Below are 68,696 nucleotides of genomic sequence, written 5' to 3' on the forward strand. Positions count from 1 at the left end.
TGCCTTATATTATTTTAATTTAAAGAAATATAACTTTTTTATATAATATGTCATCATATAATCAATTTTGCAACCAGTCATGTTTGTTCTCTGTAATGTTTGTGAGAGACCTGAGGCTCCTAGATCACTTTAACTTCCCAACTATTTTAAAGACATTTTGGACACTATGCCAAGTATAGAATCCAGCCTTGCCTCACGTGCAGTTCATGTATGTAAAAACAAACTTTGATAAAAAGGCAGCGAATAAATGTGGCTAAATCCAGCTGTTGTGTAAGAGTCTTTGGTTTTAAACTGTTTTATTGTTTTTTGCTTCTGCACCTATGTTTATTTTTTTATCTTGCGGTAAATAATGTTTATACTGTTTAATTTTTTTTTACCATTAGAGGTATGTTTTTATTCCTTGGTATGCTTGAGTGACTGTACTTTGCTGCTGCAACAGTGAAATTTCCCAGCTTGGGATGAATAAAGTATTTTCTATTCTGTTCTATTCTATTCTATTCTATTCTATGTATTTGTCCTTGCTTTGTCCATAGATTTCAGATTACAATGATCGCAAAGACCCTCACATGCTTTAGTGGCTGATATAGCTTTAAGTAAACGCACTCACACAAATCTTTTTCTTTTGACGTGTGAGGAGTGATCCCTCTTCTCAATACACCATCTTTGGTGGAACGCGCAGGTGCGCATCCCTCCGCAGGTGCGCTCGTGTCGTCACTGCCTAGCTACAACAGTCAGGAAGAAGAAAAAGATTTCCTCATCTAGTTGCCATGCCCGCACGGAGCTCGTTTTACAGTTGGTTTTAACGGCAATTTGTAACGTTTTAAGCTTTATTTTAGGGTTAGTGTGTTTTTGGGAAGAACAGGTAGAACATGGGCAAAAAGAAAGAAGACGAAAATCCAAACTCCGAGTACGGTGAGTTGACTTCACCCGTTAGTTTTCTCAGAGGACCCACTTTCTGACGCTGAAATTTATACTAAACAACACTAGCTACTAAACCCACTTTCAAAGTAGCTGGTTCGAACATAAACACAGTTGCTGTAATGATTTTTACTTGTACAAATAAAAGTTGTTAGATTTTTTTTTTTTGCAAATGATTAGTGTATGTCTAAAGAAGTTAAAACATTTTTCTTAATACCTCACAATTTAGTTTGTCTGACAACATCATTAAACTTGGTTGCTTTACAAACGACCTGGATATTAAGTAAATACGGTTTTATTACAGATGCATCAAAGCAGCTCGGACATTCGGCCTAAAGCAGAAGGACATGCTTGAAATAAACACTAGCTCTTAGCTAGCTCCAAATGTACATTTAAAACAGTTTTTTTTAGTAGCCTAAGTGATTTCCACAAAGGAATCTGAACTTGTGTAGTCACCACATGACTAAAAAGAGATAAGAGATAATAAAATCAATTTATTTTCAATTTTCCAATACTTTGACCACTCTTTTAAATGAGAGAAGACTTGTGCAAGCTTTTTAGACGCCAAGCTGCAAAAGATAACAGATTTATTTGCTATTTACTTTGTTAAAATAGACAAGACAATAAGATGATGTATTAAAATTAAAATTACTGTCTTTATTGTGTGTTAAATGTAAAAAAAAAAGGTCACCAATGACCGATACAACTTTAACATACTAAAAATAATTTGTAGTTTGTTTCAGCACTTAGGGTTTCTCTGTGTGCCTGGATCAATCTGGGAACAAGTCTATTGACACTCTGGGAGGAGGATTAGCAAGGCACCAGTAAACAAACCCTCCCTGGATGTAAATATCCAATTGAATATCATATCTCCCCAAATAACTTAAACACCAACAGAGACTGTGAGTGCAACAGAGCTGACATTGGTGCTATAACTCAGCCTCTGTTCTTAGTATGGAGACGTGTGAGCATTAACATGGTTCCAGTAGCTTGAGGAAGTCTTGCACAGTGACACTGTTGCACAGTGTTTTCCTCATGTTACACATTTTTCTGTTTAGACACTCAATGTTGGGAAATAAGTGACTGCCTTGCTGCAGATCATTGACCAGCAATTGGTTAAAACTGCTTGAGACAGCAGGGAAATGATTTATTATTATAGTTAAATCTTAAATCATTTTTGAACTATAACAATAAATCATGTCTGCTGTTATCAAAGATAATAGCAGAAATGAAATTCAACTGCTCCTCCACGTCTTGTAAGTGGTCCTTCAGGTTACCAATTAACAACATTGTCATGTTGTTTTACACAGTAATGGGTGAGGTTCACTCATAAACCACACAGTATCTACAAAATACTTCATTAGTAAACATTTTCACTTGTCCTGAACATCAAGTCATTGTTTTGTACTCAACTAAAATGTAAAAATCCTAAATTAGACAAGTTTCTTCGAGTCAAGGTCAGCAGATGACCCAAACACCCTTCCTTACTTGGGATTTTGCAAATCTATGTTGTGATACAAATGGTTTCTTGGATACAAGGTTTAAAGTTTTACAGCGTTCTTTCAGCTTTTTACAAGGAAATAAAGAGTCACAGAGACATTTTCCGTGTCATTTAGTCTAAACACACAACAGTGTCTCAGTTAAGCTGAAATGTGATACTCAAACATTAAAAGAGGCCAGTGAACAGGCCTTTGTTGATAATAATGCATACTTCATGTATTCAGTGACTGAAGTTTTAGGGACTTAAACACACTGTTTACAGGACATTTAAAAGTTAGTTCCTGAAATTCTCCTGTTTTGAAAGGCCGTGCTGTATCACTAGTTTGTGTCTGTGTTTTGTTAAATAAATGGCCACATGCATCCTGTTGTTAATATTTGCATCCTTCTCAGAAAACCTGATCTGGCGGTGCCAGCAGTATTGACACAGTCTCCTTTGACCATATTCAAATTACATGCAGCAGAGATAATTTTGTTCTCTGCAAAGAGAAATGATAGCAGGCATTGAGCTGCCCTCCATTTGAACAATTAAATTAGCATCAGTGTTAGTATGTGCATATAGGATCGGGATCAAAATAGCAACAAAGGAAAAACCTGCACATTAATCCAAACAGGATTCGCTTATCTGAAAAAAATAAACAAGTGTATTTACTTTTTGTGATCAAGTATGAATCAGATGAGGTTACAAAGCAAATTGTTCGTTATTAGAAAGACCTGTCATGTCCGGTTATTCCTGCCTGACAGGATACTGAGCCTCACATGTCCGACCGGAATGTTTTGAGGTGGAATCTCTTCTGACACATTTTCAGATTGCTTTGTGCCCAAAAAGAAATGATTGAATGTTTTTAGACTTGCTCCTCTGAAAAAAAGCCATGAATTCAAATTATATTCAAACAAGCCTGAGCTTCTAATGTCAGCGCTGTGCCTTAAGATGGCCCTCATTCTATTTACTCTCTGCACCATGGTTACACATACCAAGGCTAAAATTATTTGAGATAAACAACACCCCCTGGAATCATTGTTTGTCCTAGCTGGCAGTCTTTCTGTCTGTTCCAGGAAGTAACAATGAGTCAGTTCTTCCCTGTAATACAGTCCCTATGTCGAGTGATTATATCTGTCTGTAACCGAGCCATAAAGTATTTAACAAGATTCTGTTTGAAAAATTTTCCTCATCCGTTTGTGATGCAATAGCTTAAACCTATGTAGGGAATATAATAACAACACTTTATTGCTTTGGTGCAGGAACACCCTGTTTTTATTGAGGACGAGTAAACATGTCACTTAGTTACTTAATTCATTACCGGAGGTCAAAATGTGCACCTTAACACAGTTCAGAGATTAAATCAGCCGTGTATTTCCTTATGGTGAAATGGCAGGTCACGTGTTTTTTTTTTTTTTTTTTACAAAAATGACGTCAATGATGTCACCACAAACAAGGAAACTGCTGATTAATGCTACTTTGCTGTTTTCTTTTCACAGGAGAACCGGCTCAGTTTGACCCAACCTTCAAAGGACCCATAAGGAATAGGTGAAGTCTACTTAAATCCCAGAATTCTCTGTGGAGTTTCTGATTCCCTGTGTGGCTCTTTGTGTTCACGTTTATCATCTCCGAGGCAAACTTGTTAGGCAAATCTGTGACTTTCCACTTACACCTGTTGCTGTCTCTCTCTCTCCTCACAGAGGGTGCACTGATATAATCTGCTGTGTTCTGTTTATGGTCGTCATCCTCGGCTACTTAGTGGTTGGAATTTTAGGTGAGAGAAACCTCACAACACCAATACACAGGCCCCACCATTATCAGGCATTCTGTTCCACCATTTATTGTTTCTGCCACTTCTACATACAACTCTTGCAAAAACTAGTTACAGTTCAGCATTTTGGGAAATGCATTAAGATCCCATTGTTGTAGAGGAAGTTTGAGGACAGCACCACTACCACTCTTGCTAGAAATAACTACCTTTAAAGAGAAGTCATTCAGTTCAGTTAATGTGGGACAAATCATTGACTGGACTGAATGAATGAAAGTGTCAAGCACACAGTGAGGCACCAACCTTTTTTAAATTATCTTCAAAGGAGGGACACACTCCCATTAACCGTTGTTGGATACTAGAGACTGGAGTATAGCTTCTAATCCTCCGCTTCTGTGCCGAACTGTCAACAGCTGTTTTTTGTTTAAGCATCCAGACAGAAGCAATTTATTGCCCGGTCATCAAACTCATTCCAGCACTCTCTCTTATCTAAAGTCAACAAAGCAGCATCATAGGTCACCTTATGTGTGTCATCAGCTACTATTTCGCAAATAATCAGCTACGTCCTCCATTTCAGGCGATTAACAGCTGATTGCTAATTGCAGAAGTCTGCTAATGGCCAATTGATATGATTTGAGAAGCAGTGGCCATAGTCTATGGATTGTGTTTGGTAGCTAGGACTAGTAACAAATGGTTAGTTTTTAGTTTTAGTTACATTCAGTTTCAGTCTTGCTCAGATACCCGCACCTGAAACCTAATCCCCCACACTTTTATAAAGCATGCTACACCCCTGGGACTAGTAACAAATGGTTAGTAGTGTTTTTAAATTATATTGTAAATTTCTTCATATTCATTTGTCATAGGTTTGGTTCACTGTGATTTTCAACTTGTGCATTTAAAACAGACTCCATAGAAACAAAGAGATGTCAACAAAATGTGCTCCTGTTGTGCCCTCTTGTGGCACTTGTTCTACCAGCCACATCTGATTTAAGTAACAACCTGTGTTTGCTTTTACTTATTCAGCATGGCTGTACGGAGATCCAAGACATGTTCTTTATGCAAGAAATTCAACTGGGTGGTTCTGTGGCACTGGACCGAATAAGTAACCTAGTCTCTCTTTTTATTATTTTAAATTGAAAAACTTTATTCAAAGTAAGCTTCTTACATTCTTTTCTCCCCCAGGGACAGATCCCACTTGTTGTACTTTGACATCCTCAAATGTGCTACATCTGTTAATGTGATGGCTACTGCTCTTAATGGTTTCCAGTGTCCAACCACACAGGTAGATGCTGGATTTTGTCCTAATTATATTTTTTTTGTCTGGGAGTATCCACATGAATAACTGTCCTTTTTCATATCTCACAGGTGTGTGTAGAAAAGTGTCCTTCTGAGTTTGGCGGTGTGGCAATAGGATCGTATTTACCAAATGTAAAGCCAAAGGATGTTTTTAACCAGGCATTCTGTGTGCCATCCATAGACCTGGCAACTACTACGTTGGTAAGCTTTTTTTCGTTGGATCTCCTTTAGTGAAGTAAAAAATTACGCTTTTTTATTAACTTGATGTTTGAAAACTTTTTCAGACTGTCCAACAAATTGTGGACAAGGAGCTGTGTCCTTTCTTCTACATTCCCACAGTATCTCGTAAGTGAACATATTAGTGTTGATCTGATGCTTTTTTTTTTTTTTTTTTTTTTTTTTTTTTTACAATTTAGTACAGTTTTAACCCTTGTGCAACGTTCGCAAACACTACCCTTATGTGTTGTTCGGGACAAAAACGTCCCCTAACTTTAACGGTTTTAAAAATATATCAGATAAATATTTTTTGAATTTTTTTGCATAGACCTTTTAATTAACTTCAGTTCTAATCAAAAGTAGTGAAAAAATCATTTTCCCGTAAAATTAAGCTTGTTGAGCAAAAGTTATTCAATTCGCTCACATATTGACAAAGTTATGGCCAAAATAAACAGAAAAATTACTCTCAGAGGACAAAAATGTCCCGAACAGTGCATAAGGGTTAAGCTGATTTCATGGTTTTCTCTCTGCTGCTAGTGCTGGGGAGATGCTTGCCTGATGTCTCAGCACTAGGAAACATCCCTGATTCGTTCTCCAAAATTCCTGGCTTACCCTCCTCACTCAATGACACCGCTGCTCTCATCAGGAATGGCACTGGGTAACATTCCTTTTAGAAATCACTTCACTGATTACTGTATCTATGAAATAACCCACACACTTTAATAATCCTACCTCTTCTTGTTCTCATTACCAGCACAAGGTTGGTGAATGTGTGAGTTGTTGTGTTGTAGTGTAGTGCAGCTGGTTGTAGTTGACATCACAGCAGCCAAAATGCTCTCTTGGGGTTTGCAGTGTTAAACCATTATGTATCAGCTGTGCTAATTGTCTGGGATTTTCTCAGTTTCCTTAGTATGTCTTGTTTTATTGTGTCCTATTAGAGATGTAGTGGAGAGAAAATAAACAAAAAGCATTTCCAGTATGATAATTGGACTCACATTTTCTCTACTACTACATTACATCTAGTGGCAGACTTTATAGAATACCGTAGTTGTTGTCCTTGATCATTTCACAAACATCTTTGTACGTTAAATGTTTTCATTTTCTTAATTTTTTACTGTCTTTATTTTATTGCGTTTTTAGTAGATGAAAAGAGAACTGCCGCCAACTGTGCTTTCTTTTTCTACATTAGTGATGTTGTGAATGGCTTCAATGCCAGGGAGGTTGGTGTTCGAATCTTTGAGGATTTTGCATCATCGTGGCCGTGGATCCTCCTGTAAGTGTCCAAGTTGAGTCATGTTTTACAGGTCAGCAGCACACATACACATTCTATTTGCCGTTGTGATGTTTTGCTCCACTCCTCCTGTCTCAGTGGTCTGCTAATAGCCATGGTGGTCAGTATGCTGTTCCTGCTACTACTGAGGTTCACTGCTCCAGTTGTGGTGTGGGTGCTCATCTTTGGAGTCCTGGGTGCTGGAGCATATGGTAAACACTTGTCTTAAGTTGTTTTCAAGGCCTCTGTACAGCAGTTCTCTTATTTTTATATGTGTGTATTGTCACAGGTAAAGTATACAGTCAGTTAGGGTGGGAGTGTATGTTCAATTTAGGCTCTCAGATCAGATTCAAATTGATATCTCCTTCTACTTTGTAGGAATATGGCACTGCTACTGGGAGTATGACAACTATAAACGAGCCTCTGCTACCATCACTGATGTAGGATTCACCACCAACTTCCAGACTTATCTGCATGTCCAAGAGACATGGCTGGCCTTCTGTAAGTTGTATTATTTATTTCTTAGACTGTTGGTGTATTGCCAATATTGCTGTGTGTTAGTACAGAGTAAATAAGTGACATATTGTGTGTGTTTTCTAAAAATATTTGATTGCCGTTGCTAGGCAATCAAACTATTGCTTTTCACCCTCTTTTTTCTTTTTTATTCTTCCGTAAGTTTTTTGGTGCAGCGTATCTTCAGCATACATTGACCGATTTCAGCCATTCAACTATCAAAATGTTCATCTCACAGAGGACATTCTGTGTCAACTTCAAGTTTTTTTCAAAATGTATAGTTTTTCAAATATTAAGCGATTTCTTCGTCATCTGCCAAATGTATCGCCTCCTACAAATTTCAAGCTACAGACTCCAGTTTAGTCTTAAAACGCTCATTAGATGCTGCTCTATCAAATTACATTTACATTTGTAAATTACATTTACAAAGAGGTGAAAAAACAAAATATTTATGTATCCCTGTGTGTTGTTTGTTGTGTTGGGATACTTTTGTTTACATTTTATCCTCTTCTGACCCTTTCAGTGATCATCATTTGTGTGGTGGAGGCCATCCTCCTGCTGACCCTGATCTTCCTGCGGACCAGAATCCTCATAGCTATCGCCCTCATCCAGGAGTCCAGCAAGTCAGTTATTCAGTAAAACACAGGCTTAACTTCAGTTATCACAGTGAATCTATGTCAAATTTTAGATTAAGCTTACTGGGTTCCTTAAATGATAGACATAATAAGCATGTTCGTAACTTGCTGTAAAGATGATGTGTGTGTTCACATTCTGCAGAGCAATCAGCCACATGATGTCCTCTTTGCTGTACCCTCTGGTCACCTTTGTTCTTCTGCTAATATGCGTTGCTTACTGGGGTGCCATTGCTTTGTATCCTTTTAATTTAAGTATACTTGTGTGTGTAAATGTTCATATGCTTTTACTTTGACTATTCACAATCCTCAACACGCCATAGTTCTTCTCTTAAACTAATGCATGCAGATATTTGGCGACTTCAGGAAGCCCCATTTACAAAGTGGTGGCTCTCAACTCCACTGCAAGGGGCTGTAAAAACATCATTGGCAACGTGACCTGCGATCCTCAGGTGAGTGGGCAGAATTGGGAAAATGTGTTCCATCTGGTTTTGTAGTTAAAAACAATCTTGTAGATATACTGTAGAGTATAATTTTTAGTCATTTTACAGTCACATTTAAAAAAATCTCTTTCATTTATTCATCTTCTCTCAGAACTTCACATCTTCAGATTACCCAGACTGCCCCTCTGCCAGCTGTATCTTCATCAAGTATAATGATGAGGGTCTTTTCCAGAGGAACCTCTTTAACCTGCAGATCTACAACGTGGTGGCATTTCTCTGGTGTGTCAACTTTGTCATCGCCTTGGGACAGTGTACGCTGGCAGGGGCCTTTGCATCCTACTACTGGGCCTTCTCTAAACCAGATGATATCCCATTGTTCCCTGTGTGTGGCAGCTTCATCCGCTCACTCAGGTAGGTTAATGAGCTGCAGCTGCTTGTGACAGTGAGCACGATTTATATCTTATAATGATTAAAATGTTTAAAAAAAACTAAACAAAACCTGTGGGCTGCAGTTCTCATGCTATCTCTAGGGGGCGCCTTTGATCTACAAGGAGGCAACAACAGCACCTAATCAAAGATCTGGAGCACATTGATTAAATAATTTAGTCAGCATAATCTATCACCATGGAGTCTCTATCTTGTATTTTTTTCTCATACAACCAGTGATATATGATGTTTTTAATTTCAGATACCATGTGGGCTCTTTGGCATTTGGTGCATTGCTTCTGACCCTAGTGCAGATTGTGCGGATTATTCTGGAGTATATCGACCACAAAACAAAAGGTATGTGCCAGTGCACCTACATCATGACTGAGGGACATTATAAAAACTCAGCGCGCAGCATCCAGTCTAAACTCTCAGTGCAGCATTAGACTCCAGTCCTCTGTCTCTCGGCCCGGTTTGTTTGCATGGCCCAGAAACTATTGTGTAGTTTAATGATCTTTTATAACGGAGGAGCTCTCACTCCTTGGATCATTCACGCTACTGCATACACACATAAACATGCAGTGATGCGGGCGATCAGTAGAGAGTGTATAAAAGATCTTTGGAGCACCCTCAGGATAGATGATAGAAATATTTTTCAAAGGCACACTTGCTTCTGGCTCTGATGCCGCAAAACTGAACCACTTCCAAACTGCCCTTTTCAGGGGCTTTTCTACCGGCTGCTATGTTGTTTAAGTGCATCTCTGGATACAGGTGTGGGAGGGCTGAGCCCACTTTGAACTATGAGAGCCCACGATGGAAATTCAAATCGATTTACATGGAAAACAGCCCAGCCCTAGTAAAACTTTTCATGGTAGGTCAGAAGTTGATTGATTGAAATATTCTAATATTTGTCTTCTGTCCTGAAGGGGCACAGAATCCAGTTGCTCGTTTTATATTGTGCTGCTTGAAATGCTGCTTCTGGTGTCTGGAGAAGTTTATCAAGTTCATCAACAGGAATGCCTACATCATGGTAAGTATATTAACTAAATTATATTAAATTATATTGTACAGTTTTTAATACACAATTGCAGCATTATAAGGAGTAATTGCAACAAGTCACAACAATAATCAGATATTTTGGTGGAATAAATAGAGCTTATAGCCTGGTTTAGATACAAATACTGACCTGTCCAAGAGCAGTCACATTAACGTTGCATTGAGAAAAAAGATCACTCCTATTCCCCTCAGATTACTGAATCATAACACAAACTCTGGATCTGAATTTTAGTCTCTTACTTACTCCCTTCTTTAGTAGGTAAAATATGCTTTGCTGAATCTTGTTACATTATATATAATGTTGCCGTCATTAAACACACCTGTGTTTTCTTGACAGATTGCCATTTATGGTAAAAACTTCTGCGTCTCAGCCAAAAATGCTTTCATGCTTCTCATGAGAAACATAGTAAGGTGGGTGCAGAAGTTACTCTTTCTCTGCTCCAGGGGTCTTATTCTGCCTGTTGTCTCCTTTACAGGAATACATTTGCATGTGTTTGAGATTTTCCGTGAAGTGTTGGATTTCTGTGTCTCCTCTCAGGGTTGTGGTGCTTGATAAAGTGACGGACCTACTGCTGTTCTTTGGTAAACTCCTGGTGGTCGGAGGAGTAGGTGAGGATGACTGTGCCACATTAGTCACATTTTTCAGTGTTGTTTAAGGTTTTATAGCTATTCAAGGCATTTGTATAATTATTATTAATGGGCACTAGACTCTTTTAAACCCACTCCAGTGGATAATATTCACCTGTATATTCACTAACTCAGTAACCCTGTCTGTTTGTATATATATTATTATATATGGCACCATTATATATGGTGCCAAACAGAGGTTTGACAAAAAAACAAACCTCTGCAAACATGTGACAACAGGCAGAACTAACATTACAGGATTGAAAAAAGATCCCAGCATGGGATAAATGAAGTATTTCTACTCTATTCTAATTTATTCTATATTGTACATGTTCAAATGACCTCCACTGGTAAGCTTTCATTGTAAAATCACTTAATAGCTGTCAGTTGAAACAGGAGATCAGCAGACAAAATAGATTTTTCTGTCCTTTGTGTTAAATGTTTACAGTTTAAGATAAATGTGCACCTGTAATGTCCCTGAATCCTTTGTTTTTTCCCCAGGTGTTTTGTCCTTCTTCTTCTTCTCGGGGCGAATTCTGCTTCCAGGAAACACCTTCCGCTCTGAAACCCTCAACTATTACTGGATGCCAATTATTGTAAGTGACAATTGTCGTTGTCTATTTTTAAGAGTATATTGATTTGACTGATTTTTTTTTCCTCTTCCTTTCTGCCTTGTTGTAGACGGTGGTCTTTGGTAGCTACCTCATCGCTCACGGGTTCTTTAGTGTGTACAACATGTGTGTGGACACACTCTTTCTCTGCTTCTGTAAGTAAAAAAAGACATCTGAGCATAAAATTGTCACAGATTTTAAATTAAATTAAACTAAAGTCTATAAAGGAAGGTATAAATCTGATTCTTGTTTCATCTCTTGATCTGTCTCTCACAGTGGAAGACCTGGAGCGTAATGACGGATCTGTAGAGAAGCCATACTTCATGTCCAAAAACCTCATGAAGATCCTCAACAAGTCCAACAAGGCACCAAAGAAGGGTAAAGACTGACCTCTCTGAAGACTGATCTGTTCACATCCTCACCTCTTAAAGTCTCAACAGCACACAAACACAGCGTTTTTTTATCATTTAACTACAATGTTCCATGTTCTTCCACAAGTACGTTTACCGAAACTGATTTGCTTATTTTGCACGTTTTCATGCACATGTGTATGTGAAAGGACAACTTGTGTGAAAACAGGTCATGTGAATCTTTATTTTAGGCACACAACATACCGTTTTCTTCTTATGTTAATATAGTTCCTAATTTGTCTGGTAATAATTGTTTGTGTCATTTGAAGGCTACAGTGCACAGCCTCCTTGCAGTGAGAGCATTTATAGCCTTTGGCGAAAGCTTGAACTTGACATAAGTTCAAGTGGAAAAACTAAAGCTTGAAGTTTTGTTAATGATTCTGCAGAAGGACCAACACATCCTGTTAAAGGGCTTCAAATGTAAAACTTAGCTTTACATACAACTTTTACTGTGATGTCCTAGCAAAAAGATATGCAACATATTTTTAGAAAAAAAATGTAAAGTTGTAAATATGACACAGCAATCTAAACCTATTACTATATAATAATGCTGTTGTGTCCTTATGTTTTTTTTAGCCTAAACATCATCTTTAGTTCAGGCTCTTTGATGCAACTACACAACTCAGATTAACAACATGAGCTTTCTAGTTTTTTTCCGGTGTGAATCAGAAGACAAAGAAAGGAGGCTGATTTCCACTGTCGTTCAGTATGCTGTAAAGAAGTCAGTCTATCAACACCCTGCTGCTAAGATACGTTAACAGTTGTAATCATAATTGTAGGTGTGCTCTAGCCCTCTAGAGGACTTGATGATCAACATGCAAGGATAACACAAAGTTACTGATTTAAACAAATTTTAATCTCCTAGACCATTTGGTTTTGCACAATGTCTCCATGTTTAGTCTGTTCAAAGACTTCCGTCACTTGTGTTAGTGTTACATAAGCCCCAGAATACAAAGAGTAACTTCAACAGACATGTATGCAAGAAATGACGAGCCTCACAGCAACCACCCAATCCATCCGACCTTGGTTAAGGTGCTGAAGACTAGATGTGTTAGAAAATTGCATGAAGTCAGTTAGAATTGGCTGAACAAGAAGAGCCTCAAACCTCCTTGATGATGCATTATTGATAACACAGATTGAAAGCAAGAAGAAAAAAGGAGGAATTAGTTGATTTGGTGCCGTTTTTAAACTCAAAGACAAGATTGAATCTGGATTTTAACACTTTTTACATTTCTATACAAGATAAAAGCATATTAAATTTGTACAGTTAAGAAGAGGGAACTTTAACGTGCCATCATCCTCAGTTTATATCACATTAGCAGGGAAGGACAATTTTTCTGTTGTGACAGTGGAAAAGTCATTTAAACAAAGGACTTCTGAAAGCCAGGAACTGACCAGTTCTTACTTTACAAGTGTGTCTCGAAGGTCTTATTCTCACATTACTCTCCTTGGCTGGTAGTCCAGTCAGAAACATGTCAAAACAGCATTTACAATATTCATATATACAAATATATATGTAGACACACTCACTCAGACACAAACAAAACAAAACTGACAGACGTGTTTGCTTTTTTTATAATTTATATAATGGAGAGATGCAATCCTGCAAATTGTTTTCACCTTCAAAATTCAATTTTACAGCATTGCATCCGGCTACTTTGATTAGCCAGAGCATTTCACCTTTTTGTTTTGTGCAAGTCAGACAAACTACCAAACAGACGAAACTACGAGGATGTTCAGGACAGCTCAAATTACTTCACAGTGCAATGGCAGTTTTTGTTAAGACAAATGTATATATATAAAAAAAAAAAAAAGATGCGTCCAGCTGTGCCTTTTCTGGTGAATTCTCAGGAGGAAACTGTCTATATGAATATGTCTCATAATTCCCTCCTCAAGCATCCTACATAACCCATCTGCTACTCTTTGGCCTTTTAAGAGATAGAATTGGCAGCTACTGTTCAGTAGCCACTCTGTCCTCCCTGTTTTAACCCTGCATTCTTCTTCTAAAACACAAAAATCTTTCTTGCAGCTCATACAATACTGTCTCTTAACACCAACAGTGACACCCTTAAAGTGTCCAGCATCACTTCTTCTGTGCACGTATATATACAGGTGTGTGCAGAGAGGGAGGGTGTGTTATCTTCCAGTGAGTGTTTTGCATAAACAAAATAAACAGAGCAGCACCGAGCTCCACTTTTAGTGAATGTAAAGCGAGTGTGTGTCTGTAGGCCGAATTACGGTAAGTGTGTGCGAGTTGTATTTTTTGTTTGTTGGGCTCCTCCCTCCCAGTTATTGATCCATTCATCCACACACACATCCATCCACACATCACACACTCAGCAGCCAGAAGAAGAAGAAGATGGCCACGAACAGGAAGAGGGAGTCTTGCCAGTTGTTATTGCCGTTACCCTGGTGATCAGCTGCATATTGGTCTAAAGGTGGAGGAGAAGGGTGTTAATGCCGAGTCTCAGGGGACGCTGTGTTTGGATCTAATTGTGAAGCTTGAAGCTGTGATTTCATGGAGCCCTTAATTATCCAAACAACACAAACACATTCATTTAAACATTTTACAAATATGTACACCTTTTCTGTGCATCTTCACTTTCAAGGTTTAGCAATTCCCGACTGTATCTGACTGGAAAAAAAACACAACCCTCCTTTTGATATTTATTTACCTGCTCTGTGAAAGGGGTCGTTAGTGTTGAAGACTGTGGTGAAAAAGCCGAAGGGAAATGCGCCGATGCCAAAAGACATGTGAAAGCCAGTGTCCCCGAAACCCTGGAACATCTGAGCACAGAGAGAAAGATCTGAAATATGTTATATTTTTTCCTCAATTGCCTGCAAGATGTATTTTTTTACTGAACTACACCCAGCAGTGTACATCCAGCCTGTGACAGCATGACTGGTTGTAACATAGTTGCTGGTGTAGCTCAGTAAAAAAACAGTTTCTAAAGAAAACCTCTCACAACAACATCTGGGTCATAATTTGTCGGAAGAGAAATACATGTGAATATGTGAGTATAGCCAAACTCACCCCGCCTCTACTCTCAGGCTCTGTTCTCTGTCCCTGAGGCCGTGGCGGTGTTTTCAACCTGAGCAGCAGAGATTGGTGATAAAGAAGCAACTATAAAGACACAACACACACACACACAGATGGCCTCAGCGTACCGGGGGTCCTCCTGGCTGGAGCTCCCTCTGCCATACAGTGGGATGACTTTCTCTCTGCTGATGCCTGCCTTACACACAGGACACTGCTGCCTGCTTGGCCTCGTCTCCAACCACTGAGAGAAATCACACATACAATAAATGTGTGAACACTGTCGAATTACTGGGAAAAAACAGCAAGGCGTTTTTAGTGTTAGTTTCTGGTTGACTGTAAAGCTATGGTGGACACACATTTTGGGCAATGTAAAGCTGTACGTGGTTCAGTAGTGAGTGGTGGTGGAGTATGAGAGAAAGCTGCAGTACACGGAGGTATTAAGTCCATTAGCATCTTTAAGCTGCACTAAGTCAGGTGCAGCTTCGACTCTGAGGTTACATCACCCTTACACTTAAACTAACACACACTTATTGTGTCCCCTCTGGATTGTGCAGAAATCCACAGACGCTCTCTGACTCAATATCAACCCAAATCACATTCATGTCTCTGAGACATTTTTTGTTTTATTAACTTAAAGCTTAGTTTATGTAAAACCTCTCTTTGTTGACAGTAGGGGGCTTCTTAAAGTGAAAGAGTAAACAATTAAGTAACAATTAAGTGTTAATGTGTTGAAAAAAGGAGAAAATACTCACCTGATGGAGGCAGGGCCAGCTGTAAAGAGGCAATGAGAAACAATTCATTAATTTATGTTCTATCGGTTCCTTTTTTTTTTTAAAGAAATCTTAGCTTTAATAGTTTTTTTACCCACAAATGTATCAGAGCTTCAGTTCTAAAGCAGAGGTATAATCTGGTGACACACTGTGAAAGTGGTCTGTTAGTATTAATTGGCTCCATCTGTCTGCTGAGGCTTGGCTATGCGGCTGCTGGCCGGGCAGGCCAACATGCTGCTGCATGCTGAGAGTTCAGGAAGCAGACACAGGGACAGAAAAATCCGTTGGATGTCCAGGATTATACCAGAAAAATGATCAAAATGTCAAATGTTTTACAAAACACTACTTTACATCCATTACCTCTGCGCAAACAGATGTGCTGAGAATAATATTACACTTTTTACATGAGCATGGAAGGCAATTTATTAACTAAAGAGGCCCAAAGAAGATGCAGTAACTGCTGTGAGTAAATTCTAAGCTATAAAGTTTCTCTTGTTTTCTGATTCTTTGTGAGATAAACCTACAGTAATATGCCGAAAAACAGGTAGAGCTCGTTTCTTCCACATCATAACCACAAAACATTTAAACACTCATCGACTCGTCGAGTCCAACTAAAAGCTTAAATAACCAGCTGGGATAAACTAACCATGGAACAAAGCACAGCTTCATAGCACACACATTTCAGGGTTTACAGGCCAGTGTACATACAGCATGACTTTAAGTGCCAGCTATCAGGTCACCGCTGAGAATCACATTCCTGTGGTCACAGCTGAACAAAGTGTAACATTACAATCCACTCTGATCAAACATGTAGGTGCAGGTACAGTGCAGACAATAACAGCTTTATTTTCAATGAGTGAGTGCAGAGCGCTGCTCACTGTACCACCACAGAATCCTCTATGTGACCCAAAAGCCACTAAAATAAGTCTCGTTTCATAACAACAGACTGAAATAATGCAACCCAAGACAACAGTTTTGTGTTCTTAAATTGGTTGTATAGATGCACACTGCAAGTAAACACAGAGCGTGGTGGTTGCCATAGAAATGAAGGCTCTCCCCATTTACAGATATGCAGTTTATAATGAAAAAAAATCTGATGTGCAGATGTATCCCTCTTTATTTTTTAAGTGTGTTATTTCTTCATCATTCAGTACTAGAGGAGATTCAGCTGCACAGCAGCCCGTGTGGACGACCTCTCCGGTCTACTCCACTGGGGTTTCACTCAGTCTTGCGGTAAAGATGTCACATGCTCATTAACCTCCAAGTATTACTGTGACATTAATGTCTCGCACAAATCATCCCTCTGGTCTCTGAACAGAGTCAAGGCAGTGCTGCTTACTCAGTTACTGAAACATCACATAATTCAAGTAGAATCACTTCTTGACACAATTTCACATATATTTAAAACATGTGACTAAGATGAAAGAATTTTTGGTACTTTACTGAAATTTTAACCTCAAGTTGCAGCAGGTGAACTGATGTCAACACCTCTCTTCCTTGCTGACAGTTTCATCATCATGTTACACATGACTTCAGAGAGCAGGGGGCATGCAAGTAACCTGGCAACAGCATTACATCAGCACAAAACACAGGAGCTTTAATATATGACTGTGTAGCAACTATAAACATTACTACAGAAAAGCTTCTATAGAAAAGTACAATGAAATCACAGATTGTATCTTCCCCTCATGAATCAGTGTTTAGGCCTCACACACTGCAGTCTGCTAAAAACAGGGCAGTCTCTATATACTTGTATATACTGAGCTTAAAAAGATGCCATCTGATCCAACAAACCTGCATTGTTAGGAAGCATAGGGTCATTTGAGAATATCTTGTTGTCTTCAGTAGGTTTCTGTGTTGTGTAAACATCTCAGCAGTGAAAAGGAGATCCCTTATAACCCCTATAATCACCAGCACCTCGCTATTTAAATCCACCCAAGTTTCTGCTGCCAAAACACACCAGCACAGCTTGCCATCATTTAAAATCTACCAACAACAGGCTCCCACGACTTCCTTAGAAACACTCTTCTGACTTTTACTACTGATCATAACAGTCTTAATGTTTGACCCCAATTCTACTCTCTTGGCCCTAATCTCACATTAGCCTCATCTTGCCAGGTGGCACAGCCATCATGAATGGAAAGCACACAAGTAGCATGTGTACATTTTCAACACAGTGGTTTGAAGGTTGAGCCTTGCATAAGACTTAATCAAAACAAGACAGGAGGAAAAAGGGCAAAAAAATTACACCTACAGGCCACTTTCTCTATGAAAAGCACAGTTGCCACTATCTACAAGTGCAGATATTGACAATATCTGACAGCTTAACTGTAACAGGATTTGTATGTGTATGAATAGCTGAACTGATCTGAAAGCTGCCAATGATCTCCATGCGGGTTAGAAAGCAATTAATGTGTCACAGAAAGTGTGAAAGGAGTGTGAGTCATCTGTGACCTCTGACCTCCATCTGATCATATGATATGAACAGCCTGGACCTCAGCGAAGCAGTAAAAACACGCTTAATAATGAAGGCTGAAGTTCAAACACTCCACTGTCAATCACCACAGCACTGACAGATAAAGCCAACACCCTCCACGGGAATATCAAGCGTGCCTTCTTGGCCGCTGTCATCTCCTGCATAACGCCAACTGATTAACGGGGCGTCGTGGAGCGTGATTCCGTCGTCAAATTACTCAAAAGCAGGCCGCACAAACACAAACAAAAACACACATGAACACTACCCCGCCCTCCCGTCCCAGCATCACTTCGTACCAGAACAAGTGGCCGCACAGACTGATGACAGCGTCCCTGGCAGTGTCCAAACATATGTTGCACTCGAAGGTGGCCCTGTCTCGCTCCCGTTCGCTCTCCCCGCTGCCGCTGCCGCCGCTGCTGCCTCCTAGCCCGTCGCGGTCGTTGCTACTCTCCCCGGACGGGAATCCTCCTCTGCTGGCCGGCCCGCCGTCACTCGATGACCATGGACCCGCGGCCGCCATTATGTTTACTATACGATTAAGGAAGCTTACGCACCGAGCCAACCCAACCCACACGGGCCCGACCCGAGCTAACGTTAGCTGTGAGTCAGAGATATCCGCTACTGCCACCGACAGAGCTAACGCTGCTGCTGCCTGTCTACCAGGGGACTTCCGTTTCCGGAAACGACACGGGGCGGGGCCAACGCGGAATAATAATAATAACAACAAAACAGCAAAGGAGGAATAACACATATCACTTTTCGTTCTCGATGTTTCTCTTGGTACAGGTTGCGTGTCTTAAAATTAAACCAACTTTCACATCAGTAAAACAAAACAACACAAGTTGAACGTCACAGAAAGAGAAGGCCGGAACTATTGACACAAGTTTTGTTTCTGTCCGGAGCCATTAGAAGAATGCGACTTCAGCGTGTTAGTAGTGTCCATGCTGAATTTGGCTATTTTATTTTCAATATATCCATGAGAAATAGCCACAAAACGATTACACTGAAGTGAGAGATCTTTTCTTTACATGTTTGTTTTCTGAAGAGGTTTTAGACTAGCAAGCTAATCTGTGCAACTATGAAGATCAAGCGACAGAAACAAGCCAAGAAAACGATCAGTTTCTACAAATACAACTTCAACTTCAGGGAGCCTTTTCAGATCCTCATCGATGGGACTTTTTGTCAAGCGGCATTAAAAAACAAAATCCAAATCAAAGAGCAGATGCCGAAATATCTGATGGGGGAAGTGCAGCTGTGCACCACAAAGTGAGTAGATTTACCTCAGGACATGTAATCTAAACGTCACTGTGCGTTCTCTTCTAATATTATATTATCTCATCCTATTGTGTTTATGCTCAGCTGTGCTTTGAAAGAATTGGAGACACTTGGGAAACAGCTGTATGGAGCTAAAATCATCCTGCAGAGGTTTCAGGTCAGGAAATGTCCACATTTCAAGAACCCAGTCTCTGCTTCAGAGTGCCTGCTGTCCATGCTGGAGGAGACGAACCCACACCACTACTTTGTTGCCACACAGGTAAATACTGTGTACAGGGACAGGGGTGCATATAAAGAGGTTATATTTTTAGGTGGTAAAATATGGGCTATTTGTAATTTTGCTGCAAAATAAGTGGGAGTAGCTGACACATCTTTGGTGTACATCTCTTCAGGACCATACAGTGACCACAGGCCTGAAAAAGATCCCAGGCGTCCCTCTGCTCTACATCATCCTCAACACCATTGTACTGGACAAACCCAGTCAAGCGTCCATCGACCATGTCCAGGCCGTCCAGCTGGGAGAGTTGGTTAGCCTGTCCCAGCAGCAGAGCATCCGCAGCCTGAAAGAGGAGCAGGGCATCAGCCAGAAAGACACAGAGAGGAGAGGGAAGAAGAGGAAGAGGAAGCAGAGCAATCCTAACCCGCTTAGCTGCCTCAAGAAGAAAAAGAAGAAAGGCCTGCCAACACAACTGCTGAAGAAAACTGAGGAGGGGGAGAAGAAGAAAAGGAGCAGACACAAGAAACGAAGGACTGAGGGAGGAGATAACACGGCTGCTCCTGCAAGTACAAACACATAATCTGAAGGGAAGACAGAGACTTGTTCATAAATATTATTTGAAGATGTCAAAAATGTTTATGTAAAAATAATCCCAATTTAACATTTTTTTGATGTCACCACACAAAATAAACTAACGTTTACTACACAAAAATGCATTTTTAAATATTGGACACAGGCAAACTTATTTTGCATTTATACAAAAAAGGCATGTTAACAGGCACATAGCTTATAATATATAACTTCTACGTCATATGATATACAACTTTCAAGGAAGTAGATTTAAAATCATTGCATTCAGGTGTCTTTTCAGAAGCACAAAGAAGTGGAAACACTAGCTGTCTGCTTACATTGTGCACTGATGATTATTTTTTTTAAACCAGACATAATATTTTAATGTGTTCATCTATCGTCCAAACATCCATTCAGACTTCACTTGGTCCTATTCTCAAGCTGCACTGCTCTTTGAATCAATGATCAAATCTGTGAATAAAAAAACAAGCATTCTCTTGAACGTTTGTGCAGGATATCACAACAATAAATCAACGCAGCCAGAAGTGACACATCAGAGCACAACAACTGTATGATGATTATCTGTATACAAAAAGATGTCAAGTAATTCTTCAGATAAAAGAAACACAGCATTAAAAATAGTCCTTCGGCAAGGAATTGCACTCAAGTAAAATATTTCAACATGCAAGACCACCTACAGGCTGAAGCGATGCTGTACAAGCTGTGTCCCAATGGGTGTAGTAATTACACATTACCTTGACAAAGAAAAAATACAAATAAATATGTTTAAATTCTTTTTACTGGGCCTGTTTCAGCAAGATTTTTAGTATGTATATTATTATGTGCACTGCCAATTGAAAAGACAGCAGAAGGAGTCTCATCTTCTGTCAGTCATAGAGAAAGTGCATTGTTTCTTTGTAAAAGCTGGCATCTTAGATCTCCAGTGTTAACTCAGATCCCGTTACCTTGAAGGCAATAACTTTACCAATCACACCTTTTAGTATGTGCCATCCGTGTGGGGCACAGCTGTCACTGAGTCCTGCAAGCCAAGCAAAAGCAACGATGTACTGGTTAAAGTGCTACACTACAGTTGTATACGTATTAACTGCTGGTTGAGTCTGCAAATCACTACTGTAGTCACTGTTTTTAGTGCATGCTCCCTCTAGACATGAGAATTTTCTTCCTGCAGTAGTGGGACAGAATTAAGTAATATGGTTAAGTCACCACAGTGTAAACATACAGTTGTCTTTGAGACATTCCTTCACTTTGGTGCCATGCCAGTGCAACACAACAGAGAGATGGCAGCTCTAAATTGTAAGGTGCCGATACAGTAACATATTTTTTTTAGTATTAAATAAGAGCTGTATAAAGTGAAGAAATCAATAAATAAGAAAGTTGATTGTTTCATTAAATAAATCATATCCACTGCTTCACATTAAAAAATTATGAGAACATAAAACTTAAATAAAGACTTTTTAAGGGAAACAGTGTTTCTTAGATGATGTGGAAGCGAGGGCCAGGCGTAGCTGTGATGTCACTGTAAGGCTCCTCCTGGACGAGCTCCACCGCCTGCTGTTTCTTCAGAACCAGGAAGCTGTAGAACTTGGCAGCCGCCTGCTTCCTGTTGTTGTTCCTACACAGATCCAGCAGGCTGACTGACTGGGCACCTGTTTTAGCCATCACCCTCTGTGTCAGAGTGAGGGAGAGAAATGTGGGACAGGGAAGCATACAAGGACATAAACAGCAAAAATCTCCCTGCTATCATCTTCAGTGTGTGTGTGTCCCATTCTTTTTCTTCTTCTCATAACAATTTAGAACGTGTACCTGCAGGCCATGAAGCATCTGCTGGGTTCTTTTGTTCCACCTCCTCTCCTCCTGGTCCTGGTCTCCTCCCTGTGCCTCCTCCTCCTAAAAAACAAAAAACACAAACATGGTTACAAACACTAACAAAGGCTACATGCTGAATAAATAAACACATAAAAGAATTTTTTGGGTCGCTCTTTTACTTCTTCATCAGAATCATCCTCGTTCTTCTTCTTCTCCTTGTCGGCCAGCAGATCCAGCTCTATCAGCTGACTGATGTTGGTGGTTGTTTCCTCTGGGGGCAGATCCACACTGGATGTCTCCAGCTGCTGGGACGCATTAGACGCTCTGGTCCCTTGCTGTTGCTGCTGTTGATCCAGTGTTCCCATCTGGAGTGAAGAGGACACAGTGCACAGACAGGCTGCAGGTTGGAGAGTAACACAAAGTTAAAAAAAACATTGTTGGCTCTACTAACAGGCAGCGCTGGCTCCGCGTCCTGTGCCTTCCGTTTTGGGCCTCGCTGGGAGGATGGAGGTGGCATGACAGACTCGTCTAGTGTCGTCCTGCTGCCCTCCACAGCTGATGTCTGCAGAGCACTGGCCTCCTCCACGATCGTCTGGTCTGAAAGATAAACAGAGAAAGGACTATTTTTGTAATTTAAAGCACATGTGCAGCTAATATTCCAACTGTTGCAATGTCATGCATCTAGCCATTTTACCCATGATGTCTCTCTGCTGGTGGCTTGTGGTTTCTTCTCTTGGCACCTCTGGGTTCTCCAGATCCTTGAGGAACTCATCCAGACTGTCAGCCTCTCCACCTTTCCTCCTCTTCCTCAGCTCATCTGGTACCAGCGGTGTTAGACATCTTGTAAACATCTACAGAGAGAAGAAAATAATGCAAAGGTTTTGCCCACAAGGTTCATGACTGCTAGTTTAACAATGTTGTGTGTATCTGTGGCTGCATTACTTTAAGCAGCCGAGCGTTCCACAGCGGTTGAGCTGGAAGTGAGAAAAGCTTCTCGACTCCACCGGTTTCCTTCCACATCATCAGCTTCTTGGTGGGAGGGGCCAAATCCAGGGTGGTGACGATGTCAGAGTAGTCAGAAAGCTGCGCACGGATAGTTTTACTGTCCAACTCCTTCACGCTGTCCACAATCAGCTTCCTCTTCCGCTTTGCCTTGGTCTCCTTCACTGCATGGACACACAAGAGAAGGGGACAAAAGGAGAATTTTTTAATTTAGGTTCCTCTTGAGAAATCAGTCAGAAAAAAAAACGCCAGCTGTACTACCTGTGATGTCAATGGGCTCTAGGGCAAAGGTTTCTTCCTCATTGTGCACCAGGTTTGCTTGTTCTGTCTGGTCAGCCATGGCTGGTAGAGGCTCAGTTGGGCCTGAGTCTGGACTGTCTGGGGCTCCAGCTAGCACCACACACAAACACATCAGACTAGATGCATTATCCTCGATATAGAGGAAATAAAAACTGTTTAGTGAGGAGTGTGTGGAACCAACCTGAAAGAGCATCGAAATCATCGTCATCATCTCCGTGGTCCTGAGGCATCATCACACTCTCTGTGATGGCAGGAGGGTCATCAAAGATGCCGCCTCCATCCTCGTTGCTCAGCAGCTTATCCACTAAACACAAATACAAGTTTAACAGCATTGCAGCCATCAGAAAATTTCTCATTCAAAACTGTACAATCCTTCACTAATCTGTGTCAGGTCTTACCCAGCATCCCGCCCTCACTGCTCTCCATAGGATTGTCCCCAAAGTCGTCCTTATACTGATCATCATACTGGAGATGGTTGGACTTATCCGCCATCTGGTTAGCTCCACCTTCAGCCTCCAGCAGCAGGTTGGAAGCTGATGCCCCCATGATGTCCACCTCAAAGGCGCTCTCTTCTCGCATCATCTCTCGGTCATCCATCCCAAAGTCAGCTGCGTAACAGAACAGCATGTCTTTGTGTGTGTGCAGTGAGTAAAAGTACAATCAAAAATGTGTTTAGAAAAATAAGACACTTTACCAAAATCATTGTCCTGCAGGAGGTTGAGGTTGCCCACCTCCTCCCTCATGGTGATCTCTTCCACTCTGCTTTGGTTTAAGTTGAACTGCTGAGCCACGTCAATGTCACTGTACAAAACAATTCACCTTGTATTTACACTGAACCTTTTTTTCCCCTTAAGGAGCAAAGCCTCTATAAAGACTGAAGACTAATGACCAGCCAAATGTGCTCTAACAACAGGTTGGTCGGTGTCTCTGAATATGAAAACTATCCTTTATTAAGCCTATTTTTGCCCTTTCAAGTACTTTTCAGCAGCTCTCTCAGGAGTAAAATGAAGGACTCACTCCAAGTCTGGTAGCGGCTGGTCAAAATCGTGAAACTCCTCTGGTAGAGTGATTGCATTGTAGGCTGCTTCTCTGTTCTCCTCTGGAAGATCCACCACCCCTGAAAGAACAGAGTTTTATTAGCATAATATACTAAATTATTGAAGTGAAATGAGACACAATCAAAGGCACTGCTACTTGAATGTTAGTTTTTTTTTTGGTCTGGGAAGTCTGATGTTGATTTATATGCTGTTCTTAACCTGGCCTGAAAGCCATCTTGATCTTGATGAAGGCCTCGTTACAATCCGCCAGCAGATACTTGGCCTTCCTGTGGTAGATCCTCACCACCCCCAGCAGCAGATGACCTGATGTCCGTAAAGCCATTTTCACCTGTAAGTAAAATATCGAAATGTTACCTATTAATGATATCTTCCTTCTTGCATTAAAGGTAGGGTAGGAGATTTCATTCTGTTGCACTTTTTGTTTAGTGTAACTTCTCTTTACAATCTGATAGCAACCAATTAGTTCGGCAGTTTCGCATTAAAATGAAGAATATTAATCATCTGTGGAAGCCATAAATGCTAAAAAACATCAGCCAATCCTCCGGGACGACCCTGTGCGGTGTATTGGCTGGTTGTCACTCTCTTTCTGCTCTGCGCACACCAGAGAGGTACGTGCATGATGGCCGAAGTCACAGACTGCAGCTCGTCTTCATGTGATTGGAAGGCGTGGCTTCGGTGTGAGCTCCGAGAGAAAGGGGCGTGTGTTTACTTTCGAAATCTCTCACTGAGTTTTCAAAATCTCCTACCCTACCTTTAATAGACAAAGTCAATGGGAACATGTCAAGGACAAGGATGATACAAGAGAACCTTTTTAAGTCTTACAAAGACGGGAGTCCAATGTGGTGATGGAGTGCATCACTATGAAAGTGTGGGCTGACAGATCAACAGAATAATTACTGGGGGGGCCAATGTGAATGTGACTTACCTTGGGTGAGATGATACTCTCCACGCTGCTCTCCAGGTTGCACTCAAACACGTGTGCCTTTGTCAGCTTCTTGTCCCAATGGGCCGCCAGCCAGATTTTGGCCAGCGGCCCCCGCTTGCTGAGCACAAAGTGGGCATAAAACATCGTCCCACTGCCTCCTCACCACAGGGGGGGAAAAGGGAAGGGAGGGGGGAGGAGGGTGTCAGGCCTGGAGAGAGGGGAAAGAACAAGAAAGATAACCAGAGATGTGACAGTCAACACAAACACAAAGCAAAATAAGAATAAGAAAGAAACAAAGGAGTCAATCAAAATATTTTTTATCAAATGGGTAAGAAGACCAAAGTATATTTTGAAGATAACATATTATGACCATCTTTTTCACATGACCATCTATGCTGGTGTGCAATGTTTGTAAATAATTCCTCTTACCTTTTATTTATTTTATTTTTTTTACTGCACTATATTCTATTTTATTCTATTTAACTCTCGCTCTGACTGTTGGTGTTGTATTGCTGCTGGTACCCAAATTTCCCAGAGGGACCTTCCCAAAGGGATTATAAAGTATATTCTATTCTATTCTATTACAGATGTGTTTTTTCCCGAATATGTTTTTTTCTTTAAGTATTGGCCAAAAGACCAAGACAGGTATTTCTGTGACATCAATATCAGCTAATGGAGCATCAGTCAACCTCTGATATACTAAACATGTTAACATACAGTAGTTTAGGACAGGAAGGGCAGTAGTCTCAGTATTTAATAGTCTTTAAAGTGTCTGGAGCTCTATAAAGCTAACCCAAACAGACACTTATTCAAACAAAACATAATGACACAGTAACATTATACAAAGGCTGTTTCTAATGTCGCTTTAAATGACATAAACGTACCTCAGTCACCTTTGATGCTCCCCTGTATCCTTACAGGTGATGCTGCAGCTAACCTAGCGTTAGCATCTGTCATCGAAAACCCCGGAAGGTAGCAGGATGCGTTCACTGACCCCGTCCACAAATGTTTTGATCTTATGTTTAATGTGTTACACATGAATGTGACTCACCGTGTGGCCGTCTGGTGAGGCTCCCGTTTTAGCCAGCCGGGCTGTCGTTGCTGCTGGTGCTTGTTTTTAATCAGCCTCCTCTTTTTCCTCCTCCTCCTCCTATTCGTCTCTTGCACTAAAACAACCAAAATGGCGTCCTCTCTCCCTCCTCTTCCAGAAACCTGAGCAGGATGCAGAGAGGTGCTGATGTGAGAGTCAGGCAGGGAGGGATGCTGAGCTGTGCACCTGTGCACACTCTTATACCTGTGTTCAAATCCTTTATGAGTAAAGCAGCAATTGACTGTTTTATTAAGGCAGCCTAATTTTATTAAACTTGAAAAAGTTTAGATCAGCTTAATAAAAAGACATGACACAGAAACTCAACAAACATTTAAATAAAAAAACAGGACCATGAAGTTGACATGAAGCTGAATCCCTGCTCCAATATCATCAAGGTTTTTTGTGTAAACAATCAAATGGACTATAAACCCAAAGCTATAGTTTGGAATATGTTTTCCTCATGCAGAGGGAAGATCACTGCACTAGAAAAGCTCTATTATCTGTTAATTTGCTTAAAACATAGGCTATACAAAAACATCCTGCAACTAAGGAAAGGAAATAAATCAGTGACATTTGGCCCCACGGGAAGAATGAAACCATTGCCCCTGTTATGCCAAAGGACCGAGCTCTGCAGTCTTTCAGGCTGCTGCAGCACATTCACACAGAAATAGAAAAAATAAAGCTGAGCCTAAACCACTTGTGAATTATTATTTGTGAATATGAACCTGTTCTATCAGATCAGCATCTTCTGTCAACTCAATTTAATATGGATGTTGTGTGAAATGTAGGCATTTTAAAAATATAGCCTATATTATTATACCTACATTAGATATAAACACACATCACTTCAAGACTGCAAGAACTTAAACGTACCACTAGGGGGCAGCAAAGTCACCAATGTTCCATAAAATAGTTGATAGCCGGTTGTCTCTCTATTTGTTCTCTGATGGAGCCCCGCAAATTAATGCAGTTTTTCACAGACACACAGAAGATTATGACCCATCACACACAGAAAGTGCATTTAAAAGACAGAAGTTAAATTTGTAAATTATTTGTTTTTAGTCTAAGTACATTATTACCAGCATCTAAACACAAACACCACAACTTCCCTGCAGCCGTCCTCGCCACCTGAGCCTCAGTCTGTGTCACTGCATGGCAGCTTGTTCGGCCTCGTCATCGTTGTCATGCAGCGCCCTGCCTCCTTGACCTTCAGGAGTGACAGCCCAATCCCTCCAACCTCTTCTCACGCTCCACAGACCTCTCTGCACAAATGGAGTCATAGCTCACATCTTATGAGCTCTGACAAGTGAAACTGCTCCATGTTGCATATCCATCTCTGTAGATTATGACTGAATAACAAATCAGAGCCCATTATTTTTTAGAGTTTTGAGGAAAAACACAGCAGAGATTTTTAATTACATTACAAAAAAAAACCCAATAAGTCTTCCTTATGTTGCTTCCTCTCCCCCTTTTTACAGCCAGGTAGGAAAAACACACTGGAGCCCTGTCTCATCTCTACACAGAAAGTTTGGAGAAGTTGCCAAAAAACCATCCCACAGTCTCCACAGGGAGTTTGGCACAAAGGCCCCTGGTTATATTTCACCGTAGGATGGCCTTTGTGCCTGTGAATCAGCTAACACTGAGACAGTGTCTGCTACTCGCCCAACCTGTCCGTCTCCTAAGCTGACAAGCAGGTCTTATTTAGGGAGAAGTACTGAAAAAAAGTCCACTGGGGGGTGTGTGATGGCTTTTGTATTTTGTAAGCACACACACACACACACACACAGGTTTATTCGTGGGCACTTTGTCTAAATGAGAGCTCACTCACAACACATTTCTCACACTGGAATTGTATGGGGGGCAGGATTTGCTGAGGGGAGAGAAAGACGGGTGGAGAGGGTGTGGTGGTTGGAGGGGTCCTTTCAGTTCCTTTTTGGAGGCAACAATAGTCTTTGTCCGAGATCTTAGACCATTCTTATTAGGGCTACCGAAAGGAGGAGGAGGAGGAGGATGGGGGAAGAGGGGGGAAGAGGAGGGCATGCAGGCAGAGGGTGGTTCTCCATAGTAACAATGACAAAAACAAGCCATTTCAACACCAGGCAGGCAAAGGGGTGACTGCAGCTGCTTGGGAGAGATCCTTTCTAGGGAAGGAGCCCGGTAGATTTGGTGGACTTGCAAAGTGTTTACCAACTGGGAGGTAGAGTAAACACTCTGCACACATGGACCGGGACAGTCACAGTGAGGACACTTTGTCAACTATGGTTCTGGAGAACATAAAGAACAAACTGATTCATGCCTTCAGAGTGACAGCAGAGTCCCGAGGAGACCCTCAGGACTCCGGCTGTACCGTCAGACCCGTCAGCATCAGCAGGAGCTACCAAGCAAACGAAGAGCTGAGGCGGGCGCAGATAGATGGAGCGATAACCTGGCTGAGGTCTGAACTGGTAAGCTGAGAACAGCCACACTGTGTTTGTTGATGTAGTTTTTTTTGGGAGCAGCATTCTGGGTCCCTCCATCATGCTAACTCTGCTCTTTCACTGCGGGCATGCAGCTGGAAATGCGCTCACAGGACCTCCAGCTGGCTCAGACACTACTGGGGCTCAACACAGAGATCCAAAGACTGCGGAGGGAGAGTTTTGGGGGAGTGGACGTTGAGGGGGATGATCAGCAATAACTCGCCTCAGAACACTGCCTCTTCTCTGGGAAAGAAACATGGACATGTTTTTTCTCTGCAGCCCAGGAGACAACTCTGGTGGAACTGAAAATGACAGATGTGTCAGTGTAAAGTACTCAAGTACTTTTATCCTATTTTGAAAATGTTGCACTTATGCCGAGTTGTGCTTGAAGACAGGTGTTTGGACACAGTCTGTCCCTCTGATATAATGAATGTAAAGACGAAATAAAAAATCAAATGTGCATGAACACAGTCTCAGTGTCCTTATTCAGATGACAGATGGAACCACCACAGAGGTTTTTCTGTTTGGATAGACTCTCTGGCTGCCCTCCTCTTTCTCCTGCTCCTCCTCAAGTCCACGTCCGTCCCATAAGGGCTAAGGAATGTCCCAGACAAAAAAAAATCCCTTCTGTGCTGATCTGCATTTCTTTTCTCTGTTAATTACAGTACCAGGCTGGGCCTGGGCTCCGGCTGAATGATATGTGTGTAGATTCTTTTATGCTGGCCGAAAGGTCTTGGTCAAGAGGATTTGTGTGGATGTTGTCTTTACATGGCAGTGTATCTTGTTTTTGGTCTAAGGCAGGGGGAGTAAGTTCTGTCTGCTCTGTCCTCCTGCTCAAACACATCCTTCTTCTTGGTTACCATGGCGAGCTGCCTGGGTGAAAGCACTAAATGCCGAGTGACATTTTAGTCGGTTTCCTGTAACTTAGGAGACTTCATACAGTTGAGATGTAATGCATCTCACCATATTACCAACAAAGCAAAGCACATCCCCAAACCTCTCCAAAGAACCGAGTGTGATCATCACCATCACTACTTTTAGTGTCCGAAACAGTTTACGCTTCACTGCCCAGCAGCCAAGAGCTTACATTACAACAGCGAAGTCTCCTCCAGCAGATATTGGAATAAATTCCACTCAGCCGAGAATCCACGATACGTTTAGTCAGTGTGCTCCTTACGAAAAAAAACTAAGCGCTGGAAGAACGTAGGTTGATTTGCACAGACATACATTTAAATGTGGAATTGTCTGGGTTTTTTTCTGCTGCTGTTACAGTCTGAGTGAAAACATGCACTAGTGTGGGACATATTCCAGTCACAGGTTCATTTGCACAGACACATTTTTTTTTTAACTTTAATAATCACTGATGTGACTTTTCTGAACTTATTTGTCCTGTTTAATTTTAATGTTGACATGCACTGCTCTGTGACCTTAAGATAAGAACATTTGAAGGACAAAGTTACTTTAAATGTTTGCTTCATTATTATTATGAAGCAGTTTGTGCATCTGTTATCAATACATATTTCAAACATGGCTGGTTGGTGACTAATCACTACTTACCAGCTTAACCTGTTAGAATGAAGGAGTTAACTTGACTGATGATTTGTCAGTATCATTTTAGAACAATGTGGCGATTTAGAGTCAAAAACATGTAAGTGCAATTGTCATCAATTAATCGTCAAATTAATCGTTATCGGCTAAATGCCACAATGATTCACGTGATTAATTTTTCTGCCAATATCGTCCAACCCTAGACCTAGACAATTGACCCATAATTGGGTATGAGTACATTAAAGATGAGCAGTGATTATTTGTAATGAGTTGGTCCTTACCTTTTGCTGCATGTAGCTTCCACTATGCACTATTGCACTATGTACAGAATCACCGAAGAGAGAGAGAGATGTGCAGAGTTACAAACAGCAGAACTAACTCAATCATTTATCACAACGTCAAGAAAAAAACATTTATTTTGAAAAGACATACAGGAAATATCTTCCACATGACCCGCGACGGAAGTTTTTGGCAGACGATCACTTTTCGGCACAACACCCGGAACTACTTTGCTAAATTCGACTTATAGCTACCAAGAGACGCACTTGTGACAAACGTTTGCACTGATTTGTTGTTGATTTGGTTAAATCGCTTAAACAAGAGTTCCAGAAACTAATTATGAATTGATTTTTTTTGTTTGTTTTCCAGCGTGTCTGGTGTCTCTCAGCGGATTTAACTACGCGTGTTAGCATTAGCATACACAATGTCAACAGCCCCACAGGCACCAGTAGCAGGAGCAGAAGCCCCTGTGTCAAAATCCAGCCCGATGTTTAAAAACTGCTGGAGCTGTAGACTGATCTCCGGTGGGGGTTTGATCCTGTCAGCGGCATATGTGTTCAGTGCAGCCCGGAAGGTGATGCGATACGGCGGGCCTACCTCCATGGGCACAGTGGCACAGCTGACATTCGCTGCATGTAAGTTAAACATCGCACTGACTTTGCAGGGGAAAGTCTTTGACTTGGAAAGAAGAGATCCACACACCCGTGTTTGTCTTTCAGGCTTGGCTTCGTGGGGGATTGTTATTATCACCGACCCGGTTGGAAAAGCGCAGAGGAAGACGTGAAAACTCTCCAGAAACACGAAGTGCACAATATGAATGTGTATTAGATTAATACTGTACTGGAAGTTGTTAATAATGTGACATCAAGCTCAAGACGCTGCTTCTGACATCCAGCAATCAATGTTTTACGAGCATATGAACTGACTGAGCGGGCAATAACCTGAAGCTGCATAGCTTCAACTGAAATGGAAATAAATTATGTATTCTATAGCAGAAATACTATTTTACTTCTTTGTCTAAGTATAGAGGCCATGCTGATTTGTGGCAGCTAAGTGGTACATGACCTTTGCAGGACAAACAGCAAACAAGCACACCTAAGACACCATGTAAACAATGTGAGTCAGTCAGTCTGAGTTACCTTTTATTAGTGTTATACTGATCTGAGCACAACTGCTCACAAGGAAAAGTTTGATAAGCATGATGCAAAAGAACACCCTAAAGTAAATTTTCAGTCGCATAAAATGATCATGACATTCTGATTGATTTTTTTTTAGGTTAAAGAAAAATATGAAAATAGAGTTGACAGTACATTTAGGCACACTATTAACACATACTGTACACAGATATGCACAATTTCATTATCATAGATTCATATATACTGGGGTTAAAAAAAAACAAGCCTTCCTGTATGGAGAGGTGTGCAGAAAGTTAAAGGTGACATCTCTTCCTCCATTAGGGGACAGATGATTCACCTCCCAATAAGAGAGGCTCCAAGTTTATGTCCTCCCACTCCCAGCCATTCAGAGTCTACCAGGGCTGCTCAGTGCAAGCAAATCACAGCAGACAAGGGAGTTCCATCTGAGGACTGCAGCAGAATGGGGCTCCATCCAGCCAATGGGAAATAAACTCCCACAGTTGCTATGGTAAGTGCTAATTAGTAGTGATTCCATTGATAACAGGGCTCTTCTGTAACCCTGTTTGACTTTTTGAGGGGGTGGTACACACAGAGGAGGTATCCCAGCAGTCAGTTCATAATAAAGATCTGTTCACACACAAACAGGTTTGAATGCATAAAATGTCACTTAAAAAGAAGCATTTGTTCGAGGCTGCCTCTGAACTAGTGAGAGCCCACCGGGCTGTGACAGAAAAAAAAATCCTACCACTGCCAGGTCAATACCCCAAACAAATTCTACAAGACTGGGCAGGGGATACAAGGACAATACCCCCTGCGTGCACAAAAAACTCAGACTTATAAAACAAGTCTGTAAATAAAACATCGTATTTTTACAACAACGGAATGTAAAGTTGTTGGGGTAAGAAGAAGACATTTCTGGGGAGACTTCTTTCATGTTTTATACTATTAAAACAATATGAATTCATAGTTTCTGTATACAATGATTCAAAATGCACATGCATTAAAGAAGAAAATATTGCACCAAATTAAAGGTTAGAATAAAAGTGATTAGGGATATATCAGCATTTTTCTCTCTTGATTTCCTAATGGTCAGCCGTGTGAGGGAGAGCTACCTCTAGCGTGCATCTCTTGGTCAGTATATCCTGTATATTGATTTAAGGCTGGTTCACTAGTTCACACTGGCACAGTTTCTGACTGATGAGGGTTTCATCTTCGTGCTAGTCACGCACACACAGACACAAGTCATTCACACAAAATTCTACACGAGCCAAACACAGAATAGACCAGAGAGTACATTCGCTGATGGTGTGTCCACACAATCTCACAAACATTGAACCCTTCTTTCTTCCACAGAAACAGCAATATGTAGCACAGTAGAGTATCCCAAAGTCAAACACACATGTATGAACAGCATGAGCTTTGGTCATCACAGGTTATGACAGTAGCTTTAAAGGGGATGTGGCCTGTTCTTGGGAGGATCAAGAGTACAGATGACGTAACAATTTAGGGAACGATGTCTCAAGAGAAGCAATGAAGCTAGAAAAAAATGCTGACAAAAATAAAACTCATTCTTTCAACCCATATTTGTTCAGTCACATTTTAAAAACAGCGCCTTGTTAAACCCAGTGCCATTGACATTTTTTGGTTGCTATGAAAACAAACAGACGAACAAATTTGCAAGTTAACAAGTGCCTTTTGCAGCTGAAGTGTCTACAGCATCAGACTGATTACTGCAGAGCTCTGTGGCAGGTTCACTGAGACCGAGGACTGTGCCAGCAAAAAGACAGAGGGAAAGTAAGGCAAGGTGTGGGTCTATGCTATCTAGTCCTGTAGTTTAAAAACAATACAGTATTTGTGGTCTGCTTTCTGGACCACAAGTGAGCAGCATTAGCTGGCCAATGATAAAGCTAAACACAACTAAAAAGTCTGAAAAGGAAGGAGAAAATATATTCATTAAAACAAAAGACTACAATGTTTAGTCTTGGTGCAAATGATAGGATTTGTGTTGTGTGTCACAGAGTGAGAGGAGAGCAGAGAGAGTGTTGTTCATCCTTCCATTCTGTCTTGACAAAAATACTCATCCTGATGAATTGGAGTGTTTTTCACTTACAGGAGTGTGTGAGGGAAGAGGAAGGGCAGAGTTCACACACACACACACGCTTGTCCACATCAAGCCCCCACAACCCACTCTCACTCTCAGCTCTCAAGTCTCTGCAGGTCTAGTCGGCTTCGTGTCCCGTTGCCTCTGTCCTCTCCTGTCACCTCTTCAAAGAAGAGGATTTGAGTTTCTGGCTGTATCTGTGGATACGTGGCGAGCGGGAGTGTAGCTTCACAAAGAGCTCTGGGAATTTGTACTGTGGAAACATGGTCTCTAGGAAGCCCTCCAGGAAAACGTAGACCAACCGACGATTCATTGGTTGGTACTGGAACATGTCAAAGACACGGAGTATACCTTTTCTCGTGGTGTCGGCGCCGATGATGTGCTTCAGCTCGTCTGTGGCAGAAACAGAAATGCAGTGTTAACATCGCTGTGCACAACCTGCAAGGGGGTTCATTTTTGTTGTAGAAGAGCACTCCATGGTCTTTTTGTTGTGGGACTAGGGCAAGAACACTGCTGCTTAAAAACACTGCAAAGAAAAAAACAAGAAAAAAAACATGTTGTGTTTCCAATGTGTTGTTCCATTCTTTGACAGGGAGAGCATAAATCAAGCACTATACTCTTGCTAAAGTGGGAGCTAAGAATCCCTGTTTTTCCCCAGCTGGCCACAAGGGGTGATCATGATTCCTATATCCTACACTGAAGTGCTGACTTCAGACAAGTCCAAGAGAAGCTAGATCTTTGAATGCTCTCTGTCCACATCACTCAATAATAATCATTCCACCAACCCAGGATGCTTTAGGAAGCACAAATACTTTATTGTTTTTTAAAATCGTAAAGAGGCTGCAGCAGAAACATCAGATGTCTACAATCAGACATAAACTTCTTTTTCAAAGATCTGTTAAGGACTGGATGCTGAATCTTACACCTTACTAAATTCCTCATCTGAAACTTTCTATCTAGGGATTCCTCTCTCATTGTGTTGTTTTATTACAGTTCTGGTGGAAGAAGCGAAGATGTGAATGAAGGTAACATTTAAGAACAAGTACAAGAGCAGAAGTTTCAAGGACGAGGCATAAGTAGATGAAGCTATACAAATGAGAGTTTGTATTTTTTACCTGGCATGATGCCCAGCAGGCTCGTCTTGGCAGCTACTCTTGTCCTCATGCGAATGTTTTTGTCCCGACGAGGCGGGGTCTCGGCTAGAATACCATTGGGCCAGTAGGAATCCCTGCACAGAGGTGAAGACACTGAGAGTAACTCGACACTCCTCTGAATAATACGTGAGATCTGCAAAAATGGAGACATCTTACCTGAACTTCTTAACGTACTCTGCCACCTGCTCTGGTGACGTCAAGTAGTCCACATGATCCACAATTTTCCTACAGAAACAACGTAATGATGATTCAGTTAGTCAACTTTGCTTTTTGTTTTAATAATATTCTTGTGTACAGTTAAAGAATGTGCACACACTCCTAACTGAAATGTTACAGTGTACTGTACTATTTCTGTGATGAAGACCATGCATTAGGGTAGTAATTGCAGGACTGGACATGTTGTGGGCTAGGTGACATAAAGGTTTGAACTTCCACATAAAACACTTTTAGTCTGCTTTGAAGACCTTGTGCTTCTCTGACCTGTTGATAGTGTCTCCATACGTAGCCCTGATGAGCTGCTGCAGCAGGTTCTTAATGTTCCTCCGCAGCCACTGGTTCTTCTCTTTAAGGTCAAACACCTCATCCATCAAGAGCAGCATTACCCGGAGTGGGATATTATCATCCACCTGGACATACACAACTCATATTTACCATTTTCCTGTAAGCATAAAAGAAATAAACATTTAGAAAGCAAACAGTGCATGACTCACATTGTCATCAAGCTGGGCAGAGACTCGACAGTGTTCTGGGTCGATGTCTGATTTGGGGAGGAGTGGAGGCACCTGGGAAACAAAGAGGACAATCAATAGTTAGACACAAAAGCTTTTCCTAATGGTATTTACCACCATCCTAAGAACGTGATGTCTTACCTTGAATATGGACTGTTTTATGTCCTGACCCAGTCTTTCTGACATGCGGCCCATGTTGTCAGACACCTTGTTCATGCCCTCAGCCAGGCTGTCTGGCAGTGCTTTTACCGCATTGGACACATTTCTCATGGAGCTCCGCAGAGGATTTACAAATGTATCTATCTGTAAGGGGAATAAAACAAAAGCACACTGTTAACCCTCACTCAAGTCTTCATGACGAGTTATTTGGTAGTAGAAACATATACATTGTTTAAAATATATATTGAAAAAGTAGAGACCTTGCGTGCAAACTCTCCTTTGCCCTTGCTGTAGGCCTTATTCTCTAGGAAGTCATAGACATAGGGGATCAGAGTTGGGCAGGCCTTCACCATCTCTGGGTTCAGCAGCAACTGAAACACATGCATGCAAAGATGTTGGTACACACAATTTTGATGTACAAGATTATACAATAAAAAAGTAAATAATGAGTGCAGGTACCTGTAGGTAAGCATTGAGGTCTTTTTTTCTTTTCTCCAAGAAGTCCCTGTCCATGTTGTTGAATGTCTTCTTCCCTGGCAGCTTAAGGATTGATGCCAGGTTCTCAAACTGAAACACACACAACATTCAGCGGAACTGCAGTGGCTCACTTACTGGTTATCAGTTCAGTTATTTAAATGAAAGCTACACACACCTGTTCGGTGATTCTCATATGGAAATCATGGAAGTCCGAGTAGCGGCGATATGTCTTCCAGCAGTCCTCACTGCCATCAGGGTTGCGTCTGAACACAGTGATGGCGTACAACGCGTAGGTCTTACCGTGGTCGTTGCAAACCCCTGCAGCACCCCAGAATCCGGGAAGACAAGCATCAGCTACCCCGCCCGGCAATACATCCAAAAGGGGTATGGAGGATGGAGGTGATGAAAGGCGAAGAAAGAAATGTTGCAGGTGCAAAATGTGAGGGGAGGAGGAGGAGCAAATGAAAAAAAAAGAAAGAAAAGAGAGAAGAAGGGGTGGAAGTTTGACAGAATGACAGGAAAGGTCAGGGAGTCAGGAGGATGGAAAAGGAAGAACATAAAAACAGTGAAGGTAATGGAATGAAAGAAAAAAGTACTGGAACAGTGTGAAGTGACAGCAGACGTGCAGATGATGCTAGCAGGTGAAAAGTTGGAAGAAAAACATGCAGGGAGGAACTAGTAGGGAAATACTGAAAAAACATATTCACGACAACACAAATTCTCACTCAAAATCCAACTTTCATAAGCCCTCATTCCTTCATTCATCGATAAACACTGATCAATAATTGATATTTAACTGGATGACTGTACCTGTGTCAGAGATGAAGGCATGAAGGTGCATAGAGTCATCATGGCAGGAGTTGGACAAGTCGTCCAAAGACTGAAATCACAAAAAACACGTCATTATAAACAGGAAGATCATCCAAGAAAAGGCTTCTAGATGTGGCTCTGCATCAAGCCAACTCCTATATAGGATGAAAAGGAACATACTAGGTTTATGCTTCCTGTGGGAGAGCCGTTGAAGGATTCTCCGTCACCATCATCAGACCCGCGGTAACTTGGCTCTTTTAACATGTCCAACTCTGCTAGCATGCGAACGTAGAGCGGACTCTGCTTGAAGGATGGGTAATAGCGCTCATCACGTAGCATCATGTCATAGACCTGTGTAAAAGTAAAAGAGATTTAGCAGGTGCAAATCAAACACATTCAAAACCACCAAGCAAATAAAAATCCTAAAATCTTGCACAGGCTGTTTTATGGTACCTTTCTCTGAATTTCATCAAATATCTCTGGTGTGGGATCATCTTTTTGTAGCTTTTCCCCCAGTTTTTCCACTGAAACGTCATCCACCTGCACCCTGGGAGACGCCTAATAGAGCATAGAGAGGTCAGTATTCTAAGTTTAAAATGCTTTTGTCTTTTTGGTAATGTTATTTTAGCCTCCTACCTTTTCAGAGAGGTACTGTTCGAAGACACCTAGTGCAGCAGCCTTCAGCAGCCCTTTGGTGGCACTGGGCTGCTTTTTGCCATCTTTTTGCCAGACCTGCATTGCCTCCAGCTGCTGCTGTGCTGTCACTCTGTATCCTTCCACAGTGAGCCAAAAGAACAGCTCAGCCTGGGCCCCCGCTGCCTGCATGAAGTCTGGATCAACAGACAAACAACACTTGGTCCAAGTGGCGTACAACAGCACTTAGGTCACAGCACTGTAGTATTTTGGCAGCCTGTGGATATCTTGTTACTAATTCATCTACTGTTACATTCTTGATGTTGAGGCTATAACCACTCCCTTCTTTTAAATATAGATTGAATAATAAGCCCTTAAAATCATTATTTTTTTATTTGAATCAGGCATGTAATGCAACATAAATTACATGTCTGACAGTAGGGACAGTCCGCGCCTAAATCATTTGGCCATTGGCTGTTTTCCACAAAAGATCACAGCCACAGCTTGGCTCAAATCCTAGCGTGCACATGGATAAACTATTGAAATCTGATCAGTTAAAGCAGGGACACTTTAAAATCGCTGACGAGGCCATGCGGAAATGAACAGGGGCATGTCTAATGAGACAGGTTTGGGTTACAGATTCCAGAGGAATGGAATAAGTTCTGGATTATAAAGATGATCAACAGAAATGTTCAGGATTAAGGCAGCTGGATGACTACAGTGATGTTTGGCACCCGTGTTATATGTGATGACGTGTTTGTCAGAATTACCCATGAAGAACTGCAGGGCAATGTTATGGATGAGGATGTGATCCAATGGGATAACACACAGCTTTCCAAAGCTAGCTGCTAGCTTCAACGCATCGACCTCCTGCAACATAGGAATAGGATAAGCATAGTCAGCCAGTGCAAAACATAACATAACTAAACTGAACATGTTAACTGATATTTGTGCGGACAATTGACAATTAATCTTTTATTTGAGAACACTTATCTGTGCCGCACTTTCTCACCTTGCCAGAGTGTAGTCTCTGGATCCTAGTCTCACACACCTTCTTCACAAACAGAAGACTGTTAATCTGGTTCTTGATCACATTGATGTCTACAGTACAGAGAACAAAAAGACATTAATGGAGGAGAGGAAAGCACATGTGTAATAATGTGTCAGCTCAGCTTTCTGTGTGCATGTTTAAAGAGGAAAGTGAGAGCTCACCATCACCAGCTGTGTCCAGGGAGCGGAGATACTGCAGCTCTTCCAACACCTTATCTTTAACTGCCTCTAGTTCAGCAGGCTTGTCAGTTAACTTCAGGATGTTCATGAAGGCTTCATAGTTACAGCTGGAGTCCCGGATCTAGACACAAAATTACACATCAAAAAATGCACACCACAAAAATACACACACACATCTATGTCCTAAGTTTAGTGTTAGCTCTCACCATCCAGATGACAAACTGGTTGATGTAGTCGGGGTCGCTAAGCTGGTTGATGAGAGGAAGTAGCACACCACGTGCTAGCACCTCCTAAGGAAATATCAAGAGTGCATTTTTAGCTAAACTACACGTCAAAACAGGCCACCACACCCGGCACGTTATCCAGGACTGTATTAATGATGATAAGCTGCCAAGGCAGCATGTCTGGCAGATAATTTCACCTTATGAATTAACAGCCATGAAATTGAATGTAGAGCACTTCATTTGTGCACTCACCCTTAGGAAGTATCTCATGTTCTTGTTGTGGAAATCTCCAGGAGGTAGTAACAAATACAGAAGCAGTTCACACAAGTCTCGAAGAAAACCTAACACACATGCAACATATGTTTGAAATGGCAACACATGCATGCAAAGAGTCTTCATGACAGTGTGAACTGTAAGGGCAGAAAATGTGTTTACCTTCTTCATCTTTGTGTGAGGTGCACACCATGTCTCGACAAATCTTTCTTTCCATCTCCACCTCGGCCTCAAAGAAGGAGTCAACCAGCTCTTCTGTTATGTCTCCTGTTGAGTGATGATTTATTAAAGTAAATGTAACTTCCAATCAAAAATTTAATGAAAAATACAATCACCACATTGTTGACAACAATCAAGACAAGCTGAATCAAGCAGTAAATGTTTGTGCATACTTTGCTTGTCCTCTCTGTCCATGAGGCGATCCTGGGCTTTTCTAAAGACACGTAAATGGGTGGCAAAATCGTCCACCAGGCGAGTGGTGAAGTAAGGCTGCCAGTCCACTTCTTTGGACCTTGAGACACCCCAACACACACCCATGAATAGCTCAATTTTATTAAAACACTTACTATTAAAACTGAAAATGTGTGTGAGTGTGAATCTCGTACTGTGTGGAGAACTGGACAAGGGCATTCTGCAGTGTCTGTCGGATCTCCAATAAGAAGGACTCATCCTCACTCAGAGTGTAGTACCAGTACTGGATGTAGTCTCTCAGTGCAAACTGGATTACCTAAAGGAAGAGGAAAGCAGAATTTAGAGAAAACAACCCTTTAGACTGTGTTAATAGATTAAGGAAACCTGAATGAATTAATCATGGAGGTGTGCATGCATGGATGCATGGAGCTGTGGTGTAGGATTAAATAAAGCCAACAAGTGAATCACTGTTGTATCTCCTGCTGTGTGACGGAGCTTTTTCACAAACAGAGCCACGCATACGTGAAAAAAGAACAATGTGCCAGAAAAACACACATTTCATTCATAAAGCACGATGCAGGATAGATTTAGCTGTGCTTGTGATCACAAGGTTCACATGCTGCATAACTGTTGTGTGTGCATTCCCAGGGAGTACAGAGAACCCACAGAAGAGTAGTCAGCGTCATCTGACCATCGCTAACTGCTGTATCTGCACATAACTCTGACAGCCACGCTGCTTTGCTAAGGATAACATGCTAAAAAATTTAAATGTAAGAGCTGTAACCACAGAGTAGCCTGGTAAGAAAAACCAGAGCAAACAAGAGCCACTAAAGCTTATCTGTTCTGTCGGCAATGCTGAGAGGTGATGTAGCCATCAACAATTTACATGCGTTAGGCTGAGTTTATCACTCACTTAGGCAATAAAACAGCTCAACATTGCAACACTCTGCACAGTTACAGGTTCTGGTGTAATTGTACAGTGAGTTTCAGTTCCACTTTCTATTAGGACAGTTATACGAGACAAAATGTAATTAAACAAAGCCCCTATAAGCAAGCTATTCACATTTCTTTTCAAATTTATGGTAGATTATTTGTTAGGGGAAAAAAGATTTTGCATGACAGCAGCCATCAGACACTGAATATCATATACTAAACTATCCACACACAGCATGGAGGATCAGTGGTCATGTGGTGTTTGATAGTGATCATATGTATTTGGCTTGAAGCCTGTATGTTGCTGAACTGGACCAACTGATGGGTCAGACAGTTATCTAAAAGAGCCATGTGTCCGACAAGTCTAGAAGGTTGCGTCCTAATCATAATCCTGTTACCTACAGTTAGCCTTTGCTTTGGCTGTTGTCCCGTTATCTTGTGTGCAGTGCTTTGTTAATCACCAAGTCAGAAAACACTAAATCAGCATTCACACAGAGATTTGGTACTACAGAATTCGGTGATTCAGTGCTCTTCTATTATGATCATCAAGGTTGCTGCTGAAGTTGCTTGACGCAGGTGCACAGGAAAGCTAAATATACATTACACAAAAAGCCACACACACCTGTTGCAGTGGTTCATCTATGAAACTGGAGCCAGTTAGTCTCCTGTCAATTTTTATAGGCTTCAATTCCAGTTTCATTTCATCCAATATCTGTAGGAGAGACAAAACATCACATTATCTGTGCAGGCAAGGTGAGGACAAAATGTCTGCTGATTTAAGAATAATTTTACCTTCATTATACCAATTTGTGTGGGTGGTAAGTAGGAGTGTTCGCATTGTTCCAGGTGTTTCTCTGAGTTGATCTTTCCATAAAGCAAAGTAACCGCAAAGCCCCTGGAAAATAGAAGTGAGATCAGATAAATCATCAATTAGGCTCCTGCGGTGTTGTGGTATCACAAAAAGATAAAATGCTGATGTTGCTGACCCTCCAATGAAGCAGAAGATATAAAATGCCAGGTAGAATACGGCAAAGGGTCCAAACGTGACAAGGAACAGCACAACTCCAAGACCCCCCCATCCCCAGATGGACAGACTGGCCTGAAACACACACAAAGCACACTTAAAGAAAACACAACAATAAACCAACAGAGCCTGAATCAGATATTTAGACAGCTGTACAGTGTAATGATGTCATCTACAGTTCTTTAAAGCCCAGGAAGATATTACATAAGAAGACACAAGGTGTAACATGTTATATTGTTAGAGAGTTATCAGACAAAGACTGTGACTGTGTGCGTGTATCCTCATGTGTCACTCACATCCTATGGCTTTCCTGTTATTGTCAGCGCAGGAAACCAAGCTCTTGGTCCTAGCTAAAAACTGTCCCACTTTACCATCCAAGTTACCCTAATATCTTCATCTTTCAGCTCTATACTCTGCTAAAATGTTAAAGAAATATGTAGAAATGTTTTATAACACTGGAGTGTGTCAGTGTGCTGCAGGCTGTTAAAAATGAAGGATGCATCAGTCATGCTGCTCCACAAAATTGACTGCCAGGCAGATATAAGCTGGATGAATGAAACCAGGTCACATACACCTTAATGAGGTATTAATATATGGGTTGCCATAGGATAATGTGCAAAATACAGTTTGCGAAGAAAGGTGCTGAAAAAACAAAACAAAAAACTCTGGTGTCATAATTCTTCTGCAGATAAAGTCACTGGAAGACATGATGATCTTCAGCTGCCCTACATTCATACCCGGGTTCCTTAGATAAACAGCTCCACTGATGGAGCCAGATAGGGACAGACAGAGCTTCCTCAGGACACTGACACATTGTTTGCATTGCCACAGTCAGCTATGGCCAATTGGCTGACACACATTAGTCTAGTTGCCAACTGTGTCACATTCGGAAACATGGGCCAGCCATATACTATGTATAGCATGAACATAACACACAGACAGGCTCTCGAGAATTAGCACTAATCAAACTATGATGAAGACATATGTACAGATTAACAAAATTTTTTAACAGATGCGAACACACGTTCTTAATGTGTTGCTGTATAAAGCTACTAGAGAACAATAACAAATTAATTGCTTAATGATAACTTGTATTTCAATAAACCTAGGATAACACACATGAATCCTTCATGATAGCACCTTCAATCCTTCATATAGCACGGCTGAACTTCTACCTATGTGCACAAATGTCACATGACTGAGACATCAGGAGGAAGTTGCTGACAAACTTTAATACTGAGTATCTGCTAATATCAAATGGTAGTACCAAACGGACCACTGGTCAAGCTGCGGTACTATAGTGAGGCTATAGCACAACATATGGGCTGGCCATCCTTGTGGTATGAATATCTGTCAAGTGACAGGTAAAGTAAATGCTCTGCTTATATAAACCAGAGCTTCTATAGCATGGCATACAGCATATACAGATATACTGATTTAAATATTGCCTGGCTTTTCTAGCAGATTAGACACTATCCATCCTAGTGTCCACAACTGAGCCTATCTGTTCTTAAAAGTAACACCAGAATTATACTTGTTATGTGTGCTATACCATCCAACACTAGGACACACCTTTTTGTGCAGTAGGAATGGTTTCTGTGTTGGTAAAAAAAAAAACATATAGTATCTGGAATTATTGTGTATCTCTCATCAGACTGTTTGAATGATGGATTACAATAACAAACAAAGGTTCTTCACTATAATGCGCATAGTAGGCTGTTAAAAAATGACTTCACTTGCGGTGTCTCTCACCACCACAACAGTAAACAGGAAAAATTAAGACCTGATACTGATGGCTGTCAGCAGGGACCTGCTGACCCTGACTTTAATAACTCACTGTAAACCAACAGCTTACTAGCCAGGACATGTCAGTGTGTGGGGTGAGACAAGACAGCAGTAATGGTTTTAAACAGTGGGTCATTACATTCCGATGTCTGGGAATTTATGACCCACAGCAGACTTACTTTGTTGATAAACCCAGCCCTGGGATAAATCACACTAGAGTACAAAATATTTAATCAACTCTATAGCCTTGTTGATTTTGTCTGTAGTCATCACCACAGTTTGAGCCGTAGCTTGCATTTTTAACTGTCTTGGTTATGCAAGATGTTTCAGGTTTGTTTATTTTGTTGAAACATCTGGAGTAAAAAAGCACACAAGGAACACACTTCTGCTTAGTCCAGCAGCATAATCATTTTGCATTAAGAAATGCTCATGTTCATGCTTTGACACTGTAACATGCCCTCTTCTTCTTCAGGTCATAACCAGCTAATGCACTAATAGCAGGGTTGAGAAGAAAAATAGGGCTGGCCAGTGAAGAGGAATAATATTACAGTTGAACTATAACTGAAGGAACACAAAGGAATGCTATTCAGAAAGCAATTTACAGCATACCACAAAGTCTGATTTGTCCTGATCTCTCTGACACTTCCAAGGAAACTATAACACACAATACAAAATTAATTTTAACTTTCATGCAAACCTCAGTGAACAACCTGGCCTGTTATAATACTTATAAAATTTTTCAGCCACACACAAAAGCACAGAAACAGCAGCTGATTCACTTTGCACACAAACTTTTTGCAGGCCAAAGGAGTTATCACATTTACTACCAGCAGGAATAAACTGTAGGCGTCAGGTGACTGTGTGATAACAAAATGTGGGCCTGGGTTACCTTAAAGCAGGAAATACTTACCATTACAGTTATTTACAGTTGTGACTGTAAAGAATAACATGTTGTAATTAATAGTGTAAAACAAGTAAGCTTACTAATATTGTATGTAATAAATATCAGTGATGTGAATCTGGTCTGACATCAATGGTGCCAGTGAGAAGCAGTGAATGTGGAGGCTATCAGTGACAAGGCTATGGAGGCTTGGCTCTGTAGGAGAGATGATAACTGACACTCTTGAGTCATTACAGCTTACACAGGGTTTTAAACATGAACCATCTGTTCCAATGATTAACACCCAAGCTCATGTGGGAAGCACACATCGAAACATCTAGGCAATTCCTTATGTGACGCACACTGAATAGATGCAAACAGCCACAACATCCCCCAGTGTCGGTGATAAAATGTGATAATATGTGACAAAAAATATATCATTTGTGTTTACACAAATTAAGCACCAAAATGTTCACTGCCATTTCATTATATTAAAAATATACAATAATCAGTAGCCAATCGGTAGCAACATAAGCATAAGGAAAGTTGTTTAAGAATGCTCTATTGTTGGATGCCCTTGACTCCTGGCACATTAAGACATGCACACACAGGCTCTAAACAGTGTCAGGTGGATGTTATTATTTGACATATTTCAGAAATCTAAAACAAATCCATGCATACTGCCCCGAGCACTTATAGTCACACACGTGTGAGAAGATCTACTCAAGGGTGGATTCTATTTTTGTGATCCATGCAAGCCTACAAGTGCTTAGCTGCATCACAGACCAGCTTGGTCATCGAGCGAGAGGTTAACTCAGCCCATTAAAGCTCTCCTGTGGGAGATCCTTGGTTAATGCCCAAGAGCAAGAGAAAGTAGGTGGGGGTGATTGATCATGGTGGCCTAATCCCCCAGGACCATTCGAATGCAAACTGTTACCATGTTAACACAAAGGATTCAATCAGCTCAATCATTAGCTGACATACCTTTTCACTCACAGTAAAAAAGGCATATCAGAACATTAAATAAAAATCATAGATCAGATCCTAAATTTTAAAACTTCCACACACTCAGTTTAAGTTGTATCTTTGTTTTCAGTATTCCTTATAAAGACCTGTCAATGAAAAGTGCATGGTTGCAAAACACAAACAAAAACACCTTCTTCAAAACATTACTGAATCATTTGTCTGGTCTTGTTCTTGGACTGGCTGAAAATTCACCAGAACTCTTAACCAATGTCTGACGTTTGTCAGCCTTCAGCTGTCAAATTAGTGACAGTCTACAACAGTGAATAATACACAACAGAGCAGATTCTGGAAAAATCCTCCTTATTCAAAACCAGGTACCCATGTATTATTTTTACTGTTTTTGTCCAGTTTGTTATGGTTTGCTCCCTTGAGCATTGCCACATCCACTATTACCCAGGGGAGGGTGAAGTCAGCCACATGTCTCCTCTGACACAAGTCCCCAGCTGCTTCTCTTCACCCTTTAGTAAGAGGCTGCACCAGGAAGGTTGTATGGGTTTTTTTTGTAATTCAGCCATGATTATTAGGCCAGCAGTACCCCAACTAGAACAAATGCTGAATTGGGAGTAAGACAAAGACGATTTGAAAATTTGAAACAAAATGCAATCAAAAGAAGTGGAAATCGCTGTACTTGTTGAACACAACCCTGACACTCTGGATACAAAAAAAATACAGGTCTGAACATGGCTCAACCCCTGAGAGTAGTCAGTTTATTTGGCAGGACAACATCCGCTGCTGAGTGTAGGAACTAAGGAGAGGTGTACTGGATGACAAGCAGGCCTGATGTGACAGCATGCTGGCCTTAATGTCTACCGAGCTTTGATTAAGACAGCTTAATGAGGTTTAGCCAGGGGTGAAAAGTACCAAGATAACTTTGTGTGCCTGAGGATGAACACTCAAAGCACTCCAACGCAAACTAACTCAGCATACAAAGGTGAATTCATGACACTGGGCCACTGAAAATAAATCACACTCAGTGCCAAAACATGCCTCTAAAATAAAACACAATAATTCAAGTCAGACAGGAAGGCATATGACTTAAAACAGCCAAACTTATTTCTAACTGACATGGAAACAAATACTGCCCACAGAATGCAGTGCAGAGGCACCTAAAGTGTGATTACCATCATAAACATAACTTCACCATATCCTGTACTTAATCTGTTCAAGAGGTCATACCTGCTGCACAGGCGAGGCAAACAGACTTGTCTGGTTGCCTGTCAACAGATATCATAGCCAGTAAGAGACATTCAGTCTGTCTCTTTACGGCCAGGAAACGCCGTCACATGAAAAAACTCCATGTCATCACAAGTCAGGTGAAAAGGTTCTACAACCTCTGACCAGCAACAGTGGACTGAAGACACCCTGTCAACTCAACGCAAATCAATGTTAGGCCAACAAGCAGGTTGCTATTAGGGCAACTGTATAAAAAGTCCCAGACTTTCCCCGAAGTAAAACAACGCATAGAGAACATACAGCTGCTCCATTATGCTGAATTAGCTGTCATCTATTCATGTGATGGCTCGAAACATTAATGTTTGTTAGACAGTGGCCCACAACTGCACTGTTGCATCGACATTGTTGGTGTATCATAAAGCTAACTTTGTACCGTGTTAGCCTCTTTAGCCGCCCAGCCAGCTAACACCGTGCTCACCTGTGTTTGATGTAATGTAGAAATTCGTTGTTGAGGGACCTCACTCATAATCTAAACGCATATTACCATCATTGCCCGAGTATAGCTAATTCCAAATCGGTGTTGACAGTGCGGATATCCTAAACCCATCGTATTAACTTAGCGTTAACGGTGTAATCCCAGGCTGACAGCCACTTATAGCTGACAGCCTTTCTGAAAACACAGCGGCTGCGTGCTGTCCTCTCCCTGACAGACTCTGTGTTTACCTGCGGGGCTGATGATAAGGCGCTAGCTGCCTCAAGCTAACTAGCCATGTTAACCAGTGAAAAACAAACTGCTGCAGACGCGCCTAATTCAGCGGCGCTGACTTACCTCTGCAAACATCGTCTAAAAGGCTGTGCGTGCGGTGGCTCCAGCTAACCCCACCACATTGTAACATGCGAAGAGGAGGCTGTTTATTCGGTTAAAAGCGGTCGTATATACAACCTCCGTACTCTCTTCGGAGCGTCGCCATGTTTGTAAGGTTTACGTTGTGGGTGCTTCGTCTCTGGACGTTGCCATGCGATTGGCTGAGAGGCGATGACGCAGACTACAGCGATAATCACGATTGACTGACCCAAATAATTCCTAACACATTTCACATATTCTCTCTGGTGACCTTTACCCAAATAACATATTATTTCATCATATATTGTCCAATTTCTATGATGTTGATGGTGTAACTACTGTAATAATAGTTTTGTCTTTTTAATTACTTTTCTAGGTTTTTATAATTAGCATTGTGAAATAAACTATACACAAAAAACGCGCAAAATAATATAGACTAGGAAAAATATATTACATTAATTATTAAGAAAAAAATTAATTAATCATTGATGCATGCTTATTATTTAGGTTACAATGTAATATTTTACATTTCGCTTTTCATGCTACTTAATGAACATGCTGCCATTTTAAAATGTTATAAGTGTCTCTCAGACTAATAAACCGTGCAGTCTGATCTCATGGTTGACTGGTGACCACGTGCAAACCTGGTGATAATGCATAATTTAATGCCCTAGTGGGACTTTCATTAACCTGAACTATACTTTACACTGCCTGGCAAAGAGGGAGAGGGAGAGCCATGGAGAGGTGGAGCACAGACAAAAGATCCCAGAGTGACTGAAAAAGATTGACAGCTACAACAGGTGCAGGTCTGAATACCTGTCTCCAGGTGGACAGAGCCCCGGCTGAGTCACACAGAAGATATGGATGAAGCAAAATGAAGTTACTGGATCCCACACGTCCAGGAGAGCGGAGTGTACACACCAGGCTGTCCATTCTTTTAGTGCCCAGCTGTACACAAAAGAGAGCTCCCATGCCCTCTCATGTTTCCTCAGTGTATCCCTCTGCTTTTCTTCTTCTTTCTCTCTCAGTTCATCTCAGTCTGAATACACGGACAGCAGTAGACTTTATATCCGCACTTCATGAGTTACAGGCTTGTTATGAACAAAGCATGTGACTGGCTGAGTTATGCGTTTTGTTTCTGTGACTACATCAGGTGTAGTCACAGTAGAACCTGTTGGTTAACCTGTTTGGGAGGTGTCATTGCATCACAGAAGCTTTAAAAAACAATGGTAAATGCAAAAGTTTAAAATATATTTTTAAGATTTAAGGTTTGATTTACACATTATAATAAAGTTTTCAGAAAATACTGGGGTGTTTTTATCACTGATAAGATTTGCACTTCCATATCTGCAGTGTTAAATGTTCACCACTAGAGGTCCCTGCCAGCTCACGTTGAGCTTCTAAGTAGGTGACATGGCCCAAAAATGAAACAATAAGAGGCATTTTTATTTTTTTTAACGTGTATGAAGTTGAAATTCTTTTATCTAAATATAAATTCAGGATGTTAGGAGGATTTTCTGCCATGATTTCATGCTATTTAGCTAGTTTAAGGCCAAAGTTTTTAGTTTTATTAAAGTTTATGAGAAAACCTGCAGATCATTTTTGTTGCAAAGGTACTTGCACAACAACTCTAAATTAATTTTTCATTTAATCAATAACTGAGTAATTTCCTATTATAACACTCTCTTGTTTTGTGTGGTAGGACATCATATGACCTGAGGCATGGTGTTCATGATGGTCTGGCCTGGAGGAAGAAGACCGGTGTGTCAGAGTTCAGGAGGTGGAATGTGACAGCCAATGGTAATTTAATAAGTAAGGAAATGCGTTATATAACCTGTATTACTGTTGTTGGTTGGAAGCCCAATATTTACAAAATATATTTTAAATAAAGATCAGAGATTCCCCTTATTTACCTGACTGTAATGACAGCTGATGATGTATTTGTTTTGGTGTTGCTGTTGTTTATGTGGCACAATGTGTGTGGTTGTATACACTGCTATATGTGGTGGCACAGGGACAAAAAGCTGATTAGGGGTGACACTGGCTAAATGTTTGCAGATGAGGACTCCCAATATTTAATCACCACAGTAACAAGGGTCACCAGGGTGGGCCAGTGGGCCAAGTATGGCCAAGGGGCGCTGTGGGGCAAGATGTTTATTCCAGAATCAGTTTGTGGATATGTGTATGTGTGCATGGGGTCAAACGTGTGTGCGTGTGTGTGCCCTCAATTGTCCCTTGACCATTCGCCTGAGGGGAAAGTGTGCTTGGTCAGACCTCAGTATAATCCACACAGTCATGAGGAGTGAGGACGCTTCCTCACTTCCCGTGGTCAAACACTAGCCATGTCACACACATTTAGCGTCTTTTTGGGACATTCTCAGTAGATAATATTTAATATGTTGTTACACAAAGACAGGAAAACAAGTCACATGCCATTACAGTAGAGATAACAAGCTCCAAAAGTGCATCACTATGCTTCAGTGATGTGCCAGGGCTTCTTCAACATGTGAAGAAGAAACAGAACAGGATGCAAACAGGGAAGGAGATCTTATGAACATTCATTCTGGTTATGCAACAAAATGCAACTAAAACAATGTAGAAGATTACAATAAATAATTGTAACAATAAGAGAATCTTTTTTTCATCTAGTTTTAAATAAACTTGCTTACTATAAAAATGTGGTGAGGTCGGTGGATGGACTGTTAATCGCCCACATTATGTTTTTAAACTGGGTGGTTTTATTGTGTTTTTCTTGTTCTATTCCCATAATACCAGCATAAAATTGCAGTTTTATTATCTCCCTCAGCCTTTGGATTAAATACAGTAAAATAATACAGCCACATAGAGATAAGGCAGGTCTATGTTTCACTGTTCAAAAGAGTTCAAATAATAAACCTGCTTTACATCCATTTAGGAAATTCCACAAAAGCGTAGTGGGGATACTGTGGGCAGGAACACCACACGTCTTCAGGGAACACTGCTGGAGAATATTTCCCGGAATTTTGGGGCCTGTACAACCACAGCGGCAGCTCGTTTTTTTTCTAAATGCAGCTCATTTTGAGATAACACAGGTAGTAGAGCTTTCTGTCTCCCTGACTGCTCCTCTCTGGAGGACCTGAAAAGAAAACAATAAATGAAGAGAAGAAGACAAGAAGGGGGGATGAAAAATATAGAAGAGCATTTTTCAAACGGTGAATAATTTGTATGCCCTGACATGATGCTGCGCAGGACCACTTCCTGTGGCTCAGGTTTCAGTGTGTGTGTGTGTGTGAGTGTAAATGTGCGACGGGGGGAGGGTACACTTCCTGCACCAACTCCTGATTTTAGGAGCCTTAGATTTGGAGAAAAGTTAGAAAGATTGTGCAGTAAAAGCATCCAAAAGGATAAAAAAAACACAGACGAACAGTTGCCTCTGGAGATTTGTTGTGAACAGTTACTTTAAATGAACTTTAAACAACACAGATCAATAAAGATTTATAATGTTTAATGGGAGGGACATTTCAATATGTGTATGTGTGGGAAAGGATGAAGATTTTTTTCATCAGTGTTTGCAGGTGCTGATTACATGTGTGGCCTCAGGAAATGTTATATGGTCAGTTCTAAGGTAAACAACCTTGTTCAGACATCCCTCCCTTTAGGTTCACATTAGGCCTCCCCTTTAATAGCAGAGTAGATATCCCTGTGGTGCTTTTTCTAATAAACCCTGTTTATCTTAAAGCTACGGGCCGAAGATTCCTCACAGGAACAACAGCAACTTGTTTTAGCTTTGTTCAGCTATATAACTTAGCCTCTTTTCCTCTGTTCCGCTGTGTAATTTTTTGCTGTGTGTGTGTGTTCAGCTTGGGGTCTGGCAGTGTCTGTTCTGAGGTTTTTGTGGCTGCAGGTAGCGGACCTGTTCACTTAAACACTGCACCTCTAATGTACTCCAGATGATCCAACTATTTATAACTTTCCCACATCCATATGCGCTCTCTCTCTCTCTCTCTCTCTCTCTCACACACACACACACACACACACTCCTCTGCTGTGTTGTAATTCTGGCAACTAGTGTTTTACTATGCCATAATTTTTTAGACTGGTTTGTACACACCGACACACCGACACAATCCTTTATTGTGCCCTTTCTTGCATTTACTGTACTTTCGGTCCCAAGACCTTCTGACTCTTTTTTTAGAGGTGGTGTTACTTTACACTTTTCCTGTTAGCATGCCATGACTGGAGCTTGTGCTTGTGTATCAGAAGGTTTCTAAGTTGGCACTAACCTTTTACCAAGCAGCCGGGACATTTACGCCTGTTTTACAAGACTTAAAAAAATGCAAGTGGTACATATAACACAAAATTCCAGGGTTATAAACCCAACCAACACCTAATGAAGGAAAAAAGATACAGACAGGAAAACATATTTTTAGAAAGCAAATATATTGTCCTAATACTAAACATACACATAGGAACATGCTAGATAATCACTGCATCAGCGGGTCTTGTTTTCTTACAGGCCTGGCTTTGCTGTGTGTTTTCCCCTTCTTCCTCCTTAGAGCTGCACAAACACTTGTATCAAGTAAATAATGAGGCACGACAAGTGTTTTTGTGTTTGTGAGTAGATGGAAACAAAAAGCGGTGTGGAGGAAATGAGCGAGGGAGATGATAGATAAAAGAATACGATAAAAAAAGGAGGAGGGAGGGGAGGATTTGGGATGGTAATGAAAGAGGTGGAAAGACAGAAACGGACCACCTCAAAGTCATGAGAGAGGGAGTGAGGAGAAAGAAGGTGGAGAAAGAGAGAGAGAGAGAGAGAGAGAGACCACCCCACAGTAAACACCAGTGAGAAAGCTGCAGATTTTAATGTCTGTTTCTCTCCCAGCACAGCTCCTCCTAGACCAACACTGCAGGCTGGACTCATTCCTACTGCCAAGACATCCTTCACTGTGTGAGTATGTGAGTGTGTGCAATCATGACAGGGGCCCCCAGAATACCAGTAAACTATGGCTGTGCTCTACTTTCACCAGAGAAAAGCTGAAAAACTTCATATAATCCAGGATGATGCAACACAGTGTGTGTGTGTGTGTGTCAGACAAACCTCTCTACTAACACAACAAGGAAACGTACATTTCCTCACATTCCCATCAGTGTGAATGGAGCTGAGTTGAGTCAAACAATGCTCTCTCTTTGTAGATGTAACACACAGTATGTTGTGCGTGTGACCTGAGGCTTTTCCATACTGATAGTCTACAGATCTGTTCATGATAAGCACCCACTGTGGTTTTATAAAATAAACACACTGAAACCCCTTTAACCTTCATCAGCAGACCTCCTAAAGTTCCTCATTCTCAGCCAGAATTAAACATTCAGAAAGCTTAAATCTAATAAAGGAACTTTGTATAGGGTGAAGTAAATTAAGTTAGGAGAAAGGGCCTATGTGTTTGAATGAGCCGTGCTGCTCTTTGATAAAGCGCCTATGTTTATATTTGTAAAGCGGGGCCACTGTGATATTGTCTGGTATGTGGAGAGTTATAAGAGGCTTGTGTTTAACTCAATCTGCAAGATAAACAGCCTCGGGCAAGAGAGCTGAGAAGATTCATATAAGTTTGTTCCATTCCTGAATTCTTCTTTTTCGCACCACTTTATTAGTGTTGTTGTTGTTTTTTTTTAACTACAATCTCTGTGCTCTCACCTCATAGTCAGCCCATGCATTTGACAAGTATTAGTGAACTGAGTGGGTTATTTTTCTGGAGGTGAATGTGGTGGCTCGTGGTCCAGCTGGGGGTCGCTGCATTCTGGGGATAGGGTCAGTTTGAGAGGTCACAGGTCAACACTGATGGGTGCAGTTGGCACCGACCTCAGGGAATTTGCGCGAGAGAGAGTGAGCTTTGAGTAACTGCCAGGCCAGTCAGGAATCCACGCTGACTTCCTCTGTCACTCTCTGTACGCTACTTGTGCGCAACAATGTTCATATTGTGTCCACAAAGCTTAAAATTAAGAGGTCTAATACAAAGTATGGGCAGAGTATTATTTCCATCTTTTTTTAACCCTTTAGAGATTTTACATGCACTTATTCTCATAACCACAGGAGGGGGCTTAGCTTAAACAGGTTTTCTTGGAGGTACCATACTTGTCTCTGGACACAAAAATAGGAAAAATATGAAAGAATGTGATAAAGACAAATGACGGGCCTCCATCTTAACTCCCAGCACACCTTCCTGTGCTGCCTCTTCAAAGATTTAATATTCAAATCTTGAACAATAAATAGGAAAAGGCCAATAAATGTTTTTTTCCACATAACAAATGTCTAATTTATTCATTTATTTATTCACCTCTGACAAGCAAAAATGAAGGATTTGTTGTTCAGAGGATGTCCTTGGGCATGATTTGAGCTGAGTCAAACATTACTGAGTAAAAAAGAGACTCACATCCGCATACATGTATACACTTACACACACACTAACAGCTTCAGGTTAAGATGAAACACAGATAATTAACTCTAATGGAAACCAGACTTCCAAATCAAGTCCCTTGGTCTGTCTGTCAGTCTGTCTGTCTTAGCTCGACTTCCTCTCCCCCTGCATGTCTTTCTGTGGTGTTGAGGGTTAATGTAAACCAGGGTTAGTTACCCTGTAATGGGGAACTTCAGAGAGAGAAACAGAAAAATTAAGAAGTGAAAAGAGACAGGACACAACTAACCAAACTACCATCCAGCTTACTTTAGAGGGATAAAAGTCAGAAATCGGTTTCAGAAAGATTTAGGGCTGCTGGCATTATTAAAACACACACAGGCTTCCACCTTTGGCTTTTAGATCAGCTTAAGGACTGCAAGCAGATATAAACTGTGATTAATGAGGAGGAGAGAGTGTGTGCAAGTGTGTGTGTCAGTCATCAAAGACTCTATAAATCATAGCACACTTAAAACTAAAGAGCCAGATGCCTTCACACTGATAACGAGCGGTCATCCCATTACTTTTATACATCAAAGGGGGGCAGGAGCTGAGCTGCAGGAGCCCTCTTCCCCCTCTTTCTCACTGAGGAATGTATTTCCCTGTTTGGTAGGCGTGAGAAATCTCCCTCTGTGTGTGCATAACCTATATGTGTTTGTGCGTGTGTGTGTCTTGAAGCCTCAGAGGTGACATTCCTCCCTGTCAGAGCAACAGCCTCAAGTTTAAGATAACATAGCCACGGTGATCTAAGGGTGGGAATCAATCCCCCCCACCACCCCACCCTGGCGGCTGGCGAGGCCTTCAGGTCAGAGCTGATGGCTTTACCTTCCGCACGCGAGCCGTGATGCAAAAACACAGTAATGCTCCCATAATCATCTCTCAACAACCCTATGGAGAGATATTAAACCCAGCGGTGAAATACATTATAAAACCCTCCCTTTCCCTCTCTCTCTGACTGAAGACGTGGACTGTAGTTCAGATATTTAAAACCACGTTTTAAACAGTTTTCAGCTTATTTTAGGTAGGTTGATATATGAGACCCATAGGCCTTATTGAAGAAAACTGTTTGAAGCACTGCAAGTAGGCGATTATTTCAAGGAAGCTTTGTAGGAAAAACTCTAACTGAAAAATGTAACAACAGCATGATCTACACAAGCTACTTTGCATACTTTTATTACAAAATTGATAATAATATTGTGTTTTTAATCTCTTCTGTTTTTCGCCACAACTGCTTGCACATATAATCACACAGCCCAAGTTGCATTATGACCCGTATCCACCCAGTTTTTCTGTCAAAGGCTCTTGGGGCAGAGCTGCTGTAGCACCTGCAGGAGACTCCCATGCTGACCTGTGGCTCTGAGGACATCTGGAAATATCATGCACGTCTCCCTCTCAACTCAAAATGCACCACATTCAAACAGACCATCAGCTAATTATGGCTTTCCCAGATCCCTGAGCTCACGAAATTCATTACGGAATAAGCCACCACTATGAGATGTTTTCTTTTGCCCCATCCAATGAGGTTCAGTTAACTGGGGATTCACCAACAAACCCGTCATTATAAACTCACTCTGCAGGCTCAAAGTACTGAGACTATGAGAAATGAGTTTGTTTCAAAAAAAGCTGATAGTCATGAAATTGGTTTATTAAATGCAGCCCCTAGTAGAAGTTTAAAATTAATATCTGGGCACTACAAATGAAAGATACAGTACCTTCGTTTTTATTCAATACACCACAGTACCAAATATTTACAACACTCAAATACACAGACTCTAGTTTCATTCAGCGTTCTGTGATATTGCAAAAATAAATAACTTTTATTTGAGAGGCAGGGGAAGGAATTTTAAACCTGTGTAGAAAAATAAATACAAAATACTTCATTTTCTGTGAAATGTTGTCAAAGGGAATGTGGAATAAATGTCATTTTTCTCTCATGTTCCCAAGCAGAGCAGTTCATCAGAGCTTGTTTTTGTTTTTACAACATTCATAGTCGCAGTGGTCTTTCTTCATATCCGTCCTGTGTGTCCTAAGTGCTCCCTTGCAAACATTACAGTCCATGCAAAGGGAAATATGAAAAAGGCTGCTCTCCTCTGAGGCCTGAAGTACAGGACCTGAGCCTGGGCTGTGTTTGGCCTGTTTCGGTTGAAGAGCAGTCCTGATCCATCGGTTCTTCAGTTGGTCAGTGATCTGTGGAAGATATATTATGTTTATTTAAAAAAATCAATACATAAAAAATAAACAGGTTGAAAGTGCAGTGACGTAACCAAGTCGTGATGTTGACATACAGGGAGAAATGCTTTTCCTCACAACATCTTATATTGATGGTGATACGTGATGCAATCATGTGCGTAATTTGGAATTTGGAAGTGTTAAAGTGCACATATTCAAAATATCAAACAGGCCTAATGAGGTGAAAAGAGGTTCAAGGAGGCGCCATACAAATGTTGTCGCCAAAGTAAACTTATTATTTTGAGTTTTCATTTGAGGACGGTGCGTAAAATGCGCACACTGCACCTCCTGGACCTGCTGGATGAGAAAACATGACAGGAGTGCAACCTACCGTGCTGTTCCTTGAGCAGCTCTGGCCCTGCTAGTGGGACGTAGTAGACAAGGACCACGCGCCCCCCATCCTCCAGACCGAGAACGCGTAGCTCAGACGCTCGTGCGCCACGTAGCTGCAGCTGGTCCCCCGCGCGTCCAGCTCGTCGCTCTGTAGAACTTGGCACAAGAAGTCGATGTACCGGGCTGCCAGCTTCAGCGTCTGGATCTTGCTGAGTTTGTCCGACGGTAGGGTGGGAATGATCTTACGTAACGACGTGAACGCCGCGTTAAGGGACTGTGTCCGTTGCCGCTCGCGGATGTTGGCCATCACACGCTGCGTCTGTAGGTCATCGAAGGAGCGCGCAGGGCTGCTGCTGGCCTCGCTGCCCCCGCTCCCGGTGCTGCCGCCAACCTCTCCGTCACAGCTCTTTCTGCTCTTTTTTTTCCCGGGACTGGGACTCTCCACGTCTCCTTCCTCCTCTTCATCCGTGCTCCTCCGTGCTGTCCGCCTCTTCCTTGCGCCTCTACGCGGCAGCTGACGGTCGGTCTCCTCCTCGCTGTTGCCAGCGCTATCCATTGGGGAGGAGTCGTCTTCCCGCATCGTTTCTCTGAAAAAAACTCACTCTATGGTCTGTTAGACCAGTTTTAACCCCTGACCCAAATCCACTGAAGCGGCTACAACATCAACAAACACGGCAGGTAATAAAAAGTGTGGCCTGCAGTGGGTGTTGGCTGGTATTACGGTAAATCTCGTGCGCCACGGAGAAGGAGAGGTGACTGCCAGACTGGAACGACTCTCGCTCTTATAGCGGGGAGAGAGCAGGAGGATTTTGGGGAGCGCTGTGATTGGGTGAGGAGGGGTGTAACATAATACTGCAGGAGAAGGAGCGTTCTGGCTATAATATTATAGGAATAGAGTTAAAGTCATGCAAGCTTCTTAACACAAGACTGGGAGGATGTAGCCTGGCAGGGGCGGTATTATGAATAGGTGTAGCTTTGTGCAAACACTGCAAGAACTGTCTCAGGGATGAATTCTTTCTCTCTACCCCACCCCAATTTATTTCAGCCCCAAATCCACAATGCTGTTTTTCCTCTTGGATTTATTGCAAAGTAAACAAAGCAAGTGGAACTCCTACAAGAAATTAGACTGCCTCTTTTTATGTTCAAGTTAAGTGATGCCTTGCTGTTGTCTCCATATAACTTCCTCTTTTTATTCTTTTATTTTTAAGTAGAAGTCGTTTTATGTTGGTTCCAATATTGTTGCTGCTGAGTTTATAAAGAGACCTGTAAGTGTCCCATCACATACATTTTCTTTTTTTTGTCAAACCAAGTCCCTCCACTACTCTTAGGGCTCAGGTATAGACTTGGTCTCAGATAAGAGCAGTGAAAAACATCGTACCTACTGAAACACAGGAGGGTGTCCCAGGAGGAGGTCGCTGCTCCCATAAGCAGACCTAGGTGTTTATTTTCCCGTCAGCGGCCCCGCATTGAGGTATGCACTTAAATGGGTCTGACTCCCGCAGGGGATCTCGGCACTGCGGCTCAGGTTTAAAAGGCGGTCCGTCGCAGGGTGCTCTCAGGGCGGCTCTGCGCTCACAGCGGGGTCGCTGAAGGCGGTGTACGGCTGGAGCACAACGCAAATATTGGAGGTGATGAAGATGGACTGAAGAGGGAGGGAAAAGGAGTCCCTCGCACGAACAAAGTCTAAACACATGACCACCCAGCGCTGCAGCGCCTATACCGCTATAATATCAAAATCCAGCAAAAACACCTCCTCCAGTCTATGTAGGACTGAAACTAGATCTGCCAACTTTTTGGAGGTGGTTTGTGGTATGAAAACCCACCGAGAAGCCTCAGCTTTGATGAGGGAGGATGGCACACGAGGAGAGCTGCAGCAGGCCCAGTCTGTTTATTAGGAGACACATGGGCCTAGATATCCCTGCATTAACTCTCTCTATCCTTCATTATTCACTACGGGACAGAGAGAGCATGGCTGGTGGTCTGTCACTTCCCCTCTATCACATCTCGGACTCAATTCACACCTCAAGATAATCCCCTGTGCTTCATGCGGTGAGGCCTGGATCTGCGATTCAAATCATTTAAAGTGGTTTGTTGATTGTGCTTTATATGGTTTCCTGTTTTCTGTTTGAATTAACCCTCAGTGCGCCGCCTTCTTGCGCCACACCTGTTCTGCGCCAGGTGAGGGGAGCCGCTGTGTAGCTCTCCGAGGTGCTGAAAACACACCTAGTCTATGAAACTGAAATCACTCAATCATTCAAAGGCTATAAATTCAAACATTGATTAGGGCAAACGAATATATTGTGACTGTTTAATTATTTACATGTATTTAAAAAAAATAATCCAAATATGTCTTTAAATCTTGCTGTGTTTGAATTCCACAGAGGGACAAAGTCTGGAGAAAGATAATAAATATACCTGAAAGACAGTTCAACAGTATATTAATTGACGGACTACTCTGACTCAGGTGTTCTCCAGCAGGTCCGTCATGAAGGAAATGTAGACGATCGCCAGGCGCAGCGTCTCGATACGGGACAGTCTCTTCTCGTAGGCGAATGTGGGAACCTTCCTCCTCAGTTCATCAAACGCCTCATTCAGACTGAACATCCGCTTCCTCTCCCGCACGTTGGCCGCCTGTCGCTGGACCACTGTGATAATCCTCCTCCGTTTGGACTTGGTGTGTCCATAGGTCCCTCGGCTGTAGAACCTCGGTGAGCCCATCACCAGACGTTCCGTGCGCACGTCGTCCTCCAGCTCACAGCTCCAAGATGAGTCGTCTAGTTCCTTCGGGTTGTTTGGAGTGCTCAGGGTATCATCCACCTGCTGTTTTGGTCCTGAGGTAAATCGTTGCGGAAACTCCACCAGGTTCATGTCGCTGACAAAATTTGTTAAAGCAGTGTCGACGAAGCGGCCCTGAACCTCCATACTCCACAAGTCCACAACCACAGACTCTCAGACACAATCAAGCGGACTTCAGCCAAACCTCCAGACACCACAGCAGAAACTTCTCCAAATCCGGTCAGTGCGCGACAGGGTGAGATCCTATTTGGCACATGTCCAAGAGCCCTTCATGCTGTTTTAATAAGTCGCCTATATCACATCACAGCGCGACATCTTTCATGTCCCGTCAACTTCTAAATTGAGTCCATTTCTGCCGATCATCGGCCGGTGAGTGGGCTGAGAGAAGCTTAAAAGGGCCGAGAGGAAGCTGGAGGGCCCTGCCAATTGATGCGCTGTCCTCCTAGAGGCCCTTAATGAGCTTCTGAAGAACGGAGACTCTTGACAGAGGGTCATACAGCCTTGTTTACACTCTCCCCTCTGCCTTAGAGGCTAAATAATGACACTTTTATCACTTAAACCGTCCAGGAGAAGACCAAATAGAACATTCCCTAACAGTCACTACACACCACAAGCTTTTCTGTTGCAAATTAAAGCAAATAGCTGTCCGTTCCCATGGCAGGACAGTGTCCACACTGCAGGAGGAGAGACACTCTCAGTGCCTGCTCATTGTAATTACAGAAATTACTAAGTGGTTCTCCCATTAAAAGGGGATGCAGTCTTGCTTGTTAGGATGTTTGTACTGCATGTGTTATTGGTATGACTGCTGCTATAAAAATGTTTAAATGTCATCATTATGTCCAGGTGTTATGCCAAAGAAACTTTTTTTTCCTGTTGCTGTAAGGGAGGAGAAGAAAAATCTAAAATTTCAATTTAATTTTACAGGCAAAATGCCAAAAAACACAGTCTGTAGGATAATTGAAGGGTCAGCTTTCATATACAAATTCAGAAATGGGACATCGGGGTGTGAGAGTGAGTGCTGTTCTCAAATTGGCTGGTGGTTTTACAGCCCACTCACATGCTGACAAAATGTAACTTTGTCACAGCTGGAACATGTAGGCGTACTTCTGAACATATTAATAGCTCTTTTGTTTGTCCATTTTTAGATGTTATGGGTGGTTGGTTACAAAATTCCTTAAAGAGACCAGCAGAGAGATGTATTTGTAACTTAGCAGTGACATTAAAACTTCACCAACTCTTTTTGCGCACACACACACACACACACACACACACACACACACACACACACACACACACACACACACACACACACACACACACACACACACACACACACACACACACACACACACACGCATCTTCTCCATCTCGATATGTGTCTTTTTCTTCTTCTTCTTCCTTTCGCTCTGTGTTTTCCTGGCAGGCAGATAAACATGATGGGACATTCCGCTGGTTACCGTAGAAACGCTGAGAAAGCACAGCTGGGCGGGAGAATATGAGGTAATCTCACCCTGGGGCTGCTTAGTAAATATTGGTCTTAAATAAGGAGTAAAACCCCAAAAAGGAGTCTCTCTCTCTCTCTCTCTCTCTGTCTCTCTCTCTCTCTCACACACACATACACCTACAGGGGTTTAATCCCAATTTAGTCTGAGTCAGGACAGACCTTCACACAGACACTCATAATGACCCATTTCCTGCTCTGCTCTGTTATTATTGGTTAAATTAATGATAGTTTGTGGTGTGACTGAATGTTTGTGGAAGTAAACACTGGATGTTTGGACTGGAAGAAGAATTCAGATGCTTTAGTGAAGAAAAGTTTCAACTCAGCAATGAAAAATATCAACGTCAAAGTACTGAGTTGCTTCCTTTTTATAATATATGTCGACATGATTAGATAGGGCTAGTTTGAACTTTGATTTTTAGTCATTTAACCAATTACTGAGATATCAAGATGGGAAATTACTATTAGATGGAGCTGATAACTTACAGACATCTGAAGCTGGAGGACAATTGTAGATACAATGGAAATACCCCAAGTACAAGCACTTCACTACTGCACTTGAATAAATTGACATTTTTCTTGTCCTAAAATCTAGACGTTTAATTCCAGGAATTAAAGACAAAAACACTTTAAAGCGATAAAACCTTCTGTTTGAAATATTTAGTGTTTAAATCTACACAGATTTATCCCCAAATGTCTAAATCCAGTCAGGCATTTCAGTTTATAAATTTACCTTCCAGCATCCTGACACTGAATCCCTGCTGAACACTGCTGGGTTTATGAATCAACGCAGGTTTTCAGACTGGATACAGCAAAAGCTATAGGGAGGGACATTTGGACTAAGGAAGTTTTACCCTAAAGAAGCTGCCATTTATTAAATATAGAGATCACCAGAGAACAGCATTTGACCAGTGTGCTGCTTCAGAACAGCAAGGGCTGTTCTCACCATGTAAATCTGTCTTCTTCCTCCTCCTCTGCCTCTGTCCTCTGTGTGCTGTAAGAGCACAGCCAAATCTCGCCCACCGACACCACCACTGTAAATCTGAAACAAGACACTCCTCTTCATGCTGTCTCCTCTTCAGATATGACTCTAACCCATAAACAGTAAGATTCTTCTAACAAACTGAATTTGAATCTGAAAATCTGAGGTGGGGGGAATCAGAGGGAGTGAGGAGGATGTGTTTAACTCCTGACCTATCTGCCTCTTCTTCATTGTGTCACTCTGCCTCTCTCTTCTTCCTCTATCCGCACCCGGACGCTGACTCATTGGTCCACTTGTCCCACCTTCTCCTACTTCCTGCCCCGTCATTGGTTGAACACTTTAGCCAGCAGCCAGTCACTGGGTGTTTACACAGCTGGGTGGCCATGTGAAAGATAGGGCTCATGCCTTGGACAATCCCCAACACCACATCATATATCTTCCTAAACCCCCCCCCCATTCCTCCCCCCTCTCCCATTCGCCAAACCGCTGCATGCCTTCAGCTCCTCCTTGCTGAATAACCCTCCTCCTTTGAATCCAACCTCTGAATGTCTCACCACGTGGCTCCTCTGTACCCACCCTCACCCATGTCAGCACCTTCCCTCAGCTCACCCCCGTCCTCCCCCTTCCTTTCTGTCTGACTAATGTCTGTGTTTATTTTCTAGAAGAAGGTCATCACACTTTACTCTGTGTTTTCAGGGTGCCATGTTTCATTTGTTTTAGAGTCATATTCTCAATCCTGGTGTGGACGTCTGTGTTGTCTGGAAGACTGATGTCACTCTTTAATGATAACAAGGATGATAAAAATAAGAATGACTTTTTCTTGGTTTAAATTCTGTTAAATCAGCATTTTTTGAGCTTATGCTGAAATAAACGTTGTAAAATATGCTTATGGGTCTGAAAGATCTTGACAGGTTCAAGAAGAGCATCAGAGAAAAAACATTTCTCATGCAAACAATCACCATGGCAACCACGGCATCATCACTCACTGCAACTCGTACTTTATATCTTAGTTTGCATTCATGATAATTTTGAAGTTCCAAGTTCTTTGTTGTCATGGAAACACATGCTATAACATTTTTTAATCATATATGATATCAGGTGAGGTAAACAGACTTAATTTCCCTTAAAGTCTTATACCCACATATACAGTCGGTGAACGCAGCACTGCAGCAGACTAGGTTTACTAATTCAATTTTGAACTATTTCCTGAAACAAACACATGCATTGGTACCTTTGCAGATCACAGCACATACGCTGGACCACTCGGTGATTTCCAGTTTTACCCAAGTTTTGGGGAAATGATGTCACCTTCAGAAAATGTGTTTACGCATCAATATGGTTTGAAAGTGGAAGAAGAATTATAGAGCTGGCATGTTTCGTTAAAGCTTATGCTCCATACACACGACACTACTTTGTTCAGCACACTGCTCACAGTGGCTTATAGATGCACCTGATGGTGCACCTGCGGCACAGGTTACCATTATGTTTACACTGCACTGATTACTTCCAACACTAATGACCATTTTAAAGCCATTTTGACCTCACTGTTTCTCCTCAGTAAAGGCAGCATGAGTCTCTACTCTCACTGAGGAAATTATGAGATCATTTTATCATCTTACATATATTTGTCATATGTAATTAAAATGAGCCTGGGTACATGGCTGTCTCTGTCTTTGCTGATGAGGGGAGTTTCTTTGATCTTTGTGTCAATGACTTTACAAGTGCTTTTCCAGAAATCTGCTCTATAATGTACACATCAGCAGCAGCATTGGCCACCCACGTTTCACTTTTCTTTTCATCTCTCCCTCTCCTTCCCTGCCTGTCTCCCTCTCTCTCTCCATCAGCCTTGCTTTAAGGTATCTTCAGCTCTGCCCTGCGGTTTGACAAGGTCGTCATAAAAATATAATAATAAAATATTTAGTTGTGTCCTGGGTATTGTCCTGTAAAGCTACATGACTAAACATGAGATCATTTTTTCCAGACGCAGAAGTTTTTTTTCCCCCCCTCTTGGCTTATTTATTTTTCTGTGGTTTTGGGAGGTTGTGGCTGAAGGTCTGATGATATGCTGTGTGTGTTCCTCTTACCCCTTTGCTCATAACTCCTCTCCACTTTTCTGTTTTTCTCTCGATTTATATACAAAAGGTATAGGGAGTGATAAAAATACATATTTTACTGTAGGTTGTTGTTCCACCATGAATCATTGTGTTCAGTTATACATTCATGTGTGGACTTGTGCGACTTGGCCTCATTCTATCAGTATCAGCTTTGTCTCTGTGGATGATGTTACTATCATAATAGCTGCATGCTGATTAAAACAAAATAACCTTTATTTTTTTTTACCTTTTGTCCTTCCCCCTTGCTATATTTCCAGTGTTTTGGGTGTAGGAGTTACAGTTTGGTCTGGACACTGTCTAGACGCCTGTGAGCCTCCCATTACGTTCTGATTATACTGAGCCCTATTAATCTCACTGGGCTGGCTGGCCAGGGCACACACACAAATACACACACACACATAACAAGTAGGCAAATACACAGAAATATGATGAGAAAAATAGACTATGTGGCAAATGGGTGTAACATAAAAACACATATAAATCAGTTAAATGTGGAAATCATACAGTCAAATGTGAAGCTGATATACAGTAAACAAGCATGCTCAATAAAACCCAATTAACTCTTCAATGCCTTTATAGTACACGTCACCAGCAGTGGTGTTTGTAAGCATAACAAGAAATTAGCCTGCCAGTGCTAACGGAAGCTTCTGACACCTGAAAGATCTTCAACTTTAACAGTATGTGTCACTAAATCTTACATCCTGGTCCTTTAAACCTAAAGATGTGCTGATGACACACATTAATGCTAGACTAGTTCTGCAGGTTACAGTCCATGAGAACAAATGTAAGTTAAAGAAAAGAATTAGAGAATTAGAGAAACACATATATACACACCAGGAGACCCAAACACAAAATGGTGTCACAGGAAACACCCGTCTCTCGTCGCCAGGGTTACTGAGGGCAGTACTGTGGGTGTCGGGTGCCAGGGAAACAAACTAACTATGGGAATCCAGCTCCCCAATCAAATGCAACGTTTACTTTTGGGGTTAGTAGTGTGTGTGCATGTGCACTTTGTAGTATATGATCCCTTGGGAAAGAGTTTAGTGCTTGATCCTGTCTGACTCTGTGTGAGCATGGGCTCTTTGCCCACCTGAGTGAGCATGAAAAACAGAGATGCACAGCAGAAGCGCCAAAGAAATGCCTTTGAAAATGCCATAAAGAGATTTCATGGATGTCAGTAGGCCTGTGAGAGATGGGCTTTGATACAAGTCAGCCCTGCCTGAGCTGTGTAGGGAGGATTGATGGCCACAGTTACACGGCTCTGACTGGTGGAACACTTAACATTTTATGACCTGCTGCCATTTGGGGCTCTGGGATGGAGCAGAGTGCCGACCACACAACTAATTAGGCTTGGCCAAGCGGGGTGTGTAAGGATGGGGATTTGTGGATTGTGGGTTGTGGATGTGGTGTGTCTGCATGAGTGAATGAGTGAGAGAGCCAGTGAATGTGTGGCACAGCTCGGTGTGCATGTGTGTGTGTGTGTGTCTTGAACCTGGAGAATTGCGTCAGGGCGCCGTTTGTTCTCCATAAAGACTCCATGGGGCCTTTCATGTGGAAGCCGCCGGGCCTGGAAACTTTGACACGGGAGATAGAGACTCACAGCCAACCTATATACACACACACATTAACACACACACACACAGATACTACTCCTACTCAGGCAGACAGAGGTATATGAAAAGATAGTCTGGCCTGCTCAACAAAAACAACACTCCTCCTATTGTCTCATCTCTCTAACTCTCCCTCTTCTTCTTCTCTGCATCATAGGATCACGAAGATAAACGACCGCGTACAGATATGAGAGTCCAGTTGCAGAAGGAGGGGTGGGGGTGGTGTCAGAAGTGGAATGTGTGTGAACTGCACACCGCCTCCTATAAATCAGAGACAAGTAGGAGGAGGAGGCAAAGGAGAAGAGGAGAGGGAAAGCAGGAGAGGGAGAAGAGGAGCAGTCGGCGCGAGGGAGTGATAGGAGGACTGACAAGATAAATGTGTGATGAAGGAGGGACGAGGTACAGGTGCAGGAGAGGTGCACCCGGGTGTGAACAGCACAAATGAGAGTGAAAACAAATGGAGGAGGAGTTCATGGGAGGACAAATGACAGCGAATCATCACTTGAACTTTTCAATTGTTTTTGATAAATCTAAAAGTTGTATAAAAATAAGGTTTGGAAACATTGGGAGTGATTTGTGATTACTTTCGTGTTTAAACCTACAGGAGAAGAATTCAAGGAACTTAAATGATCCCACATTACTGTGCGTCAGGTCTATTTTGGTTTAGACTTTTTCAAGGGTTGATAAATTTAAAAAACAAAACAAAAAAATCACTTTTGATCCATTTAGGATTGATTGTTAGTCACGGTGATGTTATATATAAACACTAGTAATCCTTTAAAGGAACAGTCCACCATTTGTGGGAATAGCAGACGTTGACATACATAATCAGGTGTGAGAGATGAAGATGAGCCTGAGTTAATTGCAACTACTTATCTGTCCTCTTTAGGCAGCTTCCGATAAGCCCTAAACTCTTCACACCTAACAGCTAATTAGACTCCCCACTGAAAGGCAGGCAGATTTCTGTGCATTTGAAGGTGGGGGTGGAAGTAAAGAAAACACTCTGTACTATTTCACTTGACACCCACTGATTAGCAGGAAAGAGTTTGTGGTGGGAAGGAATAGCCAAGAAAAACTAAAAATCTTGTTATTCATAATTTAACCAGGTAAAATATTTGTCTAGATTTCAAACATCTCAAATGATTGTGAATAAAATGTAGGATATTAAAAATGGAGAGCTCCTTAAGTGGGGCGAGAATCAAATATTTATTTTCCTTTGGTTCACAGTCAAAGTAAACAAACACTGATGTTTTTTTTACAAAGGGTGTAAAACATCACAAATAATTTACGACTGTTTTTCACTGAGCCTGATGCACTTCCAGGCTGAGTATTATGATATATTTAAGGTGATGAAACATGTTCTCAATGATCTGCAGTTACAATCAGGACAATCAGTTCACGACTTCTATTGATGCACAACAGAAAAAAGTATGTTGAAATGAGCTTGGCAGTCTGTGTGGTCTCGCCCTGAGTAACTGATCAGGAGAAAATGTACACAACAACAGCACATTGATTATTATCAATACTTAAAAGTGAAAAACTGTCTCTGTTGGTCATGCTAAACCGATAAAACTGACTAAGTTGTCACCATTTGTGTGTGCTGCCGTGTCTGTAAGAAGCAGTTGTGCTCCCCCATCAGGCAGAATACAGGTACTACAATCAGGCCTGTTTCCTAACATCTCATCTCCCTGCTCTCCTGCAGGTCTGATCAGTTTAAATGAGCTCATTTATACGTTAAGGCACGTCAGTGTATTCCACTGTTATTACTTTCGTCCATTTTTTTAGGCAAACTGCTCAATGTCCCCTTTTTTCTTCTTCTTGGGTTTCGTCGGTGTGCTGTCCTCGTTAAAACATGTTTCATGCTTCCTTTTCTTGCTCGGCTTGTCACTATGGTAACCACTGGAGTCACTCCCATGGATTTCCATGCGAGAGAGCTCAATCTCGTCCTCCTCTTCTTTTACCTGCTTGTCTTTCTTCTTCTTCTTCTTTTTCTTTTTCTCTCCGTCTTCGCTGCCATTTGTCAGCTCTGTCATGTTGTTCGGCTCCGTCATACTGTCCGGCTGGTATGTAGGTGCATTTATCATTTCTTCTGTCTCCTCCTCTTTCACTTTGTCTTTCTTTTTCTTCTTCTTTTTCTTGGGGGTTTCTCCAGGAGACTCCTGGGTGGGTTCTAGGTTTGAGTTGGTGTCTGGTTCTTGTGGCTCTGGCTGGTCTACAGGAACACTGGACCCTGAGCTCTCACCCATAGCCAGTAGCTCTTGCACCCTGAGACACAAAGATGGTTTAATAGACTTTTTTCCTCTCTACGCAAACTTTTTAATTTAAAACAAGCCTATCCGAGTGATCAGTGATTAATATGAAATATGTGTAATAGAAACACCTCAATGAAAATAACTAGACCTGAATATAGTCAACCACGGTGGCTCAAAAGTCTGTTAGCAGCAGCATAAAAACTGAGACCAGTAGCTGCCAAACCTAGCTAATGTTGGCTGTGCTGTCAGTCTCCACTGAATTTTTAAATAATTTAATAGTGTTAAGTCACAGGGAAGATAATCTTTGGCCATTTAAAAATCTGTGGGAAAATACTGTTTATAAGTTATTACCTCTTCTGGAAATTGACAGACTGACACTATTTTGGAATGAAGTGAGTCTTTTCTGAGAAGTTGTTCTGCTACCACTTAAGAAACAAATGCATCATGACTGGTAACAAGTCCATGAGTTCAACAATCTCATGATGTTTTCACTGCAGGCAGAAAATCTGTCCATCAAGAGTTAGGGCTGTCACAGAGGATCAGCTCAAACCTGGGAGGAGACCGAGTCTGTGACTGATAGATGATTTCATGTTTCAGTACACAAGAGATGTCGAGACTTCAACTACTACTTCTTGTATTATTAATATATCAGAAAAACAGCATCCAGAATTGTTTTTCTGTCTGTCACTTAGGAGAGCTTTTTGTCTCAAGTAAAAGAAAAATATCAATCGAAAATATCAATCTCATATCAACCTCATTTTTCAGTATGATTCAGAGTACTCCACTCCAGCCCCCTCAAAACACCATCACTGCATACTCACATGGTTCTGTTCAGTCGTCCCCTGATCAGCAGAACTCCTGCAACGTCAGCATCGAGTGCGGTCACCTCAAACTCCAGCTCCGCTCCGATCCTCGGCCCTGCATCCCTCCAGGTTTCCACGGAAACCAGCTTCG

The 68,696-nt window shown here is 41.6% G+C and overlaps 9 protein-coding genes across 13 annotated transcripts in view; 3 read left to right on the forward strand and 6 right to left on the reverse strand.

Moving 5' to 3' along the window:
• The first annotated feature begins 690 nt into the window (after nt 1-690).
• slc44a4 (solute carrier family 44 member 4) lies at nt 691-12,211 on the forward strand. Its single transcript, XM_028395546.1, has 22 exons — nt 691-912; nt 3,895-3,943; nt 4,096-4,169; nt 5,187-5,265; nt 5,346-5,445; nt 5,529-5,660; nt 5,744-5,804; nt 6,213-6,333; nt 6,865-6,948; nt 7,045-7,157; nt 7,324-7,446; nt 7,982-8,081; nt 8,236-8,328; nt 8,440-8,542; nt 8,685-8,944; nt 9,222-9,316; nt 9,886-9,989; nt 10,353-10,426; nt 10,554-10,624; nt 11,144-11,238; nt 11,324-11,408; nt 11,530-12,211. The coding sequence occupies exons 1-22, from the start codon at nt 870-872 to the stop codon at nt 11,640-11,642; spliced, it is 2,172 nt and encodes a 723-aa protein (XP_028251347.1). The 5' UTR covers nt 691-869; the 3' UTR covers nt 11,643-12,211.
• A 734-nt stretch (nt 12,212-12,945) lies between these two features.
• Nucleotides 12,946-18,616, reverse strand: rnf5 (ring finger protein 5). Its single transcript, XM_028395580.1, has 6 exons — nt 18,246-18,616; nt 15,456-15,474; nt 14,832-14,944; nt 14,698-14,755; nt 14,339-14,450; nt 12,946-14,095 (listed from the first exon to the last, which is right to left on the reverse strand). The coding sequence occupies exons 1-6, from the start codon at nt 18,467-18,469 to the stop codon at nt 13,992-13,994; spliced, it is 630 nt and encodes a 209-aa protein (XP_028251381.1). The 5' UTR covers nt 18,470-18,616; the 3' UTR covers nt 12,946-13,991.
• utp23 (UTP23 small subunit processome component) lies at nt 18,611-20,807 on the forward strand. The gene is made up of 3 exons (XM_028395571.1): nt 18,611-19,215; nt 19,309-19,483; nt 19,617-20,807. Exons 1-3 carry the CDS (start codon nt 19,028-19,030, stop codon nt 20,019-20,021), a joined length of 768 nt encoding a protein of 255 aa, XP_028251372.1. The 5' UTR covers nt 18,611-19,027; the 3' UTR covers nt 20,022-20,807.
• Nucleotides 20,808-20,856: 49 nt separating this feature from the next.
• rad21b (RAD21 cohesin complex component b) lies at nt 20,857-26,422 on the reverse strand. Its single transcript, XM_028395559.1, has 14 exons — nt 26,175-26,422; nt 25,124-25,331; nt 24,397-24,526; nt 24,158-24,257; nt 23,835-23,941; nt 23,539-23,748; nt 23,322-23,444; nt 23,102-23,230; nt 22,781-23,004; nt 22,533-22,689; nt 22,290-22,435; nt 22,018-22,203; nt 21,836-21,919; nt 20,857-21,697 (listed from the first exon to the last, which is right to left on the reverse strand). The coding sequence occupies exons 2-14, from the start codon at nt 25,265-25,267 to the stop codon at nt 21,506-21,508; spliced, it is 1,932 nt and encodes a 643-aa protein (XP_028251360.1). The 5' UTR covers nt 25,268-25,331; nt 26,175-26,422; the 3' UTR covers nt 20,857-21,505.
• Nucleotides 26,423-28,315: 1,893 nt separating this feature from the next.
• aard (alanine and arginine rich domain containing protein) lies at nt 28,316-29,124 on the forward strand. Its single transcript, XM_028395592.1, has 2 exons — nt 28,316-28,657; nt 28,765-29,124. The coding sequence occupies exons 1-2, from the start codon at nt 28,433-28,435 to the stop codon at nt 28,885-28,887; spliced, it is 348 nt and encodes a 115-aa protein (XP_028251393.1). The 5' UTR covers nt 28,316-28,432; the 3' UTR covers nt 28,888-29,124.
• Nucleotides 29,125-31,606: 2,482 nt separating this feature from the next.
• Nucleotides 31,607-48,572, reverse strand: snx13 (sorting nexin 13). Of its 5 annotated transcripts, none has more exons than XM_028395509.1 (25): nt 48,314-48,572; nt 41,752-41,864; nt 41,558-41,660; nt 41,388-41,477; nt 40,027-40,148; nt 39,814-39,932; nt 39,584-39,688; nt 39,401-39,489; nt 39,131-39,214; nt 38,907-39,045; nt 38,707-38,795; nt 38,465-38,564; nt 37,698-37,891; nt 37,515-37,619; nt 37,242-37,412; nt 37,062-37,131; nt 36,427-36,569; nt 36,234-36,341; nt 36,035-36,145; nt 35,757-35,918; nt 35,598-35,669; nt 35,368-35,513; nt 35,044-35,112; nt 34,849-34,961; nt 31,607-34,126 (listed from the first exon to the last, which is right to left on the reverse strand). In XM_028395509.1, the coding sequence occupies exons 1-25, from the start codon at nt 48,467-48,469 to the stop codon at nt 33,891-33,893; spliced, it is 3,009 nt and encodes a 1,002-aa protein (XP_028251310.1). In that variant the 5' UTR covers nt 48,470-48,572; the 3' UTR covers nt 31,607-33,890. The 5 variants fall into 5 exon arrangements, with proteins under 5 accessions (XP_028251310.1, XP_028251301.1, XP_028251334.1 ...); XM_028395500.1 differs by having other exon boundaries at nt 36,427-36,605; XM_028395533.1 differs by lacking the exon at nt 48,314-48,572 and adding an exon at nt 47,483-47,634.
• Nucleotides 48,573-55,622: 7,050 nt separating this feature from the next.
• Nucleotides 55,623-57,229, reverse strand: twist1a (twist family bHLH transcription factor 1a). The gene is made up of 2 exons (XM_028399264.1): nt 56,486-57,229; nt 55,623-56,112 (listed from the first exon to the last, which is right to left on the reverse strand). The coding sequence occupies exon 1, from the start codon at nt 57,065-57,067 to the stop codon at nt 56,516-56,518; it is 552 nt and encodes a 183-aa protein (XP_028255065.1). The 5' UTR covers nt 57,068-57,229; the 3' UTR covers nt 55,623-56,112; nt 56,486-56,515.
• A 1,718-nt stretch (nt 57,230-58,947) lies between these two features.
• Nucleotides 58,948-59,409, reverse strand: LOC114432605 (fer3-like protein). The gene has a single exon (XM_028400714.1). It carries the CDS (start codon nt 59,407-59,409, stop codon nt 58,948-58,950), a length of 462 nt encoding a protein of 153 aa, XP_028256515.1.
• Nucleotides 59,410-66,672: 7,263 nt separating this feature from the next.
• The window catches only part of polr1f (RNA polymerase I subunit F), a 2,931-nt gene continuing 907 nt past the window's right edge, over nt 66,673-68,696 (reverse strand). Inside the window, exons 3-4 of the mRNA XM_028397275.1 lie at nt 68,564-68,696; nt 66,673-67,755 (exon numbers count right to left, since the gene is read on the reverse strand). The exon at nt 68,564-68,696 is cut by the window's right edge and continues 76 nt beyond it. Coding sequence (XP_028253076.1) covers nt 67,272-67,755; nt 68,564-68,696 — 617 coding nt within the window. The 3' untranslated portion in view covers nt 66,673-67,271. The remainder of the gene's footprint in view (nt 67,756-68,563) is intronic.

This window comes from Parambassis ranga, chromosome 2, assembly GCF_900634625.1.
Source record: "Parambassis ranga chromosome 2, fParRan2.1, whole genome shotgun sequence".
NCBI lineage: Eukaryota > Metazoa > Chordata > Actinopteri > Ambassidae > Parambassis > Parambassis ranga.

Coding starts and splice junctions, on each gene's coding strand:
- aard (XM_028395592.1), top strand. CDS start 28,433: ATGGACCGGGACAGTCACAGTGAGGACACTTTGTCAACTATGGTTCTG. Junction 28,658..28,764: donor CCTGGCTGAGGTCTGAACTG/GTAAGCTGAGAA, acceptor GCGGGCATGCAG/CTGGAAATGCGCTCACAGGA.
- snx13 (XM_028395500.1), bottom strand. CDS start 48,469: ATGGGAGCTCTCTTTTGTGTACAGCTGGGCACTAAAAGAATGGACAGC. Junction 37,413..37,514: donor TTGATGAAATTCAGAGAAAG/GTACCATAAAAC, acceptor ACTTTTACACAG/GTCTATGACATGATGCTACG. Junction 35,670..35,756: donor TAAAACAGTCCATATTCAAG/GTAAGACATCAC, acceptor TTTGTTTCCCAG/GTGCCTCCACTCCTCCCCAA.
- rnf5 (XM_028395580.1), bottom strand. CDS start 18,469: ATGGCGGCCGCGGGTCCATGGTCATCGAGTGACGGCGGGCCGGCCAGC. Junction 14,756..14,831: donor TCCAGCCAGGAGGACCCCCG/GTACGCTGAGGC, acceptor TCTGCTGCTCAG/GTTGAAAACACCGCCACGGC. Junction 14,096..14,338: donor CGACCCCTTTCACAGAGCAG/GTAAATAAATAT, acceptor CTCCACCTTTAG/ACCAATATGCAGCTGATCAC.
- rad21b (XM_028395559.1), bottom strand. CDS start 25,267: ATGTTTTATGCCCACTTTGTGCTCAGCAAGCGGGGGCCGCTGGCCAAA. Junction 23,005..23,101: donor AGAGCCCATTGACATCACAG/GTAGTACAGCTG, acceptor GTGTCCATGCAG/TGAAGGAGACCAAGGCAAAG. Junction 22,204..22,289: donor ACGCGGAGCCAGCGCTGCCT/GTTAGTAGAGCC, acceptor TCTTCACTCCAG/ATGGGAACACTGGATCAACA.
- utp23 (XM_028395571.1), top strand. CDS start 19,028: ATGAAGATCAAGCGACAGAAACAAGCCAAGAAAACGATCAGTTTCTAC. Junction 19,216..19,308: donor GTGCAGCTGTGCACCACAAA/GTGAGTAGATTT, acceptor GTTTATGCTCAG/CTGTGCTTTGAAAGAATTGG. Junction 19,484..19,616: donor ACTACTTTGTTGCCACACAG/GTAAATACTGTG, acceptor ACATCTCTTCAG/GACCATACAGTGACCACAGG.
- twist1a (XM_028399264.1), bottom strand. CDS start 57,067: ATGCGGGAAGACGACTCCTCCCCAATGGATAGCGCTGGCAACAGCGAG.
- slc44a4 (XM_028395546.1), top strand. CDS start 870: ATGGGCAAAAAGAAAGAAGACGAAAATCCAAACTCCGAGTACG. Junction 7,158..7,323: donor CCTGGGTGCTGGAGCATATG/GTAAACACTTGT, acceptor TCTACTTTGTAG/GAATATGGCACTGCTACTGG. Junction 8,543..8,684: donor ACGTGACCTGCGATCCTCAG/GTGAGTGGGCAG, acceptor ATCTTCTCTCAG/AACTTCACATCTTCAGATTA.
- LOC114432605 (XM_028400714.1), bottom strand. CDS start 59,409: ATGGAGGTTCAGGGCCGCTTCGTCGACACTGCTTTAACAAATTTTGTC.